The sequence below is a fragment of the Bombina bombina genome, chromosome 6 (genome assembly GCF_027579735.1).
Source record: "Bombina bombina isolate aBomBom1 chromosome 6, aBomBom1.pri, whole genome shotgun sequence".
NCBI lineage: Eukaryota > Metazoa > Chordata > Amphibia > Anura > Bombinatoridae > Bombina > Bombina bombina.
In genome coordinates this window covers 754,106,831-754,178,919 of record NC_069504.1, presented here as the reverse complement: position 1 = coordinate 754,178,919, position 72,089 = coordinate 754,106,831, and the positions used below count along the sequence as shown (strand labels likewise).

Here is a 72,089-nt window from a genome sequence, read left to right as displayed (position 1 = left end):
CCTGCCTATATCTTTCCGCCTCTAGTTCTTCTTCCAAGAGTGATTTCCAAGATTCTAAAGGAGCATTCGTTTGTTCTGCTGGTGGCTCCAGCATGGCCTCACAGGTTTTGGTATGCAGATCTTGTCCGGATGGCTACTTGCCAACCGTGGACTCTTCCGTTAAGGCCAGACCTTCTAACGCAAGGTCCTTTTTTCCATCAGGATCTCAAATCCTTAAATTTGAAGGTATGGAGATTGAACGCTTGATTCTCAGTCATAGAGGTTTCTCTGACTCCGTAATTAATACTATGTTACAGGCTCGTAAATCTGTATCTAGAAAGATATATTATCGAGTCTGGAAGGCTTACATTTCTTGGTGTTCTTCTCATCATTTTTCTTGGCATTCTTTTAGAATTCCTAGAATTTTACAGTTTCTTCAGGATGGTTTGGATAAAGGTTTGTCTGCAAGTTCCTTGAAAGGACAAATCTCTGCTCTTTCTGTTCTTTTTCACAGAAAGATTGCTAATCTTCCTGATATTCATTGTTTTGTTCAGGCTCTGGTTCGTATAAAACCTGTCATTAAGTCAATTTCTCCTCCTTGGAGTTTGAATTTGGTTCTGGGAGCTCTTCAAGCTCCTCCGTTTGAACCTATGCATTCGCTGGATATTAAATTACTTTCTTGGAAAGTTTTGTTTCTTTTGGCCATCTCTTCTGCTAGAAGAGTTTCTGAATTATCTGCTCTTTCTTGTGAGTCTCCTTTTCTGATTTTTCATCAGGATAAGGCGGTGTTGCGAACTTCATTTAAATTTTTACCTAAGGTTGTGAATTCTAACAACATTAGTAGAGAAATTGTGGTTCCTTCATTGTGTCCTAATCCTAAGAACTCTAAGGAAAGATCGTTGCATTCTTTGGATGTAGTTAGAGCTTCGAAATATTATGTTGAAGCTACTAAAGATTTCCGAAAGACTTCTAGTCTATTTGTTATCCTTTCTGGTTCTAGGAAAGGTCAGAAGGCTTCTGCCATTTCTCTGGCATCTTGGTTAAAGTCTTTGATTCATCATGCTTATGTGGAGTCGGGTAGAACTCCGCCTCAAATGATTACAGCTCATTCGACTAGGTCAGTCTCTACTTCCTGGGCATTTAGGAATGAAGCTTCGGATGATCAGATTTGCAAAGCAGCAACTTGGTCTTCTTTGCATACTTTTACTAAATTCTATCATTTTGATGTGTTTTCTTCTTCTGAAGCAGTCTTTGGTAGAAAAGTACTTCAGGCAGCTGTTTCAGTTTGATTCTTCTGCTTATTTTTCAGTTTTTTTCATTATATGATTTAAACTTTGTTTTGGATAAAAAACAGTAGATGGATCTGGACTAATACCTCAAATAACTCGAGGCCAACTCCAAAGTATACTGTGATCCCTCAAACACAGTAAGAAATTAATAAATAAACGAAAAAAGATAGGAGTGGCGCACTAGGCTGAGTTATGAATAAAATATGCAAGTATCCAGTATATGTAGTATTACTTAAAAAGTGTCACTTCTTAAAGGAGGTCATGAAAAATCACTAAAATTAATGATTTAGTTAATTAAATCAGAATACCATAAAATCTATTAGATAAATTAATAGGAGTGATAGTAAATAAAGTTCATATAAAATATTTATTCAGACAAAGAGGCAAATGCATTCATTCAAGTAAAATATAAAATAAAAATAAAAATAAAATATTATCTTATTCAAAAAATTAAACAAGATGTGGCCACATCTATTAACTAATCATATATACATAGAATCCTAAAAGACGGTATTTATAATAACCAAGTTATGCATATAAAAAAATCTAATTGTAAAAGAAGACTGCTGCGGGCTTGTGAAGGACTGGATGGTGATTTATTATTATCCAGCAAGGTCTGTTTCCTTAAGGTAAGTCTGTGCAAATGTCTGTTTGATTCGATATAGCAAACAATTGTAATGATAGGTAAAGAGGTAATCTGTAGTCCAAGTATATAATTCGGATCGCCAAATGTCACTTAGTAAGTGTCCTATAATGCTGATGAGTTCCTAAGAACTAAACAAATGCTGACCGGTCAGTCAAATAAATGTTCCCGTATTAAGTGTAAGAGCTTGCACGTACCTAACAGACTTTGTGGCTGTAAGCGGCTCCGATGCTGTGTAGATGCTTTCCCTGGGCAATCAGCTGCGGGCACTACACGCCGAGTATCGGTTCACTCCTAAGCGTGGCTTCAGCGTCTTCACTGTCAGCGTGTACGTGTTCTTCGTCACCTGACTCAAGTGACCAATCCGGATCCCTTCCTTGTTTCTCTTACAGTGTAGTCCTGTTTCTGGCTTCTCTTGCAGTGTTTCTGACCAGTCAGAAACACTGCAAGAGAAGCCAGAAACAGGACTACACTGTAAGAGAAACAAGTAAGGGATCCGGATTGGTCACTTGAGTCAGGTGACGAAGAACACGTACACGCTGACAGTGAAGACGCTGAAGCCACGCTTAGGAGTGAACCGATACTCGGCGTGTAGTGCCCGCAGCTGATTGCCCAGGGAAAGCATCTACACAGCATCGGAGCCGCTTACAGCCACAAAGTCTGTTAGGTACGTGCAAGCTCTTACACTTAATACGGGAACATTTATTTGACTGACCGGTCAGCATTTGTTTAGTTCTTAGGAACTCATCAGCATTATAGGACACTTACTAAGTGACATTTGGTGATCCGAATTATATACTTGGACTACAGATTACCTCTTTAGCTATCATTACAATTGTTTGCTATATCGAATCAAACAGACATTTGCACAGACTTACCTTAAGGAAACAGACCTTGCTGGATAATAATAAATCACCATCCAGTCCTTCACAAGCCCGCAGCAGTCTTCTTTTACAATTAGAATTTTTTATATGCATAACTTGGTTATTATAAATACCGTCTTTTAGGATTCTATGTATATATGATTAGTTAATAGATGTGGCCACATCTTGTTTAATTTTTTGAATAAGATAATATTTTATTTTTATTTTATATTTTACTTGAATGAATGCATTTGCCACTTTGTGTGAATAAATATTTTATATGAACTTTATTTACTATCACTCCTATTAATTTATCTAATAGATTTTATGGTATTCTGATTTAATTAACTAAATCATTAATTTTAGTGATTTTTCATGACCTCCTTTAAGAAGTGACACTTTTTAAGTAATACTACATATACTGGATACTTGCATATTTTATTCATAACTCAGCCTAGTGCGCCACTCCTATCTTTTTTCGTTTATTTATAAACTTTGTTTTGGGGTGTGGATTATTTTTCAGCGGAATTGGCTGTCTTTATTTTATCCCTCCCTCTCTAGTGACTCTTGCGTGGAAGATCCACATCTTGGGTATTCATTATCCCATACGTCACTAGCTCATGGACTCTTGCTAATTACATGAAAGAAAACATAATTTATGTAAGAACTTACCTGATAAATTCATTTCTTTCAAGAGTCCATGAGTCCATGAGGCCCACCCTTTTTGAGGTGGTTATGATTTTTTTGTATAAACACAATTATTCCAATTCCTTATTTTTTATGCTTTCGCACTTTTTTCTTATCACCCCACTTCTTGGCTATTCATTAAACTGATTTGTGGGTGTGGTGAGGGGTGTATTTATAGGCATTTTGAGGTTTGGGAAACTTTGCCCCTCCTGGTAGGAATGTATATCCCATACGTCACTAGCTCATGGACTCTTGCTAATATGAAAGAAATGAATTTATCAGGTAAGTTCTTACATAAATTATGTTTTTTTGTGATTTAGCTAATTTAATTTATTTAATTGTATTTAATGTAGGTAATTTATTTAATTGTAGTGTAGTGTTAGGTGTTATTGTAACATACGTTAGGTTTTATTTTACAGGTCAATTTTTATTTATTTTAGCTAGGTAGTTATTAAATAGTTAATAACTATTTAGTAACTATTCTCCCTAGTTAAAATAAATACAAACTTGCCTGTAAAATAAAAATAAACCCTAAGCTAGATACAATGTAACTATTAGTTATATTGTAGCTAGCTTAGGGTTTATATTATAGGTAAGTATTTAGTTTTAAATAGGAATTATTTAGTTAATGAAAGGAATTTTATTTAGATTTATTTAAATTATATTTAAGTTAGGGGGTGTTAGGGTTATACTTAAGTTTAAAGGGTTAATAAATTTAGAATAGTGGCGGCGACGTTGGGGACGGTAGATTAGGGGTTAATAAATGTAGGTAGGTGGCGGCAATGTTGGGGGCAGCAGATTAGGGGTTCATAAATATAATGTAGGTTACGGCGATGTCCGGAGCGGAAGATTAGGGGTTAATAAGTATAATGTAGGTGGCGGCGATGTTATGGGCGGCAGATTAGGGGTTAATAATATTTAACTAGTGTTTGCGAGGCGGGAGTGTGGCGATTTAGGGGTTAATATGTTTATTATAGTGGCGGCGATGTCCGTAGCGGTAGATTAGGGGTTAAACATTTTATTATAGTGTTTGCGATGCGGGAGGGCCTCGGTTTAGGGATTAATAGGTAGTTTATGGGTGTTAGTGTACTTTTTAACACTTTAGTTATGAGTTTTATGCTACGGCGTTGTAGTGTAAAACTCATAACTACTGACTTTAGAATGCGTTACGGATCTTGTCGGTAGAGGATGTACCGCTCACTTTTTGGCCTCCCAGGACAGACTCGTAATACCGGCGCTATGGAAGTCCAATAGAAAAAGGGGTTTACAAAGTTTACGTAAGTCGGTTTGCGGTAAGGCCAACAAAGTGTGCGGTACACCTATACCTGCATGACTCGTAATACCTGTGGGCGTAAAAAAGCAGTGTTAGGCCTGGTAACGCTGCTTTTTTACTTTAATGCACAACTCGTAATCTAGCCGTAAATTTGTAAAATCTTGCATATCAATCAAGTAGCTGCTTTTGAATATAATCCAGCTTTATATTACACATTTGTTAAGATCCAAATAGACACATTCTCTACACACATACATATATATATATATATATATATATATATATATATATATATATATATATATATATATATATACTGTATATATACGCTTTTTCTTTCTTTGAAGTATTTAAAGAAAGTGCACATATTTATATATATATGTGTGTATGTGTGTGTTCATATAGGCATGCTCTGAAGTGTATTTTACTCCTTTTTTCTATTATATCAACACCAATCCAACCTTTATTTCAATCTAAGTTGTGTTTAATTTTATTTTTATACTTGTGCAATATACATAATATGCATCTCATACCTGGACCACACTGGGCCCCTGGAAGGGCTGAGATTTTGCCCTTCCTGCATTCTTCTGAACCTCTGTAATCTTACTTAGTGCAAACTAAAGAAAAATCCTGAGTACACAGGAGGCATGGACATCTGTTTCCCTTCACTTAGCTGTGATAAAAGCACTATAATGAGTTATCTCAACACACACTTGTTAGGGACAGCATGGCGGGGGATGGGAGATAGGAGACCATGCAAGGAATTCCTCTCCCTGAGATAATTAAAACCTTTTAAAGGAAGGATCTGCTTTATATTCCTCTTCTTCAAAATATAATTTTTACCCAAAGTCTGTCAAATCAGTAAACAAAAGTGAACAATGTATTTACTGAGTATACAATTATCTCTAAGAACCATTTAATGTCCCTTTAATAGGCCTGTGCATTCAGAGGTTTCAGATGCCATCTTCTTCCACATTCAGAGGCATCCGAAACCTCCCTTTTTTCCCAGTAAACATGTCTTGTTTTTGTTTCAAAATTGTTCTTTGTTCAACGTTCCCTAGAGAGGGCAAAAAGCAAAATCTATAACATAGGTTTTTAAAATTATGCAAATTGCCTAAACTTGCTATTTGATTTGCAGGTCACAGAATTTGCTTTTTGACCATTCTAGGGAGCATGGGACACACACAATAAGGGCTCGACTTATCAAGCCTCTATGGCTGCAAGTTCTCACAAGAACTTGCTCGCCGTGATTTATCAAGCAGCGGTCACAAGACTGCTGCTTCCCTAAGCTCTTCACCACCTCTAAGGTGGCAAAATTCAATCTCCTCGGTAGAGTCCGACCGAGGAGATTGACAGCTCCTGCCCGCGCGTGATTGGCTGTGCGCGGGCAGGGGGCGGGATTGCACACAAGTGCAAAATTGCGCTCGTGTGCAATGTTGATTACCTGCGGGTAATTTTGCCCCGCCACGGGCAAGCTGTGGCATACAGGGGCACGTATACGTGCCCCTGTACGCCTCAGCTTTGATAAATCTAGCTCTATGGCTTCAGTAAGGTTTGGAGTGTGCTGGCGTCAGGCACAGTCTCTGTCCAGCATTGCTGGAGCTTCCACTATACTTTCCGGAAATTCTTGAAAAAGTCTGTATGTTTGATGGACAAAGGCATAGGGGTGTGTCCCTCATGAGCTTCGGTTGTATCTGTCCGTGCCAGAAAGTATAGTGGAAGCTGTGGCTATGCTGGACAGAGACTGTGGGCTCACTCAAAGCCTGACTTGAATAGATTGAGTGCATTACTTAGATTTGGTAAATCATGGATGTTTTGGGACTACTGATCCACAGAGGGATTGTGTTACGGCGGTATGTCTTTACATATTAAGTAAGTGCATAAAGTTGTGTGCGCTATTTGCTTTTAAAATAAAAATCTGGAGCCGGCTAATGCACATCCATTCTGTTTTTTTAGATATATTATTTATTTTGCCTGCTTGGAGTTCATCCCACAGGCATCAGATCTATAAACCTGATATATATATAAATTCTAAAGTTTAGAAAGCACTCAGTGGACTTTTCAAGTAAGCAAAAATCTTTATTCCATAATTAAAAGCTCATGGCGTTTCGGGCACCGGTCCGGTCCCTTTGTCAAATGATTTAATCAGGACAAAGCAAATCATTTGACAGGGACCAGACCGGTGCCCGAAACGTCATGAGCTTTTAATTATGGAATAAAGATTTTTGCTTACTTGAAAAGTCCACTGAGTGTTTTCTAAACTTTGGAATTTGGATTTACTTTGTTAGCACCTTGGCAATCGCATTGGGGAGGAGTGCATACTTTTGGAAATATATATATATATATATATATATATATATATATATATATAAACAAGATGGATTTGCACTCACATTGCATATGAGGGTATCAGGATCCAAATCACATATAATCTTTGCACAAAAAGTCCAGTGAGTGAAGACAAAAATTGAATAGATCATATATATAAATATACAGTATATATATATATATGGTATATATATATATATATGTGATAAAAGTATGACCAATATGTATGTATACTGTGTATATATATATATATATATATATATATCTTTATTATCAAAAAATTGAATAGATCATATATATATATATATATATATATATATATATATATATATATATATATATATATATATATATACACAGTATATATATATATATATATATCTGTGATAAAAGTATGACCAATATGTATGTATACTGTGTGTATATATATATATATATCTTTATTATCACTTTAACAGGTAAATACACCGTTGCAATATACCTTTGTTGTTTGTTTTGTCCCCTTTTGCTGTAAATAAAGTCTGAAAATTGTGGCTTTTCCAGTTCTGAAAACTGAAATAGCACATGAAAGGATTCACAAGCCTATCCTTGTATATATCTCTTCCTAATTTTCTGTTTATTGTCATATCTTTTCTGCTGAAATCAAACACAATGCGGTCAATTTATTAATGTGTGAGCGGACATAATACAAAGTAGCGTATCATGTCCGCCGCACATCTATAAATGCCGACCGCATACGCTGTCTGCATTTATCATTGCACCAGTAGTTCTTGTGAACTGCTGGTGCAATGCCGCCCCCTGCAGGTTCGCGGCCAATCGGCCGCTAGCAGGGGGTGTCAATCAACCCGATCGTATGCGATCTGGCGGATTTCTTTCCGCCACATCAGAGGTGGTGAATGAGTTATGGAGCAGCGGTCTTAAGACCGGGTTTATTAAGATCGGGTTTATTTCTGCCTGCCACCTCAGAGCACACAGGGTATCAAGCTCTGTACGAAGCTTGATAAATTGACCCAATTGACAGTGGCAATTCCAGTCATTTCCAAACTAAAGTTCAAATCGGCTCCCCCAAATGAGGAAAGCGGTGTGTGGAGTTTGACCATTGAAAACAATTGCAGCAAGGTATTAAGCTGCTCTTATAACGCTCATGCATATTTGTTATTCTATTGGAAGACTGTAGAAAAATGTTGTAATTACATTGTGTGTACTGTCCCTTTAAGAAACAGTGAATTTATCTCATTTAGTTATTGCATGAGTAGAATATTTGCTTTTTGTGGCCATTCAAAACTTCATTTTGACAATATTCAGCTCTTGGAACAGGATTTCATTGTTAACGCTTATATCACACAATCTTAATGAATCCTGGATAAATCAGGAGTTGTTGATAGGCATGTTAAAAGGACATATTGCTCTTTTTTCTGTCATGTATGTAAAAGAGAAATATTTAGAGATATTAAAAATGTTTTGCATACAAATTGGTTAAGTAAAAGTTGGTTACATTTAAGGTAATTCAAAGTGTATAGAGAGACCCTAATGCTCACTGACTCTCTAGCTATCCCAAATATCCGAGTATCTCCTAAAACACAGAAAAAAATATACCAAATAAAACAAAAACAGATAGGAAGTACTAAAAAAGCATGGCAAATAAGGATGTGAAATAAAATAATATTTACTAAATCACAATAAAATCAAAGAAGTTGTGGCCACAATTGCAATGCTAAAACATTATTACATGAAGCACAAATAATAAGGTACAAATTTAAAGTATCTTACCGGACCTCCGATGATTCCTTGTACAAATCCGAAGTCTGGGGACAGTGTGTAACAGGTGTACCAAAGGGAAATCTTCACATTGCCATATAGAACACAATCTCAGCATTTCCAACTTTGTGGCATCTCGTCACCAGATCTGCGGTCACATGTCTATTCTATCACGTGTTTCGTACATTTATGGTGCATCCAGAAGGAAGTTCATGATTATGTACAACTGAGTCCTGGGACTCTGCTTCTCACTGGCTGACAGGGACAACTCCCATGAAAAAAAAAATGTTTATCCAGCACAGGAACATCCATAATTCACAAAACAAAGCTCTGTAATACATTTTGAAATAGAATAAGTTTGAGTATTGCGTCCCTTTAACTCTTGCTAGGTCTCTTTTTTATAATGTATGTCTGAAATATCAAAACCACTGCAATAATGCAAAAACAATCGAAATGGTGCAAATAAATAAAAAAGTTTCAATTATTAATAACAGGTTTTGTATTATTTAAAGAAACTCACAAGCAAGTCTGGTGCAGAAAGAAATACTGTCATTTATACCAATTGCAGGAGACATGGGACTTGCAAAAGGTAATTTGCAACAATATTACAATCTATTTGCTATTTGCTAATATTTTTGATCTGCAAGATTGTAGTAGCAGTCCTAGGAAGGTACTGGGGTTGCTAGGTAGCCTTAGAGTGATGGTAAACTTTCCCCTTTGTACAGATCCGGAATGTTAGCAAACTTTAAGATGGAGTTTAATTGATCTTTAAAGGGACACTGAACCCAAATTTTTTCTTTCATGATTCAGATAGAGCATGCAATTTTAAGCAACTTTCTAATTTACTTCTATTATCAATTTTAATTCATTCTCTTGCTATCTTTATTTGAAAAAGAAGGCATCTCAGTTAAGGAGCCAGCAAATGTTTGCTTCAGTACCATGGACAGCACTTGTTTATTGGTGCTGACCAATCAGCAAGGACAACCCAGGTTGTTCACCAAAAGTGGGCCGGCATATAAACTTACATTCTTGCTTTTCAAATAAACATACCAAGAGAATGAAGAAAATTTGATAATAGAAGTAAATTAGAAAGTTGCTTAAAAATGCATGCTCTATGTGAATCACGAACGAAAATTTTTGAGTACAGTGTCCCTTTAACTTGCTTTTTAATGTAGCACTGAAATTCCCCCACACTTCAGCCACTCACTTCAAAAGTAATTTTGTTTTGGTGAGCTAATGGTTTGAACTGCTTACCAATCAGAGCTCTAGCTACAGAAAAAGAAATAAAAATAAATTGTGTGAGTGCCGTACGGCTAGAGCACTGCACCAGAACCCTCTATTCTCAAAGATACAATTAGCCATAAATTTACAAAGCAGTCCCTATTTTCACATGTCCTTTGGGCTTGTAGGACAAGGAGTGGGTAAAATGAGGGCAAGAAGGGAATATAAATTAAACAAATTTAGTAGTTGTAATAGCATTGTGGCAGGCAACCTTGTACCTCCCTAGAACCACCACTGCCTTTATGCTGCCTATAACCTTGTTAGTCTGCAGATTTAATAAGGTGTCATTTTTAAAATACTTACTTTTGTGTTATGGTAAACATAACGCTGACCCTCTGCCCGCAGCTCCTGCTTTCTCTAGCAGAACGATGACGAATCTGGCTTCTTCCAATCATTGTGTGCCCCCTGTTGGCGTCCAGCTTGTGGGGCAATGCATCAATTGGGAGAAGCCGGATTTACCATAATGCAAAGGTAAGTATTTTAAAAAAATAAACATCTTTGTAAACTTTAATGAATTAAAGTGCCCCTGTTTTTAAGATTATTATTTAATACAGGCCTTTAATTCATTAAAGTTTACATTCACTTTAAGAACAATAGGTGATGGCTTTAATGAGCAAAAACATTTGTATCAAATACAAAAATAAACCTCAAGTACAGTGTCATCGTTTAATTTTGACTCCATGTATGATGGAGACAGTGTCTTTGAAGGGACTGCAACATAAGCAGCACAATCCTGTTCTACAAATAACGCTGATGATGCTGACCACCTCTGGAAAGTATCACTTGTAGTATGTTCCACTGGAGTTCTTTTGACCAAATCAACTCACACTTTGATGAAATGTTAGTGGAAAGTGTCTCAGATAAACCCATGGGGCACATTTATCAAAGTGCATTGACATTTAGCATTGCAATGACTCCCCCTGCATATTCGCAGCCAATCGGCCGCTAGCAGGGGGTGTCAATCAACCCAACCGTATGCGATCGGGTGGATTTCTGTCCGCCACATCAGAGGTGGCGAACGAGTTATGGAGCAGCGGTCTTAAGACCACTGCTTCTTAACTCCTGTTTCTAGCGAGCTTAAAGGCTCGTGCAGAAACAGGTGTATACGGCCCCATTCAGGCCGTGATAAATCAACCCCATATTCTCCAACAGGACAAGAGTAACAATGGATCCAAATCTGACATAAAATAATATGTATAAAAGCTTCAACATTTATTTCTTGCCATTATAAATTAAAATGTGTGCGAGAACACAAATGCAAATATTAAAAGCATAAAAAACAAACAAACAAACATAGTAAATCACATCACAGTCCTTTTCAATGGTGTGAATAAAGTTAACCGCATTTCTTGTCAATATATGCCCACAGACCTATTTATTATTATTCTTTATTTATAAAGCGCCAACAGATTCCACAGCGCTGCCCATGGGTACAAGGATAACAGTACAATGGAGAAACAATATGATAAGACAAAATTTTACAGACAAAAACAGGGGGAATTGAGGGCCCTATTCCCGTGGGAACTTACAATCTAGATATTTTAGAAGCTTATGAAATTACTACTTAAAGGGACAGTCAACACCAGAATTTTTGTTGTTTAAAAAGAAAGATAATCCCTTTATTACCCATTCCCCAGTTTTGCACAACCAACACAGTTATATTAATATACTTTTTTACCTCTGTAATTATCTTGTATCTAAGCTTATGCTGACTGCCCCTTATTTCAGTTCTTTTGACAGACATGCAGTTTAGCCAATCAGTGCTCAGTCCTAGGTCACTTTACGTGCATGAGCTCAATGTTATCTATATGAAACATGTGAACTAATGCCCTCTAGTGGTCAAAATGTATTCAGATTAGAGGCAGTCTTCAAGGTCTAAGAAATTAGCATTTGAACCTCCTAGTATTAGCTTTCAACTAAGAATACCAAGAGAACAAAGCAAAATTGGTGATAAAAGTAGATTGGGAAGTTGTTTAAAATTGTTTAAAATTGCATGCCCTATTTAAATCATGAAAGTTTTTTTTGGACTTGACTGTCCCTTTAATACATTCATGTTATTACAGATTTGATGCATTTTGCTACTGTTATATTGCAATGTTGCTTAATTTCATTACCACTCCATGACCCCTCATCCTAAGACCTTGCACTTACCACCGACCTACACCAAAAGATCCAACGCTCCATGATTGTTCACTGATTTAGGGCCACCCGTAGAACTCAAGGATGTACTCACCCAAGTCCCTTCTGCAACCTCACTTCACAAAGACACGCAAAATCCCAAAAACCCTTAAAAACATTACACCAAAAAAGCTTAAAAACTATACCATCACTTAGAGTATATGTTCACATCTTAAAATTCAACAGTATGCTAGAAGATTGCCAGAATACTATTTTAAACACTTTTCTATATAGAGGGTGTTTAAAAAAAAGTTGATTTCCCTGTTTTGTCTTGGAAGATTGGAACCTGCTGCATGTCCCTGGTGTAACAAGATGCTGATTGGTCTATAAGATATCATGTACAAGTTTGACTGACAAGGCCATTCAGCACATGTCCAGACTTAGAAAAAATTGAAATAAAAAAACAATGTTTAAAACACATTATAGTTCAAAGAATATTAAAGGGACAGTAAAATCAAATTTTTAAACAACTTTGTAATTTACTTATTTTATACATTTTGCTTTGTTCTTTTCATATACTTTGTTAAAGAGTAATCCTATGTGAGCTCAGGAGTGTGAATGGGTCTTCTGGCAGCAGTTTATACAACAATGTGTATAGCAATTTTATAAATGGAGGCAAATACTTAAAATAATATGCTTTAGTTGGACTGGACACTATTGCTAAAAGATATTAAAGGGACAGTCAACACCAAAATTGCTATTGTTTAAAGAGATAGATAACACCTTTACTACCCATTCCCGAGCTTTGCATAACCAATATTGTTATATTAATATGCTTTATAACATTTAAATCTCTAAATGTCTGCCTGTTTCGAAGCCACTACAGACAGCCTCATCACATGCTTTTTGATTTGCTTTTCACAACAGGAGACTGCTAGTTAATGCGTGCATTGTGCTCACGCCCGTGGAGTTATTTATGAGTAATTGGCTTAAATGCAGCAAGTCAATAGATAATAAATAGCAATGTGATCAGGGGCTGTCAAAAGAGGCTTAAATACAAGGTAATCACAGAGTTAAAAAGTATATTAATATAACCATGTTTGCTGTGCAAAACTGGGGAATGGGTAATTAAGGGATTATTTATCTTTTTAAAACTATACAATTTTTGGAGTAGACTGTTCCTTTAATATAACTGTATTGGATAATTTTAACTGATTAATCTATTTACCTCACTTATATCAGGGGAGACCCCCCATGTTTTATTAGTAAAATAAAATATAACATTGCCTTAATGCCAATTAGAACATAATGTACTGATGTTACATGAAAATCTTTGTTTTCTACTGACACTTGTGAAAACTTTATTACATTGCTAATTGTTTGAAAAATGTATAAAAACTATTTACACAAAACAAATTAATATGCTTTAGTTTCATTTTCATGATTGTGATGTCATTTTAATCATTATTTATTTAATGCCCAGCAAAGTCATATTCTTTATTTAAATGGATGTAAAAGAGAGAATGCTGTAACGTGCAAGAGAATGTTATTATTGCAACATTGCATGAAAATAACTGTTTAAAACCTGCAAAGGTCTTTCAAACCGAAAGTGACACTAATTATAAGATTACATACAGTATTTCAATACATAATCACACTAGATCAGTGTGAACAATTTTATATCTCATTTCAGCATAGTATGACCATTTCCAGTACAGTACACAAGAATAGCACCTTGTTTGCTGCAATTGATTTCAAATGTTAAACTTCACTCACCATTTGTCTAAGACAAGGATAGCAACTGTTGTTTTGTTAGCAGCATATCTATTGTTTTACAGTTCCTTATCTTAAAATATCTACTGTGAAATGTAAACAATGTATTTCCAATTTGTCATAAATACAGGAAAATAGGTCAAAATAAATAACTAAATTACAGAGCAAATATTTTTGCTATGCATAGTTTACAATCTCAAAGTGTTTCATAACCCTTGAAATTTGGCATTTTATAATAATTCATTTGTAAGATCTAAGGGATTTCTTGCAATATTTGAATTATCAACTACATTAGATAACATCTAAGTATTTAGGGAAACACTTCTTACTGGAAAGTTGTTTTAATTATTTGTGCATCATTCTGAGAGAGATGTGAGTGACCACAAGAATATGCCCAGAAAATCGGCATTTTCTTTTAAAATTATTTTTATTAATTATCCACTCTTTCACAAATGTAATATAATAACATATTTGTGGACCTAGCTAATATACATTAAACAACTACATCTAGATAACATAGCATTTAGGGAAATTCTCACTGTAAATATTTTTTTAATTATTTGGGCTTCTAGATGTGCCCACAACGAAACTTTGTCCAACTATCTTTAGATTTGTGTTAAAAAAAATAGAAGCAGCCTTTCTGCAGACCATTTATTTTTTTACTTTATAAGACAAGACCTAACCTGTAGATTGTATAAATGTATCATAAAATAACACACTTTTTTTATCAGTCTTCCTAGTTCTGTGTGCTTGTAGATTGGAGTAGTGACAAAATACACTGCTGCATTTACAAGAGTACAGAACATTCTTCCGTGTAGGAGTGGGGGTGGCACAGGATGCAGGGGGCGGGGAGGGTTGGAGGATTTACTCTCTGTGAAGTAGACGCACAGCTAGCGCTGGATGCAAATGGAGGTCCTGGTCACGATTTAGAGACAAGAAGAAAACAAAAGCTAAAGATACCGGGTAATTTGAAAGAGAACTGCAGGGCACGAGTTGTATGAAATCTGCATTTGTGTGATAAAACTTTATATCAGTGTGTGTGCAAATATTTATAACGTTAGTGTGCGTGTGTGATTGTGCACTGAAATAACTTTAAGAAACCGGTCCCATGTGAAACAAAAGATACTTTTAAGTGCTTCAGTTTGACAGTCTCTATGTCCATGTATATGTTAATGTGTGTGTGTGTATGTATGTGTATATATATATATATATATATATATATATATATATACATATATATATATATATATATATATATATATATATATATATATATATATATATATATATATATATATATATACACACACATAACTATAAATTGTAGGTTATAATAATAATATATAATATATATATATATTTTACAAACACACATCAATATCAATTGTAGGTTATACTATATATATATATATATATATACACACACATAAATATAAATTGTAGGTTATACTATATATATATATACACACACACACATAAATATAAATTGTAGGTTATAATTTTGTGTATCTCTATATATAAGTGTGTTTTTATGTATCTTCAAGCATATAGGTATAAATGGTTACATAATAATAATAAAAATAATATTTTATGTGTATACATATCTGTCTTTACATCTGTATGTATTTAATGGTATCTGAAATAATATTCTGTAGTATAACAAAGTGTATGTGTACATTTGTATGCTATAGGCTTGATTTATCATTGGCCGAAAGTCCTGATCAGTTTCATGCTAGCTCTTTTGAGACCATAAAAAATCAAATTTTTTTTTTTTGTTTAAGTCTGATTTTTTTTTTTATTTAAATAAGATTTTTAAATTTTAAAAGTTTATATTTAAAATATATTATAATCTAAATGCTATTCATCCTGAATTAATGATTCATTTTTTACGTATGTAGCATGAGGCGCTGCGGAATCTGTTGGCGCTCTACAAATAACCGATAATAATAATGAGGCTGTATATTCATGGCTGTAATGTTTATTTTTTTTTTGGTTAATTCATTTAATTAATCCATTCACAATGTCATGCTCTCCCAGAGGTTTCTGTAAGATTATTTTGCGTATCTTTTCTATCTTGAAGATATCACATATTCTTGGTTTTGTAGTTCTCAAAACTGTGTCTGCAGAAATAACTCCTCTTGTTTACAGCAAAACATTTTTTTTAATACAATAATCATGCAGAGTTGAGAAATAGACTATAATCATGAAAGAAAACTTTTGGTTTCAGATAGAGAATACAATTTTCAGATTTACTTTTATCAACTTTGTGTCATTCTCTTGTTATCTTTTGCTGTAGGAGAGCAAGTGCTCTACTGGGAGCTAGCCAACCACATTGGGTGAGACAGTGACAAGCAGCTATGTCATTGCTCCTAAGCCTACCTAGATATGGTTTTCAACAATGGATACCAAAAGAACAAAGCAAATTAGATAAGAGAAGTAAAATGGAAAATGGTTAAAACTTGCTTTATCTATAAAATCATGAAAGTTTAATATTGACTTTACTCTTCCTTTAATGCCACGTGTCCCTGCTAAATTATGTACACAGAATAAACTATTACTAAGTTTCAAAAAGCACAATAAATAGAAGATTGTTTGGAATGGAATAGATCTGCACAAGGGCCTAAGTGTGAGGAGGGAAAGGCTAGCAGTAACAATGAAATATAATGTTATTATTTCAGTTAAATAAAACTATTTAAGTTGCTATTCTTAAGGTAATTATTATTTTTATTTTCTCCTTCCAATAAAGTACAGCTGAACAGTTTATGTAATATGAATGATTAACCTATTAAACTGGAGATAGTTCACATCTCAATAATTTCATTAATTTCAAAGATCTATCTAATCATATATTATATAACCAAATTAGTAATGGTCTGATATAACTGGAATTTTTTTTCTGAAAAGTTATTATTCTAAGATTGAAAACCATGATTTAAATTGGATTTCATTGGTTTTACTGACACTAGATGTAAATTATGATTTAAATTAATTTTATTTTAATCAAATCCATCCTGTTTGAGACTACAACTGATATTTATGAAGCAGCAATTTAAAATGCTGCTTTATAAACCCTCCCTGCCAACGTATAGTTGGTGTATGAAATTAAGTCAGGATGGATACGGCTGGGGTGATTGACAAGACCTACACTCACGGAATTAGTTGCGTGAGGCCAGGGGCCGGTTCAATGGTAAATGTGCCCCACAATTTGAGATAAAATGTGGACAGGTAAATCTAGCCCTGTGTGTGCTTCTATATTTCTTAATGCTTCACAAGTATAAAATCATTGGTACAAACAGAAAGGATTTTTTTGTTTGGTTTATACTTTCTTATGATAACCTTGCTATATGTTTTGTGTGTTGGGAATATAGCCATACAATTAACCAGTAGTAGTAAAGTAGCACACTAAGGTACATTGTGCAGCCATTCCTAAATCTATGTATGCCTGCTGTCTTCAGTAAAGGGACATGAACGTCAAAATTACTTTCTTCTCTTGGTATCCTTTATTGAAAAGCATATGCAGATATGCTCTGCAGCAATTCACTACTTGGATCTAGCTGATGATTGGTGGCTACACATATTTGTCTCTTTTGATTGGTTCACCAGATCTTTTTGGCTAGCTCCCAGTAGTGTATTGCTGCCCTGGAGCTGACTTTAACTTTTTGTTTAATCCCTTAGCAGGGGTTAAACACATAGAATTAATAGTGCAATAATTAAATGCTCTAACATATTAGAACTTTTTTACATTTTAAAGCTGATGCTCACATGCAAAGGGGCAACACATTAGGTTAAATTTGTTTAGTTACTAGAGATAGCTCTTAAATTTAAATGTTCTCATTTAGTTTGTAAAAGCACAAAGTCACCTTTTGTTACTAGGATTAGGTGATAAACTAAAGGGAGTGGGTTACTTTTGGTTTCAATATGATTTTTTTTCTTTCTGTAAAAACACATATATTTGCTTAAAAACCATACAAGTGCTTGTCTCTTTGCTAACCACATACAAGTTAGTAGTTTGTCAATTACTCATATTAGTTTTAATGGAAAAATAGGTATGTAAAAATATGCGACATTTCTTTTATGCTTGTTACAGGGAACTCAGATGAATAACCAATGTAGCAAAACAAAGGAGTGTGTGTGTGTGTGTTTGTGTCTACATGTGTGTATGTATGTGTGTTTGTGTCTGTGTCTGTATGTGTGTGCATGTGTGTGTAGTGTGTGTGTTTGTGTCTGCATGTGTTTATGTATGTGTGTTTGTGTCTGTATGTGTGTGCATGTGTGTGTGTGTATGTGTTTTTGTCTATGTGTGTATGTATGTGTGTTTGTGTCTGTGTATGTATGTGTGTGCATGTGTGTGTAGTGTGTGTGTTTGTGTCTGCATGTGTTTATGTATGTGTGTTTGTGTCTGTATGTGTGTGCATTTGTATGTGTTTGTATATGTTTGTGTCTACATGTGTGTATGTATGTGTGTTTGTGTCTGTGTATGTATGTGTGCGCATGTGTGTGTAATATGTGTGTGTGTATGTGTTTGTGTCTATGTGTATGTGTATGTATATGTGTCTGTGTCTGTATGTGTGTGCATGTATGTGTTTGTGTCTACATGTGTGTATGTATGTGTGTGTGTGTGTCTATTTGTGAGTACATACTCACAAATAGACACACACACACACACACACATACATACACACATGTAGACACATACATACACACATGTAGACTCTACGTAACTATAAGGGGATACATGTCTACATGTGTGTATGTATATGTGTGTCTACATGTGTGTATGTGTGCATGTATATGTGTTTGTGCCTGTATGTGTGTGCATGTGCATGTGTATGTGTTTGTAAGTATGTGTGTGTGTGTGTGTATGTGTCTGTGTCTACAGGTGTATGTGTTTGTGAGTACGTGTGTATGTGTTTGTGTCTACATGTGTGTATGTATATGTATTTGTGTATGTTTCTGTATGTGTGTGCATGTTTGTGTGTATGTGTTTGTGAGTACGTGTGTATGTGTTTGGGTGTCTGTGTATGCGAGTTTGTGTGTGTGTAATGTGTATGTGTTTGGGTGTGCATGTGTATGAGTATGTATTTGCGTGTGTGTTTTTATACCGTGCTGGCTAAGCTCCTTTTGTCCCTTTACGTACAATGGAGTTTCCCAGCAAGCAAATGTTGAACTTTGTGGCCTGATTTGATGCAGATTTGTGTGGCCAAGACAGGCATACTTGTTTTTTTTTTTTTTGTTTGTTTTGTTTTTTTAAATGATTCTTTATTAAATTTTAGAATGTTTGTTACACAAATTGTTATTTGGTATAAGGTAAATACAATACAAGACAATCTGTATACATCAAACAACATTGATCTACATAATGAAAGTGTGTTGAAACAAGATTATAACAGAGCAGTAGATATCAAATTGTTTAACATGTGTAACAAGGGTTAGCGGATAAAGGGCTAGATTTATTAAGCCCCTACGGCCCCATCTCTCTGATGATGTCTCAATTCGTACAGTGCAAAGTAGTTTTATTATGGGTGGCAAAATAAAGGAATGTTCATATTTTATTCATGTAGAGTCAGGGTGCTCTTTCCCCATATAGCAGTTCAGGACGGTAGTATGGCTTGTAGCGAAGTTATCTTGCTCTGGGCTATGCTATCCTGAACAGTCCCTCAGATGGTGTCTCCATAATTCCCAGCTCATGCAGTGCAAAGTAATCTTGTTTTGGGCAGCAAAAATAGGGCTTTCCATGTTCTCAATGTGTGAGATTATAGTAAGTACTTGGTTCCACCTAGGGTCGGCACCAAGCTCTAGCTATAGCCAGTTTGACTGCCATGAACAGGTAAATACATAAATTGAGGATATGATGTGGGATATTACTAGGAAACAGGTGAAAAAGTCCCATCTGGGGGTCATTAGCTCCCTCTAAACCAAATTGTCTGCAAAGCCAAAAGGCTCTGGTCCAGATCTGTTGGATTTTGGGGCATTCCCACCATATATGTGCAGGGGATCCCAATTTGCTGCAGCCTCTCCAACACATCGGGAAATTTAGATGAGAGATCTGAAAAAGTCTACAAGGGGTCAAGTGCCATTGAGCAGTTCTAAGAATGAAACGCTATGTATAGAGGTTTTTGTAAGTAGGACCGCTGTTGACCAAGATTGTTCAGAAGCATCAAATCCCAATGAACGCTCACATTGTTTAATGTATAAGGATTTACTAAAAGTAGGGGACCCAAGGACATCCCCGTAAGAGATGGAGAACATCTTTGGGATTCGCTTACCTAAAGCCCATCTCTTTTCCCAATCAGTGGGTTGCCTCAAGGGTACATTTAGGAAGCCCCAGGACCGCAAGAAGCTTTTCAAGCGCAAGAATTCATAGTGTAATAGTTGTGATTGAGGAAAGTTCGATTGGAAATTTGACATAGATATGATGGAACCATTAGAAAAAAGATCAGCAACCGAGGTTATCCATATGTCGGATCACAGATCTGGATGTGAATCTGTTAATGCTACCAACAAGCCCAGTATCGAATGTATCAGGGAAGGATGGGGTGCAATCCTAGTGGAGTGACGAATCCTATCCCAACACTTCAGATAAGAATTTACTATAAAGTTACCCGAAATGTTCGCTTTTCTCATATGTCTAGGTATCCAGACAAGATCATGTAGCTTGAATCCTGAGGGAATGGAGGCTTGCCCAAGTATAGACCATTTGCTGGAGATTGTGGTATCCCCCCATGCTAAGATATGAGCCAACCTCGCTGCTTCATGATATGCCAAAAGATTGGGCATAGCAGCCCCTCCAGCAAGTACCGGATGATGTAGGTATCTCATGGCCACTCTGGGTCGTTTACCCTTCCAAATGAAGGAGTTACATATTTGTTGGAATTGTCTGATTAAGGATTTTGGAATAGGTATTGGGAGACAGGGGAACTGGTAGGTCAGTTTTGGTAACAAGCTCATCTTAACTGCAGCAATCCTGCCCCACCACGAAAGGCAAGGAGTATTCCAACAGTTCGTGAGGTCTTTGAATTGTTGTAGCAAGGGATTCAAATTATTTGCTATTACGGTAGGGATGTGGTGAGATAAGTGCACTCCCAAATGGCAGATCTTAGTTGTGGACCAGTCAAATGGAAACTTCCTTTTCAACTTTAAGAGCTCTTCTCTCACAACTCTAATATTCATTAGATGTGAACTAGGTAAAAACTTAAACTTAATGGCAATTGCAGAGTTTGTAATAGAAGGGCAACAACCATAGACTATGGTAAGAGTTACCTTCCTGTCCTTTTATAGCCACTCCAATGAGATTCAGAATAAAACACACCGGTGTCTCTGAAATGGTCTCTGAATGGCAAAGATATAAAGGTTTGTTATGTATACAGGAGGAAACTAGGAGTGCCTTACAATATGTTATAACTTAGTTACACAGTCTAAGTTGCATGTGAGATGTTACACAGTGGTATTCAGAAATACTGACAGTGTTACACATATATGGAAAGATGTAGGCAGAGTCCCTGTTAGAGGCTTTTTTAGCTCAGATTGAAACAAGTCTTATAACTGTATTGTTAACAGAATAATGGTTGCACATGAACAAGTGAAGAGAAAGTCAGTATTGTGAGTATACGACCTGATATCCTGGAGCGGTATCTGCCTGGCGGTTAGTCAGTCTGATGAGAGGAACGCTGAGTGAACACAGCAGTACGGTTTGGGACGACTTCCAAACAGAGAGCATCGGAGGCAGCCGAAGATGACGTCAGATGCTGCAGCCACTCTCCCTAGCCAGCAGCAGGGGAACAATTCCGTGGAACTAAGTATGCAGAGGAGTTGCTTCTTTAGCGAGGACTTCCGTAAGGTTGGTACTTGAGAGTACAAGGCGGAACACTGAACATTAGCTAGAATTGAGCAAAAACAAGAGTAGCTAACATTCACAATAATCCAGCATAGAATAACGGAGGGAGGAGCCTTTTATAGGTTGGTAAGAGGTTTCAGTTAAAGGGCCAGCAGACAACAAATTGAATCTGAGAGGAATCCTGACATCTTCATCATCTATGTTCAAAAGCATAGGCCGAAGTTTTGGTAAAATTCAGCTCGTAATAACTCACTTTGGCGAATTCCTCTAGGAGGGAGAATAGAGAAGAAGAGTGAAGAAAGGGGGTCGGAAGTAAAAACGGTAAGGTCGTCAACAAACAACGCCACCTTCTGCACCGCACCATATATATTGACCCCTTGTATTTTGGAAGACATTCTGATGGCTTCCGCAAGTGGTTCTATTGCAAACGCGAAAAGTAGTGGGGACAGGGGGCAGCCCTGACTGACGGGTGCCATTAGAAATTTTGAATGTGGGGGAACAAAATCACAGACCTTCGCTGAAGGGGACGAATACAGAGCCATAACCATTGTACAATAGGTTTAAGGAAAACCAAATTTCAATAATGCTTCCCTCAAGTAAAGCCAGTCGACTCGGTCAAAAGCTTTTTCAGCATCGAGTGACAAAGTGACACATGGTTGCCCGAGTCTACTGGCCTCCATAAAAATGTTCAGTAACCTCCTAATGTTGTCCAGCCCCTCGCGCCCCAAAGTGAACCCGACCTGGTCTGGATTGATTAAGTGTGGGATTAGAGTATTTAGACAATTTGCCAGGATCTTAGCATACATTTTAGCGTCCAAGTTTAATAGAGATATTGGCCTAAAATTACAACATAAATCAGGAGATTTACCTGGTTTAGGTAGTGTGACAATCGTGGCTTGTAGAAACTCATCCGGGAAAGAGCCTAGTTTCCCCGCTAAGGTAAATACCCTCAATAAAAGGGGGGTCAATTGTTCTGCAAAAGTTTTGTAGAATTTGTCAGTGTACCCGCGCACTTGTTTTTTGAGTAACAAATTCCCACAATACTTTTTGTATATGTAAAAATTGCAAACCCTTATTGTTTTCTGCAACACTATAAAAGTCTTGTGAAGTGTTGTGTACATGACAACATACGCCTGTTATTCATGCTGTTTCACATTATTTAAAACTGAATGCCTGTATTTCATGCATTCTTTATATGGATATGACCAGTGTGTTTATTTTGAACAGGACTGACTGAGTGAAGGATTTTGGTGCTCCAGGGCAATTACCCTGGTACTGATGTTAAGAGCACTTAAAGATTTTAAATAAAATATATTGTAAAATTTCAGAAGTCAGTTATTCATTTAAAGGGCCATCCTAATTTAAAAACCAAAATACTCTGAGTTGTTAGTGTATTTCATTTGGAAGTATGTATTTAACCCCTGAAATATCCTACTGTATTTTGGAGCTTCAGAGCACGACAAGACCGGTGAGCCAATGTGCGCTCAGGTGCTGAAAAAGTTGTGGCTTCACAGTTTAGGGCTTTAGTCCCTTTTTATGTGTAAAAGCACATATTTTAGCATAAAAAACATACAATTATTGTATATTTGTGTGTAACTCACCTAAAAGTTAGTATTTTGTAATTTAAAGGTTTAGATCTTTTATGGGATAATAATGCATTATTGGTAATGGTAAAAAGAAGGCACGTTTAGAGCACTCACTTGAAGTAATAAAGGGGAAGGAGACTATTTCACAGGTGAACTCTAAAACTTAACATTTATTGGTATAAATAAAACAAAAGAAATTATACATATTAAAAAAAATAAAGATCCATAACAATACTAATCAATAGACCACCATACAATAGGTGTCAGAGATGCAGTCATGGCGCAATCAAAATTGGTTGTCCCATTGTGTGAGTTCCACCAAAAAAAATAAAAAATAACTGGAGAGGACACAGTCCCCCAAACAATTAACTATATAATAGTAGTGCTCACACAATTATTAAAACTGGTTGGGTCTGTGTGTTCACATACAGCAAAAATATTCTCTGACTCTAAAATACTCAATTGTAAATCAAATAAACAAGCTCTGAAGATTCAAATGAAATGCCTGATGCGCATTTCGCTGTTAGATTTTCTCAAAGGCTCACCTGATCAAATAAAAGTAAACCTAAAAATATTGTGGTAAGTTTGAGCATGAACAAATCGGACTCCCTGTTTATCTAGTCTAAACAAACTTTGGAAGTCCTATGATATCATGTTAGATAAGCTTCCTGTAGAGACCACAGCCTCCTTGTAGGGCTGTGACAGGAACTAATAGAGGCTACACAAATAAAGTTTAAAAAATAAATAAAAGGTGAAATCCTTTAAAATAGATGAATAATACAAAGTGCAATGATATGTATCTATTAAGTATAAGCCACTGACTGCTTATTTGCTTTTTTATTACAAAAATGAAACAAAATATTTATTATTCATTCAAGTAATTGCTCTCCTGTAAGCATTACATTGTTATTGCAGGTTGCTCAGAAGAAGTATCAGTGGAATAAAACACATGTACATACTTTTTTCCTGCGTGTGCGGATGTACTTTTTTGCCCTATTGCTTACGATGGAGTTCGGTAACAAGCAGATGAGAGCTTTTGAAGTATGATTTGGAACAGATTTGTGAGGCTGAGACAAGTTTGCTGATTTTTTTTAATAGCAATTTCATACAATACTTTTGTTATAAGTGGTAATAATGCAATTTTTTTGTTATTGTTTCCCGCAACAGTTTAAGAATCTGGCAAAGTGTTTTGTGTATGTGACAACAAATGCCTGTTTATATTTATGCTGATTCTTGTGGTTTTATATGGCAGGTGCCTGTATTTTATGTGGACGTCACTCACATTTGACCCTTAATTTGATCTTGAATAGTGTTTTAGTTTTACTCACAGAATTGGATCAGGGCACAAATAAACTCACTATTAGCAAGTTTAGCTATAAACGGACAGTAAACACATTAATATTTAAATACATAAAGTTTATGCATTGAAGAACAACTTTGCAATATACTATTGTTATTTATTTTTTCATGTTATTCAGCTTTATACATTGAGGATTTTCTTATTCTCAGAATTGACTTCTAAAGGATAACCCTGCTATATATTCCTAATTGACTAACAGCTACGAACTGCAAAGCAATGTGCTGCAGATGCAGTTTACTCCTTCAAAGAAAGCAAGTGGTTGGTGAAGTTTGGCTGTTAAAAAACAATTACAGAAAACAAGACATTAAAGTAAATGTCAAGTTTGTTGAATCAGTGCCCGGTTATTAAAAATAGGGGCACTTCATTCATCAAACTTTACATTTCACTCTTTTTGTTAAAATACCTTTTAATCTTGAAAGCCGCTCCAGCGATTCCCCCTCCTGCCGTTCGTCACTTCATAGGTCACCAATGACGAATACAGCATCCTCCAATCACCGCTTCCCCCCCCCCCCAGAAGAATCATTGCCTGTGGCAACGCTGTGATTGGAGGAAGTCGGATTCGTCATTTTTGACATATGAAGAGGCTTGCGATGGGGGCGGAGGAAGCGCTGGAGCGGCTTTCAAGATTAAAAGGTAAGTATTTTAACAAAACGAGAGAAATGTAAAGTTTGATGAATGAAAGTGCCTCTGTTTTTATTAGGGTTTTTAAAAACCGGGCACTGATTCATCAAACTTGACATTCACTTTAATTTGTTGAATTTTTTTTAGACTTGGCCACGTTATTCTATAGTAACACAACAAAAATGGCTGTTACTTAGGTGTTTACTGGTCCTTTAAGACTAAATGCACATCTGGTTGCAACAGCTGGTCTATTGTAAACATAAATCTTAGTGATGTCATCAGCAGTCAAAATGTGCCAGAAATTACCCAAAGTCTGTTGGTCAGTTTAGGTGACAATTATATTGTGTTATAAACCTAACAAGTTGTTAATTACTGTCTCTTTGTTTTTAAAATTTTAATAAATCTCAAAAATCTTTTTCTTTGCCATTTGTTTTGCCTGAAGTTCAAGCACTTGCTTGCTCAGAAGAGCAATTGTGTTTTTAATCTCAAAATCTATTTTACTGGGATACTATCAACATCAAATTGTAAAAAGAAAACGTTCTAATGCATTTTATTATTCAACTGTTGCTTGCATATAACATTGTGACTAACCCCTGCAAAAGGGGTTAAAGGGACACTCAAATCAAAATGAAATGTTCATGATTCAGATATAACATGCAATTTTAAATAACTTTACAATTCACTTCCATTAACAAAATGTGCACAGTCTTTTTATATTTGCACTTTTTTTGAGTCACTAGCTCCTACTGAGCATGTGCAAGAATTCACAGAATATACGTATATGCATTTGTGATTGGCTGATGGCTGTCACATGATACAAGAGTAGTGGAAATAGACATAACTTTGAAATTTGTCTGAAAAAATCTACTTCTCATTTGCAGTTCAAGCTTTGGGGTAGATTTATCAAGCAGCTGATGCTGCACTCTACCCCCGAAGTTTCCGGCTCGCCGGAAACATAAGTTAAGAAGCAGCGGTTGTAAGACCGCTGCTCCTTAACTCATCCGCCACCTCTGAGGTGGCGGACAGCAATCATCCAGATCAGATACGATCGTAATGATTGATACCCCCTGCTAGCGGCCGATTGGCCGCGAATGTGCAGGGGCGGCATTGCACAAGCATTTCACCAGAAATGCTTGTGCAATGTTAAATATCGGCAATTAGTGATGTTGGGCGGACATTATTCACCACAGCGAATCATGTCCACCCGCTGCTTGGCTGCTTGATAATTTGGCCCCTAAGTGCTATTGCATTGTCTTGATATCATGCATTTGTTTATTATGCAAATCCACTGTATTCACTGGTCCTTTAAGCATGCAGTTAAGTGGACACTATAGTCAGAGAACACAAGTAGAATACTTTGTTTTCTGACTATAATGTCCATATAGAGCAGTGGTCTCAAAGTACTTGCCCTGGGGCCATATGTGGCTCTCAAGATAGTTTAATCTGGCCCTCCCTTGTTTATTATGTGAATTATTAATTTGGCCTCATCAGTTTTTTAGGGTTCTTAGAGGTGTAACAAGTTGATGTATTATATAGGAACTCATAAGATAAATATAAATACAATGTATTGTCCATTATGCACTGCTTCAATAAATGTTACTTTTTATTCAGTTCCAGAATGATCACTTTCTTTGGCACTCACAAGATAAATATATACTGTGTTTGTCTATTAGGGAATACAAGTCCCACCATGCACTACTACTTGGGTCATTGTCACTTCCAGTTTATAGTATATGCAGTTCCACTCTGTTCAAGTGGCCCCCATAGGAAAAGAACATTTGGCCAGTGGCCCCCGGATACAATGAGCTTGATTCCCCTTCTATAGAGCAACAAGGAACTAACTGAACACATCTGGTGAGCCAATCAAAAGAGGCATAACTCTCAGTAGTGCATTGCTGCTTTTGAGCCTATCTAGTTATGCTTTTAACAAAGGATACCAAGAAAACCAAGTAAGGACCCAATTCTATAAAGCTCTCTGGGCTTGTCAAATTCTATAAGAATTCTTACCTGTCCACATTTTTACCCTGAGAACAGTGTATCTTGCAAAGGAGTGTTGCCTGCAGGCATGTGAAGGTGATACATACAATACAATAGGACTCACAAAAACAAAATTGTAATTTAAAAATCATTAAAAAATAAATGAAATATTGAAATAAAAATATGCAGTAAAAATTGTATTGTTTAATCACATTACAAATTGTAACAAAATTGTTCTCCAAAAATCGTAATTTATAGAAAAATAAAAATTAATGTTGATATTGTAAGAAATTATTGTTCAGTAAAAATCATAACAAAACTACACTACACGTGCAAAAACCCTGTGAAATTGAAACTAGACATGTGCAATTCGCTTTGCCCGAATTTCGTTTTCAGCCAAATTTTGGCCGTTTCGGAGATTCGGATGAATCTGAATTTCCAAATCGGCAGCATAACTAAAATTCCAAAAACTAATAAATCAGTTTCCGAATTTTCGGATCCATTCTTTATTCATAGTCGGAATTTTTCATTGTTCATCTAAACCGCAGATCCTAAACATCGCAAACACTAACTAAAACACTAAATAAAGTTATTAACCCCTAAACCGCCATCCCCCCACATCGCCAACACTAACTAAACCTATTAACCTCTAAACCGTCGCCCCCCCCACATCGCCAACACTAAATAAACCTATTAAACTCTAAACCGCCTTCCCCCACATTGCCAACACTAGCTTAACCTATCAACCTCTAAACTGCCGTCCCCCCTACATCACAAACACTAAAGAAACCTATTAACCTCTAAACCATCTTTCCCCACATTGCCAACACTAACTTAACCTATTAACCTCTAAACCACCGCCCCCCCCACACCACAAACACTAAATAAACCTATTAACCTCTAAACCGCCATCCACCACATTGCCAACACTAACTAAACCTATTAACCTCTAAACCGCCCCCCCCCCACATCGCCAACACTAAATAAACCTAAAAAGCAAACAGACTAGATAGACTAGTAAAAAAAGTGTGGTGTCAAATAGGTATCTTATGTTAATAACTTAATTGTGCATCGATGCTATGTGCGTTCATGTCCCTTTAATTAAAGACGTGAGTAATGTTCCTGTGATAAGGGGATCCGCTTTGCGTGTTTGCCCCGACTCAATGAATGGTAGTCAACACAGTCTATTACACAAGATGCAGCAGCAGTTGTTATTAATCAATATATGTTATTGCCAAAGGAGCTGACGACTTTGGCACTCACCCTCTCTGTAGCAGTATTCGTGATCTCTAATTCCTGTGGGAGCTGTGTGTAGCCGAAGTCCCTCTGCAGCATTCTGGCACAAGCGGTCTTTTGCCTTCTACTCGTGCTAGCTGTGTGTGGCGTACCACATGTGGGGGGCGGACCAATCCGCGGTCCAGACGGCTTCCTCCTCAATGACGTCACCGGCAGCTGAAAGAGCAATGCAGCCCAAGCCGATAGTGCAATTCCGCACTCAGAATGAATAGAAAATATATACAGGATTCAGGACTGCTAATAATCGCTGTCGTCAAGGTCCTCAACGGTGGGTATCTTGAATACACAATGTGTAAAAAAAGAGGGGAGTGTTACTCACACATCGTCGCTCCTTAAGCACATATATTAAGATCTGGTTAAAGTTTGGCTGTCCATAGAAGAAATACACTCTCGTTCATAGTTGAAAAGAGTGGATTCCCCACAATCCACAATAATAGTATAAAAAAGGAATTCCAAAAACGAAGTAGTTGAAAAAGTAGTATTCTTTTATTCCTTAAAAGAGAATGTTTCAGCATACAAGAAACATGAGGTTAGTTAGGACAAGTGAACATCTGACCGGTTTCGGTCGTATTGACCGTAATCATAGAATAGCACCTGTTAGGGGGTGCACCCTTCAGCACTATCTACACACTTTATTGAGTTCCACCATCAAGATGTCACATCATTTAAATGGCAGGCAATTGAGCAAATTACTACACCACCAAGAGGTGGAGACAAACTACCTATTTTATGTAAACAGGAGACTTACTGGATTTTTAAGACAAAATGTTTATTACCACATGGTTATAACTCAGAATATGATGTCATAAATTTCTGGCAAAAATAATTGTAGCAAATTAGCCTTCAATGCTCTGTTTTGCTCTTATATTTGCAGTTGATAATGTTATTATAATAGGAAGGGGACATTGAGTGAACTCTTTTTCTCTCCCATCCCCCCTTCTCTTTCCCCTTTTTACTGTATTTATAAGTTTCTCTTTATGGATATGGATATGAACAAAAAATAATATATTAGATACATGTTATCTGTTGAAATTTAAATACATATTAGACATGTGTTTTGTGAATCTTTATATCCATATTAGGGATAAAATTATGAATGTGTATATGCTAATTACATGTCAAAATGAATGCCATAAAGGTTTAAAATATTCACTACCTTTATATGGGAATGCTGTATTTGTCTTTGCCTATTATATGAATCTCTATTGTGTCTCAAATTTAAAAGATTTTCTTTGCTCATAAGTCATTTTGTATAATCTAAGACAGAGTTTCCAAATTTAAACATGACATTTATATTTTCTTTGTATTTAATTATCTATAAGCACATGTTTGACATTTTGTAAATAACTAATTTGCTATACCAGTATGTACAGGGTTAAGTTTGTGGATTGTTGTTTTTAACCAATAGACATGAAGTGTTAAGTACAAAAGGGTGCACCCCCTAACAGGTGCTATTCTATGATTACGGTCAATACGACCGAAACCGGTCAGATGTTCACTTGTCCTAACTAACCTCATGTTTCTTGTATGCTGAAACATACTCGTTTAAGGAATAAAAGAATACTACTTTTTCAACTATTTAGTTTTTGGAATTCCTTTTTTATACTAAATAAACCTATTAACCTCTAAACTGCGCCCTCCCACATCGCCAACACTAAATAAACCCATTAACCTCTAAACCGCCGCCCCCTCACATCACAAACCCTAAATAAACCTATTAACCTCTAAACTGCCATCCCCCACATTGCCAACACTAACTAAACCTATTAACCTCTAAACCGCCGCCCCCCCCCCAACATCGCAAACACTAAATAAAATAATTAATCTCTAAACTGCCCACCACATCGCAAATAGCTAAATTAAACTATTAACCCCCTAAACCTAAAACCCCCTAACTTTAACATAATTAAAATACACCTAAAGTAAAGTTACAATTATTAACTAACTACCTATTTAAAAATAAATACAAACTTACCTGTGAAATAAAAATATAACCTAAGTTTAAACTAAAAACAAACTAACATTACTTAACCTAACATTACTAAAAATAATAAAACCTAACATTACTAAAAATAATAAAACCTAACATTACAAAAAAAATTAAACTACAATTACAAAAAAAATAAACACTAAAATTACAAAAAAATAAAAAAAAACTACCATTACAAAAAATAACAAATTAAATTATTCAAAATAATAAAAATTATTCCTATTCTAATACCCCGTATAAAAAAAAACCCCACTCCAAAATAAAAAAAACCCTAACCTACAATAAACTACCAATAGCCCTTAAACAGGCCTTTTGTAGGGCATCGCCCTTAAGTTAACAGCTCTTTTGCCAAAAAAAATTAAACAAATTCCCCTAAAATTACCAACCCCCAAAATAAAAAAACCTAACTGAAAAATACCTAATCTATAATAAACTACCAATAGCCCTTAAAAGGGCCTTTTGTAGGGCATCGCCCTTAAGTTAACAGCTCTTTTGCCAATAAATTAAAACAAATACCCCCTAACATTACAACCCCCACCCCCCGAATAACCTAAGTTAAAAAAAAACTAATGAACCCATAAAAGGGCATTCAGCACTTTTACAGCCCATTAAAAATAAAAAAGCCCTAATCTAAAAAAAAACAAAAACCCCCCCAAAAAAAGAAAAACCTAACACTAACCCCAAAATTGGTACTCACTGTTCCTTTTTAGCGTTGCACATGTCTAATTCAAACCATATTATTTTCCTTATTGTCAAATTAATTTTGCCGCCTCTTCTAGTGGGCTGCACAGGGGCTTCCATGGATGCAGCTGAAATTTCTCCACCGGATCTTGCGTATTCTGTAGGCAGATCTCGCAGTTTTTTTACTATGTGAGATTCTGTCAAAATACACAAAACACTTATTACCCTAACAGAAAAACACATGCATAAGAAAAGAGGCGATATAAGGTACTATACACTGAAAGCTAGGTAATTGATTTGAATTGATTGCAGGATTTAAAGATATAGAAAGGTCCAAATTCAAATGTGCTTGAGTGCGTTTCAAATCGAAAAAGAAGTATTTTTGCATTACACTTCCCTGAACAAAAATGCTCACATATGCTGTGAGGGCCCATGCACCAGTATTCAACACTACTCCGCACAGTCAGCAGTGGCTTGTATGACACAAATTTATATTTTCACAGAAGCAATACACACCACTGCCAGCACTTTGAGCAAGCATGGTATTTGCAAACTAATACATGGGCCCTCACAGTATATGTGCATATGCGAAAGATGTTCATAAGTATTAAACAATCTGAATGCCATTTGTATATGGGTATGATCGTATACTTGTCATGTATGCTCAATGTGTTCTTAAAACATTAAGTGCCAGATTACAAGTGGCATGCTAATAGTTACGCGCAAGCGAAAAGGGGTTTATCGCGGGTGTTTATTGTATATTATTGATAGTAAACACAGTCGCTTGAGTGCAATTGAAGATAATGCTCGTCAGGATAGCGCATCCTACGAGCTCTGGTTAATTATAGCAAATAAACAAACTGTGAGGCCTATTTAACAAATGTCTGTCGGACTTGATCCGACAGTGCGGATCAGGTCCGACAGACATTGCTGAATGCAGAGAGCATTGCAATGCTGCCCCCTGCAGACTCGCGGCCAATCGGCTGCCAGCAGGGGGGTGTCAATCAACCCGATCGTACTCGATCGGGTTGAATTGTGACGATCTCTGTCTGCCTCATCGGAGCAGGTGGACAGGGTTATGGAGCAGCGGTCTTTAGACCGCTGCTCCATAACTTGCGTTTCTGGCGAGTCTGAAGACTCGCCAGAAACACGAGCCCTCAAGCTCCATTTGGAGCTTGATAAATGGACCTCTGTATCTGAACAGTGCTGAAGCAGGAAAATGTAGCCTTTACTTCTCAGTGTTCAGATATAGTAATTAGTGCATCAATCCCTAGGATTCTCTTTAGAGGATTTACTCCCTTGTAATCCTCTTATTATAAACAATATGCAAAAGACAAAGAGAGTATGTAAAAATACTGATTTATTTAAATACTATATATTCATAAAATTCAAAAGTACTGATTCATTTAAATACTTCATATACATATTTGCAATATCACATATACCACCGTTGGTCTCACAATATAAAAAAAAAATATATATATAAAAAATAATGGCTTAAAAATTGCTTAAAATAAAGTCTTCCTCCTGTAAAAACTTTACTTTGAATATTGTGTTGCGGACCTGGAGATTTGTATAACATATTATTAGTCTCACAATTATTTGTATCCAGCAAGAAAGAAACAATTTAGCGTGTTTAAATCTGGTTTTATACACTTGGCGTGTGTTTGTGAGTTCACTTTTGTGTCCGTTATTTAAAAGCAATCTTTCGCTAAACAGTGCCCAATAGCCACTTCTATTACAAAATCACTTTTCCCACTTGTTACGCTATGTTAGCCGCTTCTTTCAGTCCACAGTATTACCCCAATTGTAGGTCAAACTTACATCGACAATATTAAAGCCGTGTTACCACCAACGCCTTCAGGCGTGATTGTCTCCCTCTGGGGGTAAATCCTTAGCTTCCTCCTGCATTTGTATGTTGTTCGCGTTTGTCTCTCCTCTGTGTGGGTCACATGTTTCAGACTTGTGACGTTTTGTGAGTGTGATCTAACTCTTCAGGCTAGGGATCACCTGTTGGTGAAGATTTGCTTTATCCAGAGAGTGCTCTCAGATGAAAGGAAAATCTTCTTTCTGTGCACAGTTTACCATCTACTTGTTTTAGCTCGTACTTCAGCCTTTATCATGATGGCGGAGCTCTGGTTAAAGGGATAGTAAACCCCAAAATTTTCTTTTATGATTCAGATAGAACAAACAATTTTAAACAACTTTCCAATTTACTTCTATTATCAAATTTGCTTGTTATCCATTGCTTAAGGGACAGCATTGCACTACTGGAAGCTAGCTAAAAACTTACGGCTAGATTACGAGTTTTGCGGTAAGAGCTGCTCAGTAATAACTTGCAAGTTATTGCACCGCTAACTTCCCTACAGCGCTGGTATTACAGGTTTACAAAAACCCGGCGTTATCAGGCAAGAAGTGAGCGTAAAGCAAAATTGAGCTCCATACCGCACTCCAATACCAGCGCTGCTGAAAGCTGCGGTGAGCTGGTTTTACGTGCTCATGCATGATTTCCCCTTAGACATCAATGGGGAGAGCCGGCTGAAAAAAAGTCTAACACCTGCCAAAAAGTAGCGTAAAGCTCCGTAACGCGGCCCCATTGATTCCTATGGGGAAACCAAATTTATGTTTACACCTAACACCCTAACATGAACCCGAGTCTAAACACCCCTAATCTTACACTTATTAACTCCTAATTTGCCGCCCCCGACATCGCCGACACCTACATTATACTTATTAACCCCTAATCTGCCGCTCTGGACATCGCCGCCACTATAATAAACATATTAACCCCTAAACCGCCGCACTCCAGCATCACAAACACTAGTTAAATATTATTAACCCCTAATCTGCCACCCCTAACATCGCCGCCACCTACCTACATTTATTAACCCCTAATCTCCCACCCCCAACATCGCCGCCACTATATTAAATTTATTAACCCCAAACCTAAGTCTAACCCTAACACCCCCTAACTTAAATATAATTAAAATAAATCTAAATAAAAATTACTATCATTACATAAATAATTCATATTTAAAACTAAATACCTATAAAATAAAGCCTAAGATCGCTACAATATAACTAATAGTTACATTGTAGCTAGCTTAGGTTTTATTTTTATTTCACAGGCAAGTTTGTATTTATTTTAACTAGGTAAAATAGTTACTAAATAGTTATTAACTATTTACTAACTACCTAGCTAAAATAAATACAAATTTACCTGTAAAATAAAACCTATCCTGTCTTACACTAACACCTAACCTTACACTACAATTAAATAAATTACATAAATTAAATACAATTAATTAAATTAAAAAAAAAAAAAAACACTAAATTACACAAAATAAAATAAGAAATTATCAGATATTTAAACTAATTACACCTAATCTAATATCAAAGTAAAAAAGCCCCCCCCCCAAAAAAAAACAAAAAAACCTAACCTAAACTAAACTACCAATAGCCCTTAAAAGGGCATTTTGTGGGGCATTGCCCCAAAGAAATCAGCTCTTTTACCTGTAAAAAAATATATACAAAGAACCCCCCAACAGTAAAACCCACCACCCACACAACCAACCCCCCAAATAAAATCCTAACTAAAAAAAATAAGCTCCCCATTGCCCTGAAAAGTGCATTTGTATGGGCATTGCCCTTAAAAGGGCATTTAGCTCTTTTTCAAGTGCCCAAACCCTAATCTAAAAATAAAACCCACACAATAAACTCTCAAAAAAAACTAACACTAACCCCCGAAGATCCACTTACAGTTTTGAAGACCGGACATCCATCCTCAATGAAGCAAGGAGAAGTCTTCATCCAAGCAGCAAGAAGTCCTCAACGAAGCCGGGAGAAGTCTTCAACCAAGCATCAAGAAGTCCTCAATGAAGCTGGGAGAAGTCTTCATCCAAGCTGGCAGAAGTCTTCATCCAGACGGCATCTTCTATCTTCATCCATCCTGCGTGGAGCGGCTCCATCTTCAAGACATCTGGCGCGGAGCATCCTCTTCTTACGACGACTCTTCCAGAATGAAGGTTCCTTTAAGTGACATCATCCAAGATGGCGTCCCTTGAATTCCGATTGGCTGATAGAATTCTATCAGCCAATCAGAATTAAAGGTGAAAAAATTATATTGGCTGATGCAATCAGCCAATAGGATTGAGCTCACATTCTGTTGGCTGATTGGAACAGCCAATAGAATGTGAGCCCAATCCTATTGGCTGATTGGATCAGCCAATAGGATTGAAGCTCAATCCTATTGGCTGATTGCATCAGCCAATAGGATTTTTTCACCTATAATTCCGATTGGCTGATAGTTTGCGTTCTATAAGTACCCGATAGATAGATTTTTGGTGAACAACCTAGGTTGTCCTTGCTGATTGGTGGATAAATTCATCCACCAATCAAAAACTGCTGTCCAGAGTTCTGAACCCAAAAAAAGTTTAGATGCCTTCTTTTTCAAATAAAGATAGCAAGAGAATGAAGAAAAATTGATAATAGGAGTAAATTAGAAAGTTGCTTAAAATTGCATGCTCTATCTGTATCACAAAAGAAAAAAAATTGGGTTCAGTGTCCCTTTAAGTAATTTAACTGCAAAGTGAATAAGTAGAAACTCACTACTTAATTGAAAATGGAAATTTTCAATTAAATTACAGTAAAGCCCTCTTCAACCCCATTAGGCCTAATAAACCTCCTTTAGTCAATTTAACCTCTTTGTTGTCATATTAATTGCCTGTAATGTCATGTTAACCACAGACAGACCAATATTAACTTGCTTAGAGTTAACAAGCACTTAAAGGACCAGTCAACACAGTAGATTTGCATAATCAACAAATGCAAGATAACAAGACAATGCAATAGCACTTAGTCTGAACTTCAAATGAGTAGTAGATTTTTTTCCTTACAATTTTAAAAGTTATGTCTTTTTCCACTCCCCCTGTACCATGTGACAAATCAGCCAATCACAAATGCATACACGTACCATGTGACAGCCATCAGCCATTTACAAATGCATACACACTTATTCTTGCACATGCTCAGTAGGAGCTGGTGACTCAAAAAGTTTAAATATAAAAACACTGTGCACATTTAGTTAATGGAAGTAAATTGGAAAGTTGTTTAAAATGGCATGCTCTATCTGAATAATGGAAGTTTAATTTTGATTGAGTGTCCCTTTAAAAGCACTCAAGCAAGTTTTCTTATATACTATAAGTCACTTCTTTTTTAGTCGCTTTTTTTTTTTTAAAAAACATTTAGGGGGGTATTACATCCCTGGCGATGGGGGAAAAAATTGTCTCACTAGTTTTCTATGCAGCGCAGCAGTGTAGTTACGCAGAGCAACAGTCTAGTTTCAGCCTAACTAGACTGTTAAACTGAGCAACTACACTGCTGCGCTGGATAGAAAACTGAAACAGGTTTTTTTCCCGTCGCCAGGGATATAATCTCCCCCATATGTTTTTAAATATTTTTTTTCTGGTGTGGAATTCACATCTGTTCTTTTGTATACCCCAAAGTTTTATAATTATATTTGTAATTACGAACATTTTTGTTGTTATAATACTTTTGAATCAGAGTACATGTACACATAATGCGCAATATCTCCGAAATCAAACCGGAAAAAACGTTCATTTTTGCAGCATAAATCAGCACAAACGCAGCACAAACAAATGGTATATTTGTTTTTAAAATTGCATAACATGGGGTGCAAAGTGGGCAAGGTTTCATAAAAAAATTAAGCGTAATATCTCCAAAACCAAACTGGCACAAACGTTCGTTTTTGCAGCACAAATCAGCACAAACACAGCACAATCAAATTGTATATTTGTTTTTAAAATCGAATAACATTGGGTGCAAAGTGGGCTTGGTTTCATAAAAAATAATGCGCTATATCTCCAAAACCAAACCAGCACAAACGTTAGTTTTTGCAGCACAAATCAGCAAAAATGCAGCACAAACAAATTGTATATTTGTTTTTAAAATTGCATAACATGGGGTGCAAAGTGGGCGGACTTTCAGCAAATATAATTTGTAATATCTCCGAAACCAAACCGGCACAAACGTTCATTTTTGCGGCACAAATCAGCACAAACAAATGGTATATTTATTTTTAAAATTGAATAACATGGGGTGCAAAGTGGGCGGGGTTTCATAAAAAAATAATGCACAATATCTTTTGAACCAAACCGGCACAAACGTTTGTTTTTGTGGCACAAATCAGCACAAACGAATTGTATATTTTAATTCAGTTTTTACGAACATGGGGTCCAGCTTCATATAGGTGCAGAGCTGTGTTCATGGGCAGAGATATGTTATCCATGAAGACGTTCATACATACTAGAAAACAATATAAAGTATATTTGTAGCCTGTGCAGTTTAAAGGAACATGGAAATTATTAAAAATTGCTTACAATGATGCATAATGAGAAAAGGCTTTGTAGTATAAGTTCATTATTTATTACCCCATATTTTTGTTTTATTTCATTTTTTTGTATATTTATATTTTTTAGACCATTCCAATTCCTGTGAGATTTCTTCACACTGCTATGTTGTACACATCTCAAACTGGTTTCTTGAACATGGTAATCTGGCCCTTAGTGTCTATAACGTGCTTTAGTTTCTATAAAGTAATGGGCGCTGCCATGTTTGAAATATTTTTTTTATTTATCTCTATTTGTGGAGATAAAGCTGTGTTGGAATCCCTTTTAGATTGTCTTATGTTCCATACAACCTTGTTTCGACAGTCGTTTATTGCCTGTTTTTATCTGTCCCTAATTGCCTTCAGCAGGGGAAACAGATAAGGGGCAGCTTAAATTCAAATATGGCAGCACCTATTACTTCATAGACATTCAGTGCATTTTTGAAAACTAGCAATGTTCATAGTTAAATTACAGGAAAAGTGGACAAAACAAATAATGACGTTTTTTTTTTTAACAACACATAAATAAACATTTTATATTACCGTCTAATACTGAGAAATATCCCTTTAAATTAAAACAGGGTAGCGCCCATTCATTTTCACAATTTAGAAAAACAACATTTACAGGACAATGGGACAAAATAAATAAAGTATATTGCAACCTCATACACATTTTATATAACAACCTCAAACTGTTTAAAGGGACATTGTACACTAGAATTTCTTTGCATAAATGTGTTGTAGATGATCCCTATATATAGCCCATCTGGTAGTATTTTTATAAAAAATATATAGTTTTACTTATTTTTTAATAAAATTGTGATGATTTTCAGACTCCTAACCAAGCCCCACAGTATCAGATGTATACGCGCGTTTTACAGACTCCTGCAGGCTCCTGTTTATGTTATCTGTCTTTTCATAAGCAGGGGAGGGGAGTGTCTGCTATTCTTGTTTTCCCAGACCCTTTCAGTGGGTGTACCAGACTACCTCATCAACAGTGCTAAACTGGAAGCTTCTAAATAAGTTTTTAAAAGGTTTTATACTGGATCTTTATATCAGTATCTGTGCATATTATTCTTTATAGTAGTATCTAATACATGCAGTTATATGAAAATTAGTGTATACTGTCCCTTTAATGTCAACATTTTATTGACCAATAAAAGTCAATCCAGTAAAAATGTTCTACTGCCAGTAGAGAATCATAGAGAGTTTTGACCACCTTTGTCAGAAAGGGCAGAAGTGCGTTGATCATATTTTTTATACATTTCTTCTCCTGAAGGAGAAAAGCCAGATTGCACTACAAAGTAACCATTGTTAGAAATTCTCACACTTTAGTGAGCCACCCTGAGTTCAATTGCCTACAAGCTATGAAGTATGTATTAGATGCTCTGCCATAGCTTTACAGAACAATTTTGGCTTACAGAGCTCTTTACATCTAACAAACCACATAAATAGAATCTCTCTTAACCCAAAGCAAATGTAAGGGGATATTGAATGTTCACAGAATACTCTATATCTGTATTTATTAAAATTATGTGGCTAACTTACTCAGTATAAGGGACATTGTAAAAGTGAAACGAACTGAAGTACATGTTTGTGTTTAGCTGATAGATGGGTACCTATTGTGCACTGTCTGATAATAACAATATTATGGTTTCTTTAAAACAGGAAAAATAATAAATAAATAAAGCACTGTAATATACCTGTAATTTGAAACAATCTAGATAATTTGTGTAGCTATTGATCATTTGAATATGCAACTGGGAAATTTGTTTTTCTTGCTATAGTTATTTTTTTTCTTAAATCAAATGTACAATTTAATATTGTTATAATTATATATTAAATACTATACCTATTTCAAAAGGACATGAAACCCATTTTTTTTCATGATTTAGAGAGAGCATGCAATTAATTCATTCTCTTGATATCCTTTGTTGAAAAGCATATCTAAATAGCTGCTGATTGGTTAGTGCACATGTCTCGTGTGATTGGTTTACCCATGTGCATTGCTATTTCTTCAACAAAGGATATCTAAAGAATGAAGCAAATTAGTTAATAGAAGTAATTTGGAATGTTGTTTAAAATTGTATTCTCCATCTGAATCATGAAAGAAAAACTTTGAGTTTCAAGTCCCTTTAAAGGGATATTAAACAGCAAATACATGCTAGACAAAAGTATGTATTCAAAGTACAAATTAGCCTTAGAATAATATGTAGAATGTAAATTAATTGTTAAAATAGTTTCTCTAAGGGGTGCCATTCCTGAGCCTACCTAGGTATGTTTTTCAACAAAAGATACCAAGTGAATGGAGCATATTAGAAAATGGAAGTAAATTGTAAAGCTGTTTAAAATTGCATGCGCTATCTGAATCATGAACGTTATATTTTGACTTTACTGTCCCTTTAAGTTTTCCAGTTATCTCACTTTTCTGCAGAGAACAATTAGGGGGAGATATAAACCAGGCAAGAAAAGAGACTGCCCAAACAAGGCTGTGTGGAGCATAATGTTATCGAACAAAAGCCGGCGACGCCAATATTTACGCTGGTTTGGTATCACATATACGGCGTAACCTAGAAGTTACGCGCGTATATTTCTGCCGTCGCCCGTAGTTTTTTGGGCTATAGGCAGGTATACCAAACCAGCGCAGTTTGGTATCCAATATGCAGCGTAAGGACTTACGTGGCGAAAATGGAGAAAACTTACTCCATTTTCACCTCGCCACAAAAAGCAGCCGTAAGAAGCCTTACGCTGACTATTGGAACCCCGTAACTCCCTAAACTGGCTGCTAAAATAAACCTAACACCTAACGCATGCGCAGTCTATCTCCCTGTCAACCGCAATCTTCTAAAATAAACCTAACACCTAACGCATGCGCAATGTCTATCTACCTGTCAACCGCGACCCCCCCCCCCGAAATCCCTAATAAAGTTATTAACCCCTAAACTGCCGCTCCCGGACCCCGCCGCCATCTACATAAACTAACCCCCTACTGTGAGCCCCTAAAACCGCCGCCATCTACCTTATCTATCCCCTAATTAGAACCCCTTACACCGCTGTCATCTACCTTATCTATCCCCTAATCTGACCCCTTACACCGCCGCCACCTATATAAAAATTATTAACCCCTAATCTAATCCCCCTATACCGCCGCCAGCTATATTAATATTATTAACCCCTAATGTAAGCCCCTTACACCGCCGCCATCTCTATTAAAATGATTAACCCCTAATTTAATCTACCTACCCCGCCGCCAGCTATATTATCTATATTAACCCTAAGTATATTATAGTTAATATAGGTATTACATTATATATATTAACTATATTAACCCTAATTATATTAGGGTTAATATAGTTACTATAGTATTTATATTAACTATATTAACTCTATCTGACCCTAACACCCCTAACAAAAAAAATCAGCCAATCAGATTGAGCTCGCATTCTATTGGCTGTTCCGATCAGCCAATAGAATGCGAGCTCAATCTGATTGGCTGATTGGATCAGCCAATCGGATTGAACTTGAATCTGATTGGCTGATTCAATCAGCCAATCAGATTTTTCTAACTTAATTCCGATTGGCTGATAGAATCCTATCAGCCAATCGGAATTCGGCGGACGCCATCTTGGATGACGTCATTTAAAGGTACCTCATTCGTCGTTCAGTCGTCGGCCGGGATGGATGCTCCGCGGCGGCGGAGCGAAGAAAGAAGATTGAAGATGCCGCCGGAAGAAAGAAGACTTTGCTGCCGCTTGGAGGAAGACGTCGCCGGAGGAAGAATTCTTCTTTGCCGCTTGGAGGAAGACATCGCCGGAGGAAGAATTCTTCTTTGCCGCTTGGAGGAAGACATCGCCCGGATCGGATCAGGAGTTCGGCCCGGTGTGGTGAAGACAAGGTAGGGAGATCTTCAGGGGGGTAGTGTTAGGCTTTTTTAAGGGGGGTTTGGGGGGTTTTAGAATAGGGGTATGTGGGTGGTGGGTTGTAATGGGGGGGGTATTGTATTTGTATGCAAAAGAGCTGAATTCTTTGGGGCATGCCCCACAAAAGGCCCTTTTAAGGGCTGGTAAGGTAAAGAGCTTTGAATTTTTTTTAATTTAGAATAGGGCAGGTAATTTTTTTTATTTTGGGGGTTTATTATTTTATTAGGGGGCTTAGAATAGGTGTAATTAGCTTAAAAATCTTGTAATCTTTTTTTTATTTTTTGTAATTTAGTGTTTGTTTTTTTTGTAATTTAGTTTAGTTAATTTAATTGTATTTTTAGATAGATGTTTGTAGTTTATTTAATTTATTGATAGTGTAGGTGTATTTGTAACTTAGGTTAGGATTTATTTTACAGGTAATTGGGTAATTATTTTAACTAGGTAGATATTAAATAGTTAATAACTATTTAATAGCTATTATACCTAGTTAAAATAATTAACAATTTACCTGTAAAATAAATATTAACCCTAACATAGCTACAATGTAATTATTAATTATATTGTAGCTATCTTAGGGTTTATTTTATAGGTAAGTATTTAGATTTAAATAGGAATATTTTAGTTTATAAATGAATTAGATTAATTTAATATAAATTTTGTTAGGGGTGTTAGGGTTAGATAGAGTTAATATAGTTAATATAAATACTATAGTAACTATATTAACCCTAATATAATTAGGGTTAATATAGTTAATATATATAATGTAATACCTATATTAACTATAATATACTTAGGGTTAATATAGATAATATAGCTGGCGGCGGGGTAGGTAGATTAAATTAGGGGTTAATCATTTTAATAGAGATGGCGGCGGTGTTAGGGGCTTACATTAGGGGTTAATAATTTTAATATAGATGGCGGCGGTGTTAGGGGCTCACTTTAGGGGGTTATAGATATAATATAGCTGGCGGCGGGGTACGGGAGCGACGGTTTAGGGGTTAATAACTTTATTAGGTTGCGGCGGGGTCCGGGAGCGGTGGTTTAGGGGTTAATAGCTTTTTTATTGTTAGGATAGTGAGGGGGGATAGCGGATAGAGGGTTGGACGTGTCGGGCTATGTTAGGGAGGCGTGTTAGACGTGTCGGGCTATGTTTAGGAGGCGTGTTAGACAGTGCGGGTGATTTAGACTTTAGTCAGGTTTTTATGCGCGTCGGCAGTTTCTAACGTGGCGCAAGTCACTGGCGACTCCAAAAATCTGTACTTACGCAGATTTCTGGACATCGCTGGTTTGTGAGACTTGCGCCACTTTAGCAAGTGACGACGCCGCATATTGCATGGCTCGAGTTGCGAGCTGAAACTGCGGGCGACGTGGGTTCCCTCGCTTGCGCCGCAAACTGCGATCTATATCGGATCGCGCCCCAGGATTTCCACGTAGCCTTTGTTTGAACTAGTTTTCTCTTTCTTTCTCTTTATCATCAGGCACAAAATAGAGTTTGTTCAAATAAATAGTTGCTGTAGACTCCACAATATAAAGCTGTATATATTATTATTTTTTAATTAATACAAATGGTAAAGGCTATATAATAACACCAATGCATTTGGTGATATCTTCTTTTACAGTACTGTACTTAAAAGTTAAATTCTGAAAACCTGAGAGCTATTTGTTTGAATGAACTTATCATTAATTACTGACTGCAACAAAAATGTGAAAAAATATGCCATATTCATCTTAATATTTATAAAAGTGAACTATATGATTTGTAATAAAAGTGCTCTGATTTTTAATACATGCTAAATTACTAGGCAAAAAATGTGTTAGTTGTTCGCACAATTTATTTAAGTAATTACGCTCTTTTGCCAATCTTGAAATTTTTATATGAGAGAACTTCTGTACATTTAACATGAATTTTATTTTAAATGCATGTAGAGCTATGTCTACAGCATTTTGTATAATAAGTAACACGTGTTCATCGATAAACGATTTCATTCAAGACATAGGATCACGTGTAACCTATTGATATAAAAATTGTTCACTTCTTACCATTTCTTATTTTCATGGTCCACTACTTGTTTATTACGTTTTTATTGGCTACGAGTGCAGGTGACGTCAGCTGCAATGAGGGCGATACACTGCAGACATAGTAACATCAGCAGCCACTGCATTTTCCCTGCAGCCAGTTGACATACCAAGGCACTAGTCAAACAGCTACAACAGTAGCCAGACTGCAGCAAGTCACACGGCTCACACTGGTTATAAATAACATTAAACTCAAAGAGGTCTTACTACACACATTCTCAACCAAACTTCCACAGCGGGCGTGAACAACAAGATTTCACTGACAGGATACGTCAATCAATCAGCGGTCTTTATGCAGCCCCTTCCCGCAGCTCTTCAGTAAAGAGAACTGGGCATATCTGAAGTGAGGGTAATGGGTTAGAATGCGCACATTGTGCTAGGTGCTACGCATTTTGCCGGAGCCCAGGACAGTCCGGGACATTTTAATGGCCGGGACTTGGTCCCAAATTCTGGGACTGTCCAGGCAAAGACTGGACAGTTGGCAACTATGGTATTTATATATATATATATATATATATATATATATATATATATATATATATATACATACATACACACACACACTCACACACATATATATATACACACACACATTCAGCTTTGTTGAGTTGTATGAAGGAGGGGTTAAATGGAGTGACTTATTTGATTCATACAATTAAACGTACAGGGATTCAGGTATGAAGAGGCCATGATAACACACTTGGGCCTATCACCATTTGGCTAAATGTTGTAAATAATTCTTTTAACATAATAACATTTTATGCTTTTTCACCTTGCTGTAAGCATCTGATTCAGTACAGCTATCTTGTGTGTTGTTTGATATTTATATTGGACTGACTATACATTTATAGTCCAATAAAAAAGTATTTCTCAATGCAATACTCTTGTTATTTTGATATCTAAATCTCTGGACCAACACAGCTATTCCAATCAACGTGACTATGGAAGATATATATATATATATATATATATATATATATATATATATATATATATATATATATATATATATATATATATATATATATATGTGTGTGTGTGTATATATGTATTTATATATATATATATATATATATATATATATATATATATGTGTGTGTGTATATATGTATTTATATATATATGTGTGTGTGTATATATATATATATATATGTATTTATATATATATATATATATGTGTGTGTGTGTGTATATATGTATATATATATATAGAGAGAGAGAGAGATTGAGAATAACTTATTGTGTAGTTCATTAACAAATCTAGACAGGCCAGAAGGCTTGTTTTTCCCACAGAAAACCTCTTTAATACATTGTTTCCGATAGATTTTGGGTAAGATATGCAAATAAGGTTCACAATGACACACCTTTTTACTTCAAGTCTGCTTTTCAGCAGATTCCCTTTATGCCAAAGCATCACTGTTCACACAGCTTATAAGCTTAGCTAGTGTTAGTGCAATGATTCATAACCATCCCAGGACAGACTGTTTTGTAGTTGTTGCTACTCATCAGCTGGGAGAAGGTTTGAATCACTGCTGGGTGAAGTTGATTCCGGGCAAAATACAACAACATTTAAACTTAGGGGGAGGTAAAAGGTGACTTTAAAATCCTCCACTACACACAAAATATAGAGAGAATAACTCATTGTGTAGTTCATTAACAAATCTAGACAGGCCAGAAGGCTTGTTTTCCCACAGAAAAACTCTGGAATACATTGTTTCCAATGCAGCAAAGGATTTTGCTTAGTGGAGTATTTTAATCTCACCTTTTACTTCCCCCTAATTTTTAATGTTGTTGTATGTATATATATATATATAGATATATATATATATATCTGTGTGTGTGTGTACGTGTGTATGTATGTATGTATGTATGCATATATATATATACAGGGAGTGCAGAATTATTAGGCAAATGAGTATTTTGACCACATCATCCTCTTTATGCATGTTGTCTTACTCCAAGCTGTATAGGCTCGAAAGCCTTCTACCAATTAAGCATATTAGGTGATGTGCATCTCTGTAATGAGAAGGGGTGTGGTCTAATGACATCAACACCCTATATCAGGTGTGCATAATTATTAGGCAACTTCCTTTCCTTTGGCAAAATGGGTCAAAAGAAGGACTTGACAGGCTCAGAAAAGTCAAAAATAGTGAGATATCTTGCAGAGGGATGCAGCACTCTTAAAATTGCAAAGCTTCTGAAGCGTGATCATCGAACAATCAAGCGTTTCATTCAAAATAGTCAACAGGGTCGCAAGAAGCGTGTGGAAAAACCAAGGCGCAAAATAACTGCCCATGAACTGAGAAAAGTCAAGCGTGCAGCTGCCAAGATGCCACTTGCCACCAGTTTGGCCATATTTCAGAGCTGCAACATCATTGGAGTGCCCAAAAGCATAAGGTGTGCAATAATCAGAGACATGGCCAAGGTAAGAAAGGCTGAAAGACGACCACCACTGAACAAGACACACAAGCTGAAACGTCAAGACTGGGCCAAGAAATATCTCAAGACTGATTTTTCTAAGGTTTTATAGACTGATGAAATGAGAGTGAGTCTTGATGGGCCAGATGGATGGGCCCGTGGCTGGATTGGTAAAGGGCAGAGAGCTCCAGTCCGACTCAGACGCCAGCAAGGTGGAGGTGGAGTACTGGTTTGGGCTGGTATCATCAAAGATGAGCTTGTGGGGCCTTTTCGGGTTGAGGATGGAGTCAAGCTCAACTCCCAGTCCTACTGCCAGTTTCTGGAAGACACCTTCTTCAAGCAGTGGTACAGGAAGAAGTCTGCATCCTTCAAGAAAAACATGATTTTCATGCAGGACAATGCTCCATCACACGCGTCCAAGTACTCCACAGCGTGGCTGGCAAGAAAGGGTATAAAAGAAGAAAATCTAATGACATGGCCTCCTTGTTCACCTGATCTGAACCCCATTGAGAACCTGTGGTCCATCATCAAATGTGAAATTTACAAGGAGGGAAAACAGTACACCTCTCTGAACAGTGTCTGGGAGGCTGTGGTTGCTGCTGCACGCAATGTTGATGGTGAACAGATCAAAACACTGACAGAATCCATGGATGGCAGGCTTTTGAGTGTCCTTGCAAAGAAAGGTGGCTATATTGGTCACTGATTTGTTTTTGTTTTGTTTTTGAATGTCAGAAATGTATATTTGTGAATGTTGAGATGTTATATTGGTTTCACTGGTAAAAATAAATAATTGAAATGGGTATATATTTGTTTTTTGTTAAGTTGCCTAATAATTATGCACAGTAATAGTCACCTGCACACACAGATATCCCCCTAAAATAGCTATAACTAAAAACAAACTAAAAACTACTTCCAAAACTATTCAGCTTTGATATTAATGAGTTTTTTGGGTTCATTGAGAACATGGTTGTTGTTCAATAATAAAATTAATCCTCAAAAATACAACTTTCCTAATAATTCTGCACTCCCTGTATATATATATATATATATATATATATATATATATATATACATATATATATATATATATATATATATAAGGTTTGGGAGTGGACCAGCACATCCAGACCGGACCGGGTACACATCCCATGACCCACAAACAGGCTCAGCTATGGTTGCTATCGCACTCACATAAAGCTACATCCATTTGCAGAGTCACAGGCAGTTAACCCCGTGCCTGCCTGGGTGCAGGTCCACAGGGTGAATTACAGAAACAAACACTGTCACACACATAAAAAAGTTCAGTACTCGTTTACAAGCTTACAGCTAAAAATAAAAGCAAAACTGTAAGAGTTAGTTACTGCATTTGGCCAAACGGGACAAGCTCAGGCACCACATCAAGGTCTCTTCCTAGTGTCTGAGTCCCTATTGCAGCCACACAACAGCAGCCACACACACAAATGCAGGCTAATAAATAAACTGGGAACAAGTCAGGGTTCACAGACTTATGTAATCACTCCGGGCGTAAGCAAGGTTTAGGAGTGGACCAGCACATCCAGACCGGACCGGGTACACATCCTATGACCCACAAACAGGCTCAGCTATGGTTGCTATCGCACTCACATAAAGCTACATCCACTTGCAGAGTCACAGGCAGTTAACCCCGTGCCTGCCTGGGTGCAGGTCCACAGGGTGAATTACAGAAACAAGCACTGTCACACACATAAAAAAAGTCCCACACTCGCTCACAAGCTCACAGCTAAAAATAAAAGCAAAACTGTAAGAGTTAGTTACTGCATTTGGCCAAATTTTATGTGTGTGACAGTATATATATATATATATATATATATATATATATATATATATATATATATATTTTATCGGTTATTTGTAGAGCGCCAACAGATTCTGCAGCGTTAAAAAAAAATAAAAAATAAAAAAAATATATATATATACACACACACACGGAGTCGGGTGATAAAGAAAGGAGTAAAAAGCATCAACAAAAGAAATTTGGAAATAATTGTGCTTTATACAAAAAATCATAACCACCATAAAAAGGGTGGGCCTCATGGACTCTTGCCAATATAAAAGAAATTAATTTATCAGGTAAGTTCTTACATAAATTATGTTTTCTTTCATGTAATTGGCAAGAGTCCATGAGCTAGTGACGTATGGGATAGCAATACCCAAGATGCGGAACTCCACGCAAGAGTTACTAGAGAGGGAGGGATAAAAATAAAAACAGCCTGAAAAAATTAATCCACAACCCAAAAAAATAAGTTTATTCTCATAAATGAAAAACTTAAATCAAAAGCAGAAGAATCAAACTGAAACACCTGCCTGAAGAACTTTTCTACCAAAAACTGCTTCTGAAGAAGCAAATACATCAAAACGGTAGAATTTAGTAAATGTATGCAAAGAGGACCAAGTTGCCGCTTTGCAAATCTGATCAACTGAAGCTTCATTCTTAAAGGCCCACGAAGTGGAGACTGATCTAGTAGAATGAGCTGTAATTCTCTGAGGCGGGGCCTGACCCGACTCCAAATAAGCTTGATGAATCAAAAGTTTTAACCAAGAAGCCAAGGAAATAGCAGAAGCCTTCTGACCCTTCCTAGGACCAGAAAATATAACAAATACACTAGAAGTCTTCCTGAAATCTTTAGTAGCTTCCACATAATATTTCAAAGCTCTTACCACATCCAAAGAATGTAAGGATCTCTCCAAAGAATTATTAGGATTAGGACACAAGGAATTTCTTTACTAATGTTGTTAGAATTCACAACCTTAGGTAAAAATTGAAAAGAAGTCCGCAAAACTACCTTATCCTGATGAAAAATCAGAAAAGGAGACTCACAAGAAAGAGCAGATAGCTTAGAAACTCTTCTAGCAGAAGATATAGCCAAAAGGAACAACACTTTCCAAGAAAGTAGTTTAATGTCCAAAGAATGCATAGGCTCAAATAGAGGAGCCTGTAAAGCCTTCAAAACCAAATTAAGACTCCAAGGAGGAGAAATTGATTTAATGGCAGGCTTAATATGAACTAAAGCCTGTACAAAACAGTGAATATCAGGAAGTATAGCAATCTTTCTGTGAAATAAAACAGAAAGAGCAGAGATTTGTCCCTTCAAGGAACTTGCAGAAAAACCCTTATCCAAACCATCCTGAAGAAACTTTAAAATTCTAGGAATTCTAAAAGAATGCCAAGAGAATTTATGAGAAGAACACCATGAAATGTAAGTCTTCCAAACTTTATAATAAATCTTTCTAGAGACAGATTTACGAGCTTGTAACATAGTATTAATCACTGAGTCAGAGAAACCTCTATGACTTAGTACTAAACGTTCAATTTCCATACCTTCAAATTTAATTATTTGAGATCCTGATGGAAAAAACGGATCTTGAGACAGTAGGTCCGGCCTTAACGGAAGTGGCCAAGGTTGGCAACTGGACATCCGAACAAGATCCGCATACCAGCAAGATCCGCATACCAGCATACGCAGCCACCAGCAACACAAACGATTGTTCCATGATGATTTTGGAGATCACTCTTGGAAGAAGAACTAGAGGCGGGAAAATGTAAGCAGGATGATAACACCAAGGAAGTGTCAGCGCATCCACTGCTTCTGCCTGAACATCCCTGGACCTGGACAGGTATCTGGGAAGTTTCTTGTTTAGATGAGAGGCCATGAGATCTCTCTCTGGAAGACCCCACATCTGAACAATCTGGGAAAACACATCTGGATGGAGAGACCACTCCCCTGGATGTAAAGTCTGATGGCTGAGATAATCCGCCTCCCAATTGTCTACACCTGGGATATGCACCGCAGAGATTAGACAGGAGCTGGATTCCGCCCAAGCAAGTATCCAAGATACTTCTTTCATAGCTTGGGGACTGTGAGTCCCACCCTGATGATTGACATATGCCACTGTTGTGATATTGTCTGTCTGAAAACAAATGAACGGTTCTCTCTTTAACAGAGGCCAAAACTGAAGAGCTCTGAGAATTGCACAGAGTTCTAAAATATTTATTGGTAATCTCGCCTCTTGAGATTTCCAAACCCCTTGTGCTGTCAGAGATCCCCAAACAGCTCCCCAACCTGAAAGACTCGCATCTGTTGTGATCACAGTCCAGGTTGGCTGAACAAAAGAAGCCCCTTGAACTAAACGATGGTGATCTATCCACCACATCAGAGAGCGTCTAACATTGGGATTTAAGGATATTAATTTCTTAATAATAATATTTCTATAATCCCTGCACCATAGGTTCAGCATACAAAGCTGTAGAGGTCTCATGTGAAAACGAGCAAAGGGGATTGCGTCCGATGCTGCAGTTATGAGACCTAAAACTTCCATCCACTGAAGGGAATGACTGAGACTGAAGGTGCCGGCAGGCAGCAACCAATTTTAAATGTCTCTTGTCTGTTAGAGACAAAATCATGGATACTGAATCTATCTGGAAGCCTAAAAAGGTGACCCTTGTCTGAGGAATCAAGAAACTTTTTGGTAAATTGATCCCCCAACCATGTTTCCGAAGAAACAACACTAGTTGATTCATGTGAGATTCTGCAGAACGTAAAGACTGAGCTAGTACCAAGATATAGTCCAAATAAGGAAACATCGCAATACCCTGTTCTCTGATTACAGAGAGTAGGGCACCTAGAACCTTTGAAAAGATTCTTGGAGCTGTTGCTAGGCCAAATGGAAGAGCAACAAATTGGTAATGCTTGTCTAGAAAAGAGAATCTCAGAAACTGATAATGTTCTGGATGAATCGGAATATGAAGGTATGCATCCTGCAAGTCTATTGTGGACATGTAATGACCTCGCTGAACAAAAGGCAGAATAGGCCTTATAGTCACCATCTTGAAAGTTGGTACTCTTACATAACGATTCAAAATTTTCAGATCCAGAACTGGTCTGAATAAATTTTCCTTCTTTGGGACAATGAACAGATTTGAATAAAACCCCAAACCTTGTTCCTGAAAAGGAAGACACACTTCAGGAAAGCCTAAGCTTTTACTGGATTTGCTGGGATACGTGAGAGAAAAAATCTTCTCACAGGAGGTCTTACTCTGAATCCTATTCGATACCCTTGAGAGACAATGCTCTGAATCCATTGATTTTGGACAGAATTTATCCAAATATCCTTGAAGAACCTTAATCTGCCCCCTACCAGCTGAGCTGGAATGAGGGCTGCATCTTCATGCGGACTTAGGGGTTGACTTTGGTTTCTTAAATGGCTTGGATTTATTCCAATTTGAGGAAAGCTTCCCATTGGAAACAGATTCCTTGGGGGAAGTATTGAGTTTTTGTTCCTTATTTTGACTAAAGGAACGAAAACTGTTAGAAGCCTTAGATTTACCCATAGGTTTTTTATCCTGAGGTAGAAAAACAAACTTTCCCCCAGTAACAGTTGAAATAATAGAATCCAACTGACAACCAAATAAATTATTACCTTGGAAAGAAAGCGATAGTAATCTAGATTTAGATGTCATATCAGCATTCCAAGATTTAAGCCACAAAGCTCTTCTAGCTAAAATAGCTAAAGACATGGATCTAACATCAATTTTGATAATATCAAAAATGGCATCACAAATAAAATGATTAGCATATTGCAGTAAATGAATAATGCTAGATATGTCAGAATCCAATTCTTGTTGCGCTAAATTCTCCAACCAGAAAGTTGATGCAGCCGCAACATCAGCCAAAGAAATTGCAGGTCTGAGAAACTGACCTGAATATAAATAGGCTTTCCTTAGATAAGATTCAAGCTTCCTATCTAAAGGATCCTTAAAGGAAGTACTATCTTCCATAGGAATAGTGCTACGTTTAGCAAGAGTAGAAATAGCCCCATCAACTTTGGGATTTTTTCCCAAAACTATAGAATTTGCTGGTAAAGGATACAACTTTTTTAAACCTTGAAGAAGGAATAAAAGAAGTACCTGGCTTATTCCATTCCTTAGAAATCATATCAGAAGTAGCCTCAGGAATAGGAAAAACCCCTGGAGAAACCACAAGGGGTTTAAAAACAGCATTTTAACGTTTATTAGACTTAACGTCAAGAGGACTGGTTACCTCAATATCCAAAGTAATTAACACTTCTTTTAATAAAGAACGCATATACTCTATTTTAAATAAATAAGTAGATTTGTCAGTGTTAATGTCTGAGAAAGGATCTTCTGAATCAGATAGATCCTCATCAGAAGAGGATAAATGATTATGTTCTTGGTCATTTGAAATTTCATCAACTGAATGAGAAGGCAGGATCAGATTGAGACAAAATTATCAATTTCCTTATATGACAATTTCAGGAATGGGAGAAAAATGCAAATAGCATAGCCCTCTGATAGAGAAAAAGGCAAGAGGCAAACATCAATGGGGTATTAAAATAATGAAAAAGTTTGGCGCCAAGTATGACGCACAATGTAACTGAAAACTTTTTTGGCGCCAATAATAACCGGAAATGACGCAACCGTGTGTAAGGCGTATGACGCCGGAAATAACGAAGTTGCGTCATAGAAGTATTTTTCGCGCCAAAAAAATTCTCGCGCCAAAAAATGACGCAATAAAGTCTAGTATTTGGCGAACCCGTGGGCCTAATACCGCCTGCAATTTGTAAGAAGAAGTCAATTGAAAAAAAAAGACTAAACCCCAGGTAAGAAAAACATTTCTTAAAAATGTTTATTTTTCCCCAAATATTAAACTGACAGTTTGCAGAAGGAAATACATGAAACCTGACTCATGGCAAATATAAGTACAATACATTTATTTAGAACTTTATATAAATGCATAAAGTGCCAAACCATAGCTGGGGTGCCTTAAGTAATAAAAAACATACTTACCAAAAGACACCCATCCACATATAGCAGATAGCCAGACCAGTACTAAAACAGTTATCAGTAGAGGTAATGGTAAATTGAGAGTATATCATCGATCTGAAAAGGGAGGTAGGAGATGAATCTTTACGACCGATAACAGAGAACCTATTGAAATAGACCCCCGTTAGGGAAATCATCATATTCAATAAGTGATACTCCCTTCACGTCCCTCTGACATTCGCTGTACTCTGAGAGGAATCGGGCTTCAACAATGCTGAGAAGCGCATATCAACGTAGAAATCTTAGCACAAACTTACTTCACCACCTCCATAGGAGGCAAAGTTTGTAAAACTGAATTGTGGGTGTGGTGAGGGATGTATTTATAGGCATTTTGAGGTTTGGGAAACTTTGCCCCTCCTGGTAGGATTGTATATCCCATATGTCACTAGCTCATGGACTCTTGCCAATTACATGAAAGAAATAGACGTAATATGAAGGATTTATAGGAAGAAAAAATATGAATACGCAGGAGGGGTTAATAGAGTGACTTCTTTGAGTTTATCTAGTTTGATAGTTACAGCAGTTTAGTTATCAACATGTCAGGTCAGGTAAGCTGAGTACAGGAGTATTGGCCATGTCCACTATCTCAATAACTCCACCCATTCTGCTCCTCCCAAGACACCACAAAAAACAAAATAATAATAATAGTATCCATCAATATTGTCACAATATACAAATGCACATATGAGATCAACAAAGACATAGGGGCCCATTTATCAAGCTCAGCTGCTCCATAACCCTGTCCGCCTGCTCTGATGAGGCGGACAGGAATCGCCGGAAATCAACCCGATCGAGTACGATCAGGTTGATTGACAGCTCCCTGCTGGCGGCCTATTGGCCTCTTGTGAGCTGCTTGTGCAATGTTAAATGCAGAAAGCGTATTGCTCTCCGCATTCAGCGAGGTCTTGTGGACCTGATCCGCATTGTCAGATCAGGTCCGCAAGACCGATGATAAATAGGCCCCTTAATGTCTGATCCATGCCAGCCCCACACCCCATTGCCTTCCATTACTTTGTTACCCAATGCCTAAGACCCTTAGTTGTGAGAGGCAGATGATTTAGTAATACAGCCCTTGAGCTCTCTTTTATCAGGGATCAAGCATTATGTAATATATAGCAAAACCAAGACTATATTATTAGTTGCACTGTTGCTGGCAAAGGGGTTCAACACATAATTAAATTCAGCTCCAAAGCAGCAATGCACTACTGGGAGATAGCTGAGCATATCTGGTGAGCAAGCGCTACCCAGGTGCTGAACAACAAAAAAATGGGCTGACTCCTAAGCTTACATTCCTGCTTTTCCAAATAAAGATAGCAAGAGAATGAAGACAAATTGATAATAGGAGAAAATTAGAAAGTTGCTCACAATAGCCTGCTCTATCTGAATTATAAAAGAAAAAATGTGTTTCACATATCCATTTAAATAGTCTTTTAAAACTGCTTGTTCCATCTGGATCATGGGAATTTAATTTTGACTTTTATGCCTCTTTATAGTGAGCCTTATTATGATGTATTTATTAGACTGTTTTTCACTCTTGTAAGCTGAACTGTTGGGCACTTACCATGGGAAGCTATATTTGTGTTTAGCTATACGGTGATTTGCAAGTAAACCACAGCCTATATAGTTTATAAACTGCAGACTAAAAATACAGTGCTAGCAGAACTATGGAACTAAGAAAAACAAGATTGTTTACCTTGTGATGTGTTACTCACCCTTAGGGTAATAGTTCATCAAGTGACATGTCAGTCAGTTTGTTGCGTGTGCAAAAATATCTATTAAAGGGACACTCAAGTCAAAATTAAACTTACATGATTCAGACAGAGCATGCGATTTTAAACAACTTTGCAATTTACTTCCATTAACAAAATGTGCACAGTCTTTTTATATTTAAACTTTTTGAGTCACCAACTCCTACTGAGCATGTGCAAGAATTCACAGCATATACGTATATGCATTTGTGATTGGCTGATGGCTGTCACATGATACAGGGGGAGTGGAAATAGACATAACTTTGCAATTTATTTAACAAAAATCTACTACTCATTTGAAGTTCAGACTAAGTGCTATTGCATTGTCTTCTTATCATGCAATTGTTGATTATGCAAATCTTCAGTGTCGACTGGTCCTTTAAACTATATTTATATATGCATATTATCCATCAGCATTTAAAGGGACATGAAACACATTTTTTTTCCTTCATGATTTAGAAAGAACGTGCAATTTTAAACAACTTTCTAATTTACTTCTATTATTAAATTTATTGTATTATATTGATATTCTTTGCTGGTAAATGGAAAATGAGATTTAATACTGGAGAATACAAACTTCTACATTTTGGAAGTAAACAGAAGCAGGCAATCTATTATTTAAATGGGACTAGACTTAGCAAAACATAGGAGGAAAGGGATTTGGGAGTAGTAAAGCTAAAGATTGGTTCACAATGCACCTAGGCTTCTAGGGCTAATAAGATACTAGCATGTATTAAAAGAGGCAAAGGGGGAAAGCATAATTCTGTCACTATATAAATCCCTGGTAAGACCTCACCTTGAGTATGGAGTGCAGTTCGGGGGACCAAACCCAAAAAAGACATTCTAGAAAAAGTTCAGAGAATTGCGACAAAGTTAATAAGGGGGATGGAGAATTTAAGCTATGAGGAGAGGCTAACCAAACTGGGTCTGTTTTCTCTAAAAAAAAATCAGATTGTGTCATTACCTAAGGAGGTAGTAAATGCCAATACCTTAGATACATTTAAAAATGGTTTAGATACATTTCTGGCTAGAAACAGAATTCAGGGATATGATTACTTGTGTTAAATGGGTCACCTTTTTTAATGGGATTAATTTAAGATCAACTGGGGCGTTTATTGTAAGTATATTAAGATTTGTATAGGTTGAACTAAATCAACTTCTGTCTTTTTAACCTCATCTACCATGTTACTATATATATTTTGTATATGAAATAGCAGTTTGTACTCACTGTAACCACAATCATTTAAATGGACTGAGCTTACAGAGAGAGTAGACTTTATCTAAGTCCCTACACACAAATGCCTCCTTATCTTATATTTCTCTGTAAGCACAATGGCCAATGTTTAGAGAGATCGATTTAAAAAGGAATATTTTAGTACCAATCTCTCCCACCCTCCATTGTAAATTTGATTGTATTTCTGCTGTCTCTTGTTTACATATCTATTATATAGCCTTTACCGCAGTATTGGCATTTTCAGTATAGGTGCAGGTTTCAACAATTAAAATGACCTATTTCACATAACAAAATAATGGTAATTTAGATATTTTCAACAATTAAATAGAGTCCAGTGGGTAAGATCATTGAGAACACATTAAAGGGGAGAATTCACATTACACTTTCTGTTTAACATCTTACCATTCCAGTTTGCTATCATTCTTTCTGGCCTTGGAATTGTCTTGACATTGCTTGAACACTTGTCATCAGTAATACGATAACCTGAGCGTATCTCTGCCTCGGGGTCCAGGCTCACTCATGTATCAATACCTTATACTTGACATTGTGCTTCAGCAGCAGAATTAACCTGTGCTACAAATACCATATTCCTCAGTAATAGGAATTTGTGTTGCTTGTATTAAAAAAACAAAATCAATAGTGTCACCTTTGTTGCAGTGACCCCATTGTTCATTAAGTTAAAGGGACAGTCAACACCAAAATTGCTATTGTTTAAAAAGATAGATATACAACCAAAATTGTTATATTAATATACCTTATAACATTCAAACCTCTACATTTCTGCCTGTTTCTAAACCACTACAGACAGCCTCTTATCACATGCTTTTTTTATTTGTTTTTCACAACAGGAGTCTGCTAATTCATGTGGGCCATATACATAACATTGTGCTCACGCCCATGGGCTATGGATAGCACTGCACTAATTGGCTAAATGCAAGTCAATAGATAATAAATAAATAGCCATGTGCTGTCAAAAGAGGCTTAGATACAAGGTAATCACAGAGGTAATAAGTGTATTAATATAACAGTGTAAAACTGGGGAATGGAAATAAATGTGATGAAAAGGATATCGTATATCAACGATGTGGAAATTTCAAAGTCCCGTAATCTCAAAAATAAAAAGAAACAATCGCCTAGATTACGAGTTTTGACGGTAAAGCTGTGCGTTGCTAACAAGCCTTTTTTTTCAGCACTCACTTAAGACAACGCTGGTATTACAAGTTTTCTGAATGGCTGCGTTAGCCTCAGAAAAGTGAGTGTTAGGCAAAATTTAGCTCCACATCTCACTGTAATACCAGCGTTGCTTAACTCAGCGGTAAGCTGGTGTAAAGTGCTCGTGCACGATTTTCCCATAGGAAACAATGGGGCTGAGATGGCTGGAAAAAAACCTAACACCTGCAAAAAAGCAGCGTCCAGCTTCTAACGCAGCCCCATTGTTTCCTATGGGAAAATACTTTCTATGTCTACACCTAACACCCTAACATGAACCCCTAATCTGCCGCCCCCGACATCGTTGCCACCTGCATTATACTATTAACCCCTAATCTGCCGCTCTGGACACCACCGCCACCTACATTATATTTATGAACCCTTAATCTGCTGCCCCCAACGTCGCCGCCACCTACATTATATTTATTAACCCCTAATCTGCCGCCCCCAACGTCGCCGCCCCCAACGTCGCCGCCACCTACCTACAATTATTAACCCTAATCTGCTGCCCCCAACGTCGCCGCCACTATACTAAATTTATTAACCCCTAAACCTAAGTATAACCCTAACCCCCCCTAACTTAAATCTAATTTAAATAAATCTAAATAAAATTACTATAATTATATAAATTAATCCTATTTAAAACTAAATACTTACCTATAAAATAAACCCGAATATAGTTACAATAATAGTTAAATTATAGCTATTTTAGGATTTATTTTTATTTTACAGGCAACTTTGTATTTATTTTAACCAGGTACAATAGTTATTAAATAGTTATTAACTATTTAATAACTACCTAGCTAAAATAAATACAAAATTACCTGTAAAATAAATCCTAACCTAAGTTACAATTACATCTAACACTAATTACATTAAATAAACTAAATTACGGAGAGAGAAAAAAACACTAAATTACAGAAAATAAAAAAGAAATTAATTTTTTTTAAACTAATTACACCTAATCTAATCCCCCTAATAAAAAAAAAAGCCCCCCAAAATAATAAAATTCCCTACCCTATACTAAATTACAAATAGCCCTTAAAAGGGCCTTTAGCGGGACATTGCCCCAAAGTAATCAGCTCTTTTATCTGTAAAAAAAAAAATACAATACCGCCCAACATTACAACCCACCACCCACATCCCCCTACTCTAAAACCCACCCAATCCCCCCTTAAAAAAACCTAACACTAACCCCCTGAAGATCACCCTACCTTGAGCCGTCTTCACCCAGCCAGGCACAAGTGGTCATCCGATCCGGGCAGAAGTCTTCATCCAATCAGGGCAGAAAAGGTCCTTCAGAAGGCAGAAGTCTTCATCCAGGCTGCATCTTCTATCTTCATCCTTCCGGCGCGGAGCGGGTACATCTTCAATCCAGCTGACGCGGAGCATCCTCTTCAAACGAAGTCTTAATGAAGAATGACGGTTCCTTTAAAGGGACATTATACACTCATTTTTTCTTTGCATAAATGTTTTGTAGATGATCTATTTATATAGCCCATAAAGTTTTTTTTTTTAATTAATGTATAGTTTTGCTTATTTTTAAATAACATTGCTCTGATTTTCAGACTCCTAACCAAGCCCCAAAGTTTTATGTGAATACACTCGACTACCTACTCCAGCTTGCTCCTGTTTGTGTAAAGGGTCTTTTCATATGCAAAAGAAGGGGGAGGGGGGGAGTGTCTTATTTACCACTTGCAGTGGGCTTTCCAGCTACCTTTTCAACAGAGCCAAAGTGACAGCTTCTAAGTACGTTTTTAAACAGTTTTATACTGGATTTTTATATCAGTATCTGTGCATCCTATTCTTTATAGTAGTGTCTATTACATGCAGTTATATGAAAATGAATGTATACTGTCCCTTTAAATGATGTCATCCAAGATGGCGTCCCTTGAATTAAGGTAGGAAAAATCCTATTGGCTGATGCTATCAGCCAATCGGATTGAAGTTCAATCCGATTGGCTGATCCAATCAGCCAATAGGATTGACCTTGCATTCTATTGGCTGTTCCAATCAGATTAGGTGTAATTAGTTTTAAAAATTGTAATTTCTTTTTTATTTTCTGTAATTTAGTGTGTTTTTTTTTCATTATTTAGTTTATTTAATTTAATTGTAATTAGTTTCATTTAATTTAGTTAATTCATTTATTTATAGAGTAGTATTAGGTGTAATTGTAATTTAGGTTAGGATTTATTTTACAGGTAATTTTGTATTTATTTTAGCTAGGTAGTTATTAAATAGTTAATAACTATTTAATAACTATTGTACCTAGTTAAAATAAATACAAAGTTGCCTGTAAAATAAAAATAAATCCTAAAATAGCCATAATGTAACTATTAGTTATATTGTAGCTATATTAGGGTTTATTTTATAGGTAAGTATTTAGTTTTAAATAGGAATAATTTATTTAATTGTAGTAATTTTATTTATATTTATTTAAAATAGATTTAAGTTAGGGGGGTGTTAGGGTTCAGGGTTAGACTTAGGTTTAGGGGTTAATACATTTAATATAGTAGCGGCGACATTGGGTGTGGCAGATTAGGGGTTAATAAATGTAGGTAGGTGGCGGCGATGTTAGGGATGGCAGATTAGGGGTTAATAAAATGTAACTAGTGTTTGCGAGGCGGGAGTGCGGCGGTTTAGGGGTTAATACATTTATTAAGTGGCGGCAATGTCCGGTCGGCAGATTAGGGGTTAAAAATTTTTATTATAATGTTTGCGATGTGGGGGGGCCTCGGTTTAGGGGTTCATAGGTAGTTTATGGGTGTTAGTGTACTTTTTAGCACTTTAGTTAAGAGTTTTATGTTCCGGCGTTAGCCCATAAAACTCTTAACTACTGACTTTTAAATGCAGTAGAAGTCTTGACAGGAGAGGGTGTACTGCTCACTTCTTCCAAGACTTGTAATACCGGCGTTAGGCAAGTCCCATTAAAAAGATAGGAAACGCAATTGACGTAAGGGGATTAGCCTCGAGTCGCGGAAGAAAAGTGAGCAGTACACCTGTACCTGTCAGACTCGTAATACCAGCGGGCGTTAAAAAGCAGCGTTGGGACCTCTCAACGCTGCTTTTTAAGGCTAACGCAGAACTCATAATCTAGCTGCATTTATGGTACAATATTGTAACACTAAACAAATAGTAAAAAAATGTGTAAAATTACTACTCACATAACCTTACACTATCTTCAGCTCAAGTATTGTGCGATCCTGATTCCCAAAGCTGCCAGGCTTAGCTCTCCCAGTGCTGGTGGAGTCAATAATATGCAGATCTGTATTTGTATCTCAAAGGAATAAAAACAGCAATATAGTGTGATATTTTATATAATGAATATAAGAAAGATATGACAAATGTGCACTCACACTTTTCAGGTGCTAAATATCAGCTCCTGATATACAGGGAGTGCAGAATTATTAGGCAAATGAGTATTTTGACCACATCATCCTCTTTATGCATGTTGTCTTACTCCAAGCTGTATAGGCTTGAAAGCCTACTACCAATTAAGCATATTAGGTGATGTGCATCTCTGTAATGAGAAGGGGTGTGGTCTAATGACATCAACACCCTATATCAGGTGTGCATAATTATTAGGCAACTTCCTTTCCTTTGGCAAAATGGGTCAAAAGAAGGACTTGACAGGCTCAGAAAAGTCAAAAATAGCGAGATATCTTGCAGAGGGATACAGCACTCTTAAAATTGCAAAGCTTCTGAAGCGTGATCATCGAACAATCAAGCGTTTCATTCAAAATAGTCAACAGGGTCGCAAGAAGCGTGTGGAAAAACCAAGGCGCAAAATAACTGCCCATGAACTGAGAAAAGTCAAGCGTGCAGCTGCCAAGATGCCACTTGCCACCAGTTTGGCCATATTTCAGAGCTGCAACATCACTGGAGTGCCCAAAAGCATAAGGTGTGCAATACTCAGAGACATGGCCAAGGTAAGAAAGGCTGAAAGACGACCACCACTGAACAAGACACACAAGCTGAAACGTCAAGACTGGGCCAAGAAATATCTCAAGACTGATTTTTCTAAGGTTTTATGGACTGATGAAATGAGAGTGAGTCTTGATGGGCCAGATGGATGGGCCCGTGGCTGGATTGGTAAAGGGCAGAGAGCTCCAGTCCGACTCAGACGCCAGCAAGGTGGAGGTGGAGTACTGGTTTGGGCTGGTATCATCAAAGATGAGCTTGTGGGGCCGTTTCGGGTTGAGGATGGAGTCAAGCTCAACTCCCAGTCCTACTGCCAGTTTCTGGAAGACACCTTCTTCAAGCAGTGGTACAGGAAGAAGTCTGCATCCTTCAAGAAAAACATGATTTTCATGCAGGACAATGCTCCATCACACGCGTCCAAGTACTCCACAGCGTGGCTGGCAAGAAAGGGTATAAAAGAAGAAAATCTAATGACATGGCCTCCTTGTTCACATGATCTGAACCCCATTGAGAACCTGTGGTCCAATATCAAATGTGAGATTTACAAGGAGGGAAAACAGTACACCTCTCTGAACAGTGTCTGGGAGGCTGTGGTTGCTGCTGCACGCAATGTTGATGGTGAACAGATCAAAACACTGACAGAATCCATGGATGGCAGGCTTTTGAGTGTCCTTGCAAAGAAAGGTGGCTATATTGGTCACTGATTTGTTTTTGTTTTGTTTTTGAATGTCAGAAATGTATATTTGTGAATGTTGAGATGTTATATTGGTTTCACTGGTAAAAATAAATAATTGAAATGGGTATATATTTGTTTTTTGTTAAGTTGCCTAATAATTATGCACAGTAATAGTCACCTGCACACACAAATATCCCCCTAAAATAGCTAAAACTAAAAACTAACTAAAAACTACTTCCAAAAATATTCAGCTTTGATATTAATGAGTTTTTTGGGTTCATTGAGAACATGGTTGTTGTTCAATAATAAAATTAATCCTCAAAAATACAACTTGCCTAATAATTCTGCACTCCCTGTATAAGCAGACCTGATATTGGCTATCAGGGAAGCCCCAAATGGAAAACAAGGATCCGAAAACTTCAAGTCACTAAGGGCTACAAAGGAAATATGTGTCAACCGAAGTTGCATCCAAAGTCTCCAGAGCAGATAGTAATGGATTGTTTTGAAACAAACAATGTGTCCGTATAGTTACCACTCTGTACACAGAGAAAAAAATAAGACTTCTCAACTCAGACATTTAAAAAAAAAAAAAGAAGATAAAAAGAGTAAGAGTGGCGCCCTGCATTCCGGTGCTGACATTTTTGCTCTTGTGTAGCAAATCTCCTTCAGATAACATATGCAGTGAAACATAGGTTCCAAATTTGCAGACCCGTGAAATCTATTTAGGCCTAGATTATAAGTGGAGCTCGCACAGTATGCGCTATCAGTATCGCAGACCGCACTAAGGTTAGTGCGCTATCTGGTAGTCCATGGTAAGTACTAAACATTGTTCCTATTACAAGTTGAAAGTTATGTGTTGCACTTGAGAGCAACACATAGCACTAAAAAAGTTTGTGCAAATTGAGACCTGGGGTCTCCGTATGGAGCTTGATGCTCCATGTTTCTGGTGAGCCTTCAGGCTTGCCAGAAACACCAGTTATGAAGCAGCGGTCTAAAGACTGCAGCTCCATAACCTGTCCGTCTGCTCTGAGGAGGCGGACAGACATCGGCACAATTCAACCCGATCGAATACGATCGGGTTGATTGACACGCCCCTGCTGATTGGCCGTGAATCTGCAGGGGGGCAGCGTTGCACCAGCAGTTCACAAGAGCTGCTGGTGCAATGCTGAATGCGTAGAGCGTATTGCTCTCCGCATTCAGCAAGATCTGTCGGACATGATCCGATGATCAGATCATGTCGGACAGGCCGTTCATAAATAGGCCCCTGAAGTGTTAGGACTAGAATAAGTTAAATTATTTAAATTGTACAAAGTCTGAAGACTTTACTTAACCCCTTAATGACCGAGGACGTGCAGGGTACGTCCTCAAAAAAAAGGCAGTTAACGCCTGAGGACGTACCCTGCACGTCCTCGGTGTGGAAAGCAGCTGGAAGCGATCCTGCTCGCTTCCAGCTGCTTTCCGGTTATTGCAGTGATGCCTCGATAAGGAGGCATCCTGCAATAACCATACATGGCCATCCGATGCAGAGAGAGCCACTCTGTGGCCCTCTCTGCACCGGACATCGATGGCCGGTATCGTTGGTGGGTGGGAGCCGACTTGGGAGGCGGGTGGGCGGCCATCGGTGTGCCGTGTGACGTCGGGGGGGGGCGGGATCGGGGGCGGCACCGTCGGGGGCGCGCACGGACGCGCGCGCGTGCACGGAGGGTGGCGGGCGGGCGCGTGCACGGGGCGGGAGCGGGTGGGAACCGCTACACTACAGAAAATCAATAAACAGTAAAAAGTTAAAAGGCCATAATCACACACAAAAAAACCCACAAAAAGAGATCGTGGAGGGGTGGGGGGTTGGTTTTTGTGTGGGGGGAAGCTACACTACAGAAAAGTTAAAAAAATGCAAAACAAAAACATTTTTTCGTCTAAACTGGGTACTGGCAGACAGCTGCCAGTACCCAAGATGGCGCCCATTAAGTTAGAGTGGGAGAGTTATAGAGCTGTTTGGGGGGGATCAGTGAGGTTGGGGGCTAAGGGGGATAGTACACAGCAGCATATGTAAATATGCTTTTAAAAAAAACCACCAAAAAAACAAATATAGCTTTTATTTTAGTACTGGCAGACTTTCTGCCAGTACTTAAGATGGCGGGGACAATTGTGGGGTGGGGGAGGGAAGAGAGCTGTTTGGGAGGGATCAGGGGGTCTGATGTTTACGGTGGGAGGCTGAGCTCTACACTAAATCTAATATTAACCCTGCAAGCTCCCTACAAGCTACCTAATTAACCCCTTCACTGCTAGCCATAATACACGTGTGATGCGCAGCGGCATTTAGCGGCCTTCAAAATACCAAAAAGCAATGCCAAAGCCATATATGTCTGCTATTTCTGAACAAAGGGGATCCCAGAGAAGCATTTACAACCATTTGTGCCATAACTGCACAATCTGTTTGTAAATGATTTCATTGAGAAACCTAAAATTGTGAAAAATTTAACGTTTTTTTTTAATTTGATCGCATTTGGCGGTGAAATGATGGCATGAAATATACCAAAATGGGCCTAGATCAATACTTGGGGTTGTCTACTACACTACACTAAAGCTAAAATTACCCCAAAAAACTCCCTACATGCTCCCTAATTAACCCCTTCACTGCTGGGCATAATACACGTGTGTTGCGCAGTGGCATTTAGTGGCATTCTAATTACCAAAAAGCAACACCAAAGCCATATAAGTATGCTATTTCTGAACAAAGGGGATCCCAGAGAAGAATTTACAACCATTTGTGACATAATTGCACAAGCTGTTTGTAAATAATTTCAGTGAGAAACCTAAAGTTTGTGAAAAAATTTGTGAAAAAGTGAACATTTTTTTTATTTGATCGCATTTGGCGGTGAAATGGTGGCATGAAATATACCAAAATGGGCTTAGATCAATACTTTGGGTTGTCTACTAAAAAAAAATATATACATGTCAATGGATATTCAGAGATTCCTGAAAGATATCAGTGTTCTAATGTAACTAGCGCTAATTTTGGAAAAAAAAATGGTTTGGAAATAGCAATGTGCTACTTGTATTTATTGCCCTATAACTTGCAAAAAAAGCAAAGAACATGTAAACATTGGGTATTTCTAAAATCAGGACAATATTTAGAAACTATTTAGCATAGGTGTTTTTTGGTGGTTGTAGATATGTAACAGATTTTGGGGGTCAAAGTTAGAAAAAGTGTGGTTTTTTTCAATTTTTCCTCATATTTTATAAAATTTTTTATAGTAAATTATAAGATATGATGAAAATAATGGTATCTTTAGAAAGTCCATTTAATGGCGAGAAAAACGGTATATAATATGTGTGGGTACAGTAAATGAGTAAGATGAAAATTACAGCTAAACACAAAGACCGCAAAAATGTAAAAATAGCCTTGGTCCCAAACGGACAGAAAATGGAAAAGTGCTGTGGTCATTAAGGGGTTAAAGTGACACTGTACTGTTAAATGTATTTTTCCTTAGTGTGCTTCCAGTGACTTGTTATACAAGGTACAGAGTATTAAATACATGCCAATTTAAGGGCAGTTTTGGGGCTTTAAAGTTGGGGGGAGGGGGGTGTTAGAAAAAAAAAACAGCACTGAAAAGTGCCTTAACATTGTGATCTATGGGAGCTATGTGTTCTCATAGACCGCTATGTAAATATATAAGATTCCTTTTAAGATTCCTTTTATTGTCATTGCACAAGTTAAGAAAACAAGGCAATAAAATATATTAAAAACATATAGCCCAGACATTGCAAATAAATAGTATAAGGTGCAAGATACAATTGTAGATATAAATGATTATGAAATGGAATACACACATTATAACATATGCAGTGTTCCATGAGTACATAGTAAAAAGTGCATGGTGCAAATCAGTATCAAACAGCAAATCAGTCGTATAAAAAAGATTGTATAAGACACAGAAAAAGAAAAAGAAATGTAACAGTGTAATACAAATTATCAATGTGATATAGAATATAGAAAAGTGCATGGTGAAAATCAGTATTAGACAGCAAGTCAGGTGTATAAAAAAAATGTATGAGACCTGAATGTAATAGTGTACAGGTAACCCTCAGATAGATATCAATATATATATATATATATATATATATATATATATATATATATATATATATATATATATATATATATATATATATATATTATAATTGCAATAATTTTCTAAACACCTTTTGTATTTGCAGATATCTCTTCCTTCAAGATCCACGTAGAGGCAGCTGATAAAATGGCTTCACAAAACTGCAGCATTAACTTTTCACACGTTCAGACCACCTACCTGGCTCCAGTTTATGGAGTGGAATTTGTACTGGCTGTGCTTGGGAATAGTTTTGCCATTTGGCTTCTGAAGCCTGGAAGGGGAAAGGAACGCCATGCTGGCATGATCTTCTCCCTTAACCTGGCTGTGAGTGATCTTTCCTATGCCTTGACCCTGCCTTTCTTGACAGCCTATTATGCAGTGGGCAAAAATTGGATTTTTGGACTTGCCTTTTGCAAAGTGGAACGCTTCCTCTTCAACAGCAACCTTTATGGAAGTATATTCTTTATCACCTGTATCAGTGCCAACCGCTGTCTTGGTGTGATGTTTCCTTTCTATGCAAGGGGTAAAGTGGAGGCTAAGCATGCTAAATTTGTCAGCTTGGCTGTGTGGCTGGTAGTAATTACAATCTGTTCTCCTGTATTTGCTTTTTCTACCTTGGAAGTCAAGAAGAACACAGAATGCATTGGAACCGCAGTTGATGAAAAGCTGAGTTTGTACATTCCATACAGCCTATTTCTTGCTGGCTTCGGCTGTGGAATTCCATTTATCATTACCCTCCTCTCATACATTGGTATTGCCCATGCTGTATGTAAAAGCCATGGACTAGAATCTCGGGAGAAGAGAAAAGTGATTACTATGGTGTGTGTGGTGATCTCCCTATACTCCATCTCTTTTCTGCCCTATCACATACTGAGGAACCTCAACCTCCAGAACCGAGTAATCAAGGGAAATTGTAATTGGTCCTCATATGTTCACTCTGCTTTTCAATTAACTAAAGCTCTAGTGGCCTTGAACCCTTGTATACACCCTTTACTCTATACAGCAGTGATGGACAATGTCAGGTCTAAGTTTGCATGCTGTCAAAAGATAACTGATTTCAAAGAAGAGGAATCAATTAGACTCTAAAACAATTGCTCTTCTCTGCTAGTTAGGAATAAATGTATAACTTGATGTTTCTCAAATAATTCCATATGCACTGGTTCATGAATGCTAACTGAAGACAATAATTGGAGTTGTGCAGTGCTAGCGCTATAATTGGACCAGGTGTAACCCAAAGGGAGGAAAGTGGCTCTCATGATTCTCATGGATCCATCAGCTGGGAATCAGAATGCTCTTGTGTAAAATGTCAATCTACAGAATGTTTGCAACTGCTGACTAGGGTTGGGTTGGACCTAGGGAGTACAATTCCTTGAGCTGGCCATGGAATTGAAATAACTATTGAAGAAATATCATTGCCGGAGAGGAGGGATGATGATGATTACTGAACATAGTATTTCCAGGGTAGAAAAGGTAATTACAAGGACTGCAGCTAGAATTGACTGACATTATTTGTTTTTGTTAAAGTGTAAGAGGGAGACTAAACATATTATTATGTTCACTGTTTGGTTAACAATGACTTACCCTTATTTGGTGCTTACTCATAGTCTAGTGTGTTGCTTATTAATGGCATTGCACTCAAGTACTAAAATTAATTTGCTACTGAATAAAACTATACATTTAACTGTATTTATATAAAACTGACCCTTATAACGTTATTTAAAAAAAGGTTACAGTTAGACAGTATATGTTATAAGATCTTCTGCCATATAATTTTGTGGATAATGGCCCCCTGCAGCTCTGTAATAATATGCCATTACATAACATTTATGCATTCATATTTATTTTATGTGGAAAATAATTCTTTTATGTACTTCTTGAGCTGATTGTGGATCATGAAAAGATTTATCAAGCCGTTCGCCAAGCTCAGACCGCTGCTTCCTAGTCTCAGTCTCTTATCCACTTCTTAGGTCTCATCCAGCGGGATTGCACGCGAGCGCCAGATAGTGCTAGCGTTCAATCTTAAATTCCGTCCGCGGATTGCTGCCCACCAGTGGCGAGCTGGGATGGACAGGGGCGTATATGTACACCCCTGTCTGCCCCAGCTTTATAAATCCAGCTCTAATTTGTTTGTAAGCACAATGCATATTTCTTCTACAAGATACGACGAGTCCACGGATTCATCCTTACTTGTGGGATATTATCCTCCTGCTAACAGGAAGTGGCAACGAGCACCACAGCAGAGCTGTATATATAGCTTCTCCCTTCCCTCCACCCCCAGTCATTCTCTTTGCCTATGTAGTAATAGGAAGAGGTAAAGTGAAAGAGGTGTTAGTTTTAGTTTCTTCAATCAAGAAGTTTTTTTTTAAATGGTACCGGTGAGTACTATTTTCCTCAGGGAGAACATAGAAGAAGATTTCTTCCCTGAGGTTGATGATCTTAGCAGCTGTCATTAAGATCTTTGCTGGTTCCCACAGGGGAAGGTAGTGCAAGAGAAATCTTCAGTGTGGAGAACGGTTGTATGCTACAAGCAGCATTGAGGTATGTTCAGACTTTGTACATCAGAATTGGCTGACTTAATTCCAAATTGGGAAAGGGGTAAGCAGTACACCTGTAATCTAGTAAGAGGGTATTATTGAGCTCCTTGTATGTTTTATGTATATGGGCTTCATGCAGAGATTTATTGCAAATTAGTGACACTGGGAGAGATGGCTGTGATTGAGAGTTTGTGCTTGGGACCACATGGCTTAGAATTTTCAGGTTTTATTCATTACATGACTAACGATTAAAAATCTAAAGATTGGCATGATTATACATTTATGTTTGGAACCACATGGCTTATTCTAAACCGCTTCCCATGCGGTTGCTTAGTCGGCTAATGCGACGTCCATAGTGGGCGGGGCCTAATTTCACGCCTTAGACGCGCAGTTTACTCTGAGGAGAGAGGAAGCAGGCATTAGCTCCGGTTGGGCCTAACCCTTGTTTTTGTTGACCGGATTGGTGTCGAGTCATTCTGCAGTTCCCTGGGGGCAGATAGGCGCCACAGCAGAGCTGTGGCGAGGTGCAGGGGTCGTTTTTCATTTCTAATACAGTTTTCTGTTTATTCATCCTGTAGAGGGTAATTTCACCCCTTGCTCTTAGGGTGCAATAATTTTTGGCACTAGTGTATAAGTGTATTTAACTTTTTAATGTTTATTAACGTTTTCTAGCAGTTTGGGGAAAAATTGTGCGCTTTTATTTCTTAAAGGTACAGTACACTTTTTTTTCTCAAATATTGTTTAAATCAATAAATAAAGTGTTTAACGACTATTGTGGTTATTAGTAGTCTGTTCAACATGTCTGACATTGAAGAAAGTCAGTGCTCTATGTGATTAGTAGCCATTGTGGAACCCCCTCTTACATTGTGTCCTTCTTGTACTGAAAGGGCCTTACACTGTAAAGAACATATTTTAGGTAATGAAAGTGTGTCTAAGGATGATTCTCAGTCTGAAGAGAATCAGGATATGCCATCTAATTCTCCCCAAGTGTCACAACCTTTAACGCCCACTCAAGTGATGCCAAGTACTTCTAGTGCGTCTACTTCTTTTACTCTGCAAGATATGGCTGCAGTCATGTCAACTACCCTTACAGAGGTATTATCTAAATTACCAGTTTTACAGGGTAAACGCAGTAGTCCAGGTATTAATGCAAATACTGAACCCTCTGATGCTTTATTAGCCATTTCCGATGTACCCTCACAGTGCTCTGATTTGGGGGTCAGGGAATTGTTGTCTGAGGGAGAACTTTCAGAATCAGGAAATGTGTTGCCTCATACAGATTCGGACATCACGTCCTTTAAATTTAAACTTGAACACCTCCGCCTGTTGCTCAGGGAGGTTTTAGCATCTCTGGATGATTGTAACCCTATTACAATACCTCCAGAGAAATTGTGTAAGATGGATAAATATCTAGAGGTGCCTACTTACACTGATGTTTTTCCGGTTCCTAAAAGAATTTCGGAAATTGTTAAAAAGGAATGGGATAGACCAGGTATACCGTTTTCTCCCCCTCCTAATTTTAAGAAAATGTTTCCTATATCAGACACCATTTGGGATTCTTGGAAAATGGTCCCTAAGGTGGAGGGAGCAATATCTACTCTGGCTAAGCGTACAACTATACCTATTGAGGACAGTTGTTCTTTCAAAGATTCTATGGATAAAAAGTTAGAGGGCCTTCAAAAGAAATTATTTGTTCACCAGGGTTTTCTTTTACAGCCTACAGCCTGCATTGTTCCAGTAACTACGGCAGCGGCTTTATGGTTTGACACCTTTAGAGGACATTTTGGACAGAATTAAAGCTCTCAAGCTAGCCAATTCTTTTATCACAGATGCTGCTTTTCAAATTGCTAAATTAGCGGCGAAAAATGCAGGCTTTGCCATTTTGGCGCGCAGAGCGTTATGGCTAAAATCGTGGTCTGCTGATGTGTCATCCAAATCTAAGCTTTTATATTCCTTTCAAGGGTAAGACCCTATTCGGGCCTGAATTGAAGAAAATCATTTCTGACATTACTGGAGGTAAGGGTCACACCCTACCTCAAGACAAGTCTATTAAGATGAGGGGTAAACAAAATCATTTTCGTTCCTTTCGAAATTTTAAGGGATTACTCTCTGCTTCCTATTCCTCCACTAAGCAGGAAGGGAATTTTGCTCAATCCAAGTCAGTCTGGAGACCTAACCAGGCTCAGAATAAAGGTAAACAAGCTAAGAAGCCCGCTGCTGCTACCAAGACAGCATGAAGGGGCGGCCCACGATCCGGGACCGGATCTAGTAGGGGGCAGACTTTCCTTCTTTGCTCAGGCTTGGGCAAAGTATGTTCATGGATTCCTGGGCATTGGAAATTGTAACCCACGTGTATCTAATGGAATTCAAGGATTTTCTCCCAAGAGGGAGATTTCATCTTTCATGTTTGTCTGCAGACCAGACAAAGAGGGAGGCATTCTTACGCTTTGTAAAAGACCTCTATACCATGGGAGTAATTTGTCCAGTTCCAAAGCTGGAACAGGGACAGGGGTTTTACTCAAATCTTTTCGTGGTTCCCAAAAAAGAGGGAACCTTCAGACCTATTTTAGATCTCAAATGTCTAAACAAATTTCTTGTTTCTCGTTTTTCTCGTTCAAGATGGAGACTATACGAACAATCTTACCAATGATCCAGGAGGGTCAATACATGACCACCATGAACTTGAAGGATGCATACCTTCACATTCCTATTCACAAGGATCATCATCAGTTTCTAAGGTTTGCCTTTCTAAACAAACACTATCAGTTCGTGGCTCTTCCCTTCGGGTTGACCACAGCTCCAAGAATCTTCACAAAAGTGTTAGGGTCCCTTCTAGAGGTTCTCAAGCCGCGGGGCATAGCAGTGGCGCCCTATCTGGATGATATTTTGATCCAGGCGTCAACCTATCATCTGACCAAATCTCACATGGACATCGTGTTGTCATTTCTAAGAACTCACGGTTGGAAAGTGAACATAGAAAAGAGTTCACTGGTTCCATAGACAAGAGTTCCCTTCTTGGGGACTCTGATAGACTTGGTAGAGATGAAAATATGTCTGATGGAGGTCAGAAAATCAAAGCTTCTAAATACTTGCCGAGCACTTCAGTCCATTCCTCGGCCATCAGTGGCTCAGTGTATGGAGGTCATTGGATTAATGGTAGCGGCAATGGACATCATCCCGTTTGCTCGCTTTCATCTCAGACAACTGCAGCTGTGCATGCTCAGACAGTGGAATGGGGACTATGCAAAATTATCTCCTCAGATAAATCTGGATCAAGAGACCAGAGACTCTCTTCTTTGGTTGTTATCATTGGATCATCTGTCCCAAGGGACATGCTTCCGCAGACCCTCATGGGTAATAGTGACAATGGACGCCAGCCTTCTGGGCTGGGGTGCAGTCTGGAATTCCCTGAAGGCTCAGGGTGTGTGGACTCAGGTGAAGTCTCTACGCCCAATCAATATTCTGGAACTGAGAGCAATATTCAGTGCACTTCAGGCGTGGCCTCAGTTGGCTTCGGACAAATTCATAAGATTCCAGTCGGACAATATCACGACTGTGGCATATATCAATCATCGGGGGGAACAAGGAGTTCTTCAGCGATGATAGAGGTATCCAAGA

At 37.3% G+C, this 72,089-nt stretch overlaps 1 protein-coding gene across 1 annotated transcript; it reads left to right on the top strand.

The window, feature by feature from the left end:
- Positions 1 to 14,889: 14,889 nt before the first annotated feature.
- Positions 14,890 to 67,623, top strand: P2RY11 (purinergic receptor P2Y11). Its single transcript, XM_053718028.1, has 2 exons — positions 14,890 to 14,955; positions 66,044 to 67,623. The coding sequence occupies exon 2, from the start codon at positions 66,085 to 66,087 to the stop codon at positions 67,021 to 67,023; it is 939 nt and encodes a 312-aa protein (XP_053574003.1). The 5' UTR covers positions 14,890 to 14,955; positions 66,044 to 66,084; the 3' UTR covers positions 67,024 to 67,623.
- The last annotated feature ends 4,466 nt before the right edge of the window (positions 67,624 to 72,089 follow it).

What these genes read in the sequence shown, in the direction of transcription:
- P2RY11 (XM_053718028.1), top strand. Translation starts at nt 66,085, where the DNA reads ATGGCTTCACAAAACTGCAGCATTAACTTTTCACACGTTCAGACCACC.